The 62,838-nt window shown below is 45.3% G+C and overlaps 1 protein-coding gene and 3 long non-coding RNA genes across 7 annotated transcripts; 2 read left to right on the top strand and 2 right to left on the bottom strand.

Annotated features, from left to right (window-relative positions):
- The first annotated feature begins 6,254 nt into the window (after nt 1-6,254).
- LOC119286460 lies at nt 6,255-10,777 on the top strand. 3 transcript variants are annotated; one of them, XR_005140468.1, is made up of 7 exons: nt 6,255-6,432; nt 6,524-6,771; nt 7,709-8,000; nt 8,090-8,316; nt 8,911-9,215; nt 9,320-9,504; nt 9,958-10,777. It is a non-coding gene; the product is annotated as an uncharacterized LOC119286460 (long non-coding RNA). The 3 variants fall into 3 exon arrangements; XR_005140470.1 differs by having other exon boundaries at nt 6,256-6,432; nt 6,524-6,749; XR_005140467.1 differs by having other exon boundaries at nt 6,256-6,432; nt 6,524-6,765.
- A 7,900-nt stretch (nt 10,778-18,677) lies between these two features.
- On the top strand, nt 18,678-19,631 carry LOC119320057 (photosystem II reaction center W protein, chloroplastic-like). Its single transcript, XM_037594215.1, has 2 exons — nt 18,678-18,907; nt 18,984-19,631. The coding sequence occupies exons 1-2, from the start codon at nt 18,739-18,741 to the stop codon at nt 19,313-19,315; spliced, it is 501 nt and encodes a 166-aa protein (XP_037450112.1). The 5' UTR covers nt 18,678-18,738; the 3' UTR covers nt 19,316-19,631.
- A 22,068-nt stretch (nt 19,632-41,699) lies between these two features.
- Nucleotides 41,700-42,486, bottom strand: LOC119319992. The gene is made up of 2 exons (XR_005154736.1): nt 42,262-42,486; nt 41,700-42,186 (listed from the first exon to the last, which is right to left on the bottom strand). It is a non-coding gene; the product is annotated as an uncharacterized LOC119319992 (long non-coding RNA).
- A 10,404-nt stretch (nt 42,487-52,890) lies between these two features.
- LOC119286451 lies at nt 52,891-62,322 on the bottom strand. 2 transcript variants are annotated; one of them, XR_005140465.1, is made up of 7 exons: nt 62,290-62,322; nt 56,534-56,607; nt 55,666-55,851; nt 54,504-54,663; nt 54,046-54,115; nt 53,792-53,897; nt 52,891-53,646 (listed from the first exon to the last, which is right to left on the bottom strand). It is a non-coding gene; the product is annotated as an uncharacterized LOC119286451 (long non-coding RNA). The 2 variants fall into 2 exon arrangements; XR_005140464.1 differs by lacking the exon at nt 62,290-62,322 and having other exon boundaries at nt 56,534-57,397.
- Nucleotides 62,323-62,838: the final 516 nt, after the last annotated feature.

Raw genomic sequence — 62,838 nt, 5'->3', positions numbered from 1 at the left:
CGCCGCCCCGGAGCCCCGACCACGACCTCGACACCGCCTGCCCCTCCCTCGTCGCAGGCACCCGAGGTGAGCACGCCTGCTCCTCCCTCTCCCCTACCTCTGCCTAGGGTTTCTACCTCCATCAAATTAGTTAGGGTGGAAACGAATCGGATGCGGATGCGGATCAAATGAGTTAGGGTTCATGTAAGGGTGGAAACAAATCAAATTTCTAAGATAAATCATAAAACGAGTAAAATTTGACCACTTATTTCACTTTATAGTTGGATAATTGGAATATCCGCTACCACTTTCCACCCCTATAGGTTCATCAAATTAGATGGTAATTAGGGCAGTAGTTCTTAGGTACTAATTAGTTAGTAAGAACTAGGTACTAATTAGGTACTAGAATATTTTTATTTATAGTAAGTTTATTTTTAGTAAGAACTAGTTGAATTAGTAGAACTAGTTAGTATTAGTTAAAGCAATTTTCCCGCATCGACGTGGACGATGCCTATCCCGCATCCTCGTCGTCGAGTCGGCGGAGGACGACACCTGCTTGACTAGATGGGCCATGTTCGGGACTGGGCTCCACCGGGGTGGTACTGGGAGGCGCTACCTACCGGGGGGCGCAGGTTGGTGAGGAGCCAGCCTGTCGTTGACCCAAACCTTCTTTGGTGGCGGTCGCGTGGGCAAGTGGCGGTCCAGAGGCTCGAGGACTCCGCGGAGGTGGTGCGTCACCGTGTCAGTGAGGAGGACGCGCACGTCCGTTGCTACCTGTTTGCGTTGGAGCACAGGTTCTCCAATACCTGGCAGGTTCTCCAGGGATCTCACTGGAGCTATGATCCCGTGATGGTTCCTTCTCTGTGGGTGTCCACCGCCCGCGGCGGTACCCGTCGTGTGCTAGGGTTTTAGTTGTACTAGTGATGTTATATGTATGACACTATTCGGGATGTATTAGTGATAATATTCGATGATGTACGGACGCATGAGATGATTTACTTTTGCTTATTGAATGCATGCTAATTTGAGTCTTATAAGATATTTTGAAATGTATATCTTGTGTTGCTAAATATTCAAGTGGCCGGTCATGTTTGCAGGTTACACCTCCGAGTGGCCTATTTTTTTTCCGGAGTGTTGATTCATTTCCGTTCCGGCAAATTTCAGGCGCTCGATATATCCTATTTTAGCAAAGGTCATGCCGGATTTTTCCGTGAATTTTGGCATGACTTTTGCCAGAATATGTAGGAAATATCGAGTGCCCCGGATTTGTGTGTTGAGTATCCTGGTAGTTGTCTTTTATCGATTTTCAATTAATGTTTTAACTATGAACATAAGAAATGTCTGACGACAAAAAGGATTTCGGTATTTGCAAATACTGCGAAGACGAGCGCGGCCTGTGCGACGGAATCTTCCTAGATGATGATAGGCGCTTCAGCATCAAGCTGGACGAGAACTTCGAAGTGGATACAGTAAGTCACAACGACAAGTATTTTTTCGTAATTAAGCATGACATCTGCTTCATTTGCTTCAACTTTTTTTACTATTCTACTAGCGTATCCCCTGCCATGCAAGAGTTTTTGTATTGGATAGGTTTCAGTCATACTATGGAGGTAAAGAAAGTTTATTTGAAGACCGAGCATGGTTATATTTTCCACGCAAAATTATACAATTCAGACGACTACACCTATTTTGGATGCAAAACATGACGAGCACTATGCAAGACTTATGCATTTCAGTCTGATATGGTTATCACCTTTGATATTCGTCCGGAAGATGATATTGAAGGTAATACCGACATCTGGGTCGATGTGCAGACGCCTCCAGTTACACCAAAATGTAAGTTTCTCAACCATATTTATGTCTTTGATATTGTTTATTCCAAAATAGTTGATAACTAATTTGTATTGTCAGCTTATTTCGGTGCAAGCAAACATGTCCAGCGCTTGATAGACAGGACCTACTACTGTCCCGCGGCTGAACTAAACTACGAGGAGCTAAGTCATTATGTTTCATGGCTTGAGGATCTTGATACCGTCAAGACAAATTTTCTTCCTGGACTTAGAAACCTTAGTACTGAAAACATGCGACCAATAGTGTTCGTCATGAACTACGGTCACATCTATTTAGGAAGGATGGTAAGATTTTTACTATTTGTCCTCAGTGCATCTTTTCCATACATTATTTGTGAAGCTAAACTTCATTGCTAAGTATGTGACCATACGATGTTCTTCAACAGGGACTCCCGATGAATGTTGTGCCTTATGGGATCGAGACTAAAGGTACCATGAGTATTATTAGCTTACGGCCAAGACATCCTACATGTTACTTTAGTGCATTCAAGATCAGCGATGAATGCTTAATAGTGCAAGACTGGACCAGATATGTGATGGGGGAGCGCAGACAAGTACTAGGGGGCAGCAAACAGATGTGCTACCCAAAATTAGGAGACAGATTCATCTGCATGCTCCAACTTGATCAAGGAGGGGAGCTACACATGTTTTATGTTGTTTTACCTAAGAGAGAGCAGCAGGAGTGATTAGGTAGAAATGAGTTTGAGGATGATGATGTGCTACACTATTACTATGATGATAAAATAGCTAGTGTTGGTGGTAATGACTGATGATTATTATTAGCTAGTGTTAGTGGTGATTAAATAAATATTGTTGGTGCTAATGATTATGATGATGATTAAATAGCTTGTGCTGGCGGATTAGATTCAAGTGGAGGCAACATGTGGTGCACATCGAAAGTACTACTAGTCCAAACTAGATCAAGTTTGGATTAGTAGTATACTTTTGACATGCACCACATATTGCCTCCACTTGAACCTAATCCACCTTCATTTGACACACTGTTATGGATATAATGATGTAAACCTCATAACTGATATTGTACCAATATTTGTACGATGGCGCATAAATACACTAAAAATAAAAAAATAAAAAAACAATACTAGTAGCGATGGAAAGAAAACATGATGCCAATAGTTACATTAGCAGCAGCGTGGGAGTGAACAAGCGCTGCAGCTATTTGTCCTAGCAGTAGCGCGTGCGGCACGCGTTACTGCTAAGCAATAGTTGTAGCGCCTTATTAGTAGCGCGCCTACCCGCGCTACTAGTGAGCACAAAACCAGCGCTACTGCTAGGGTTTTCCCTAGTAGTGTAAGAGAGTTTCAATCTTTTCTTTTCCCATTCCTCAAATGGAGTCATGGTCTTATACTTTGTGGGAACTCAGTTTAGGACATGACACACATTCATTAGCGCCTCCCCCCACCATTCCTTGGAAAGACCCGATGTGTCTAATATGGTGTTAACTATATCAGTTAGAGTTCAGTTCTTTCTTTCAGCTACCCCATTTGACCGAGGTGAGTAGGGAGGCGTCCTCTCATGGATTATACCATGTTCCGCACAAAAAAGATCAAATTCATTGGAAAAATACTCTCCACCACGATCGGACCTAAGTCGTTTAATTTTCCGATCAAGTTGGTTCTCTGCCTCAGCTTTATAGTTTTGGAAAAAAGTTAAAGCCTCATCTTTTGATTTCAGAAGATACATATAACAATATCTAGTGGAGTCATCAATCAACGTCATGAAGTATCTCTTTCCATCTTTTGTCAACACGCCATTCATCTCACAAAGATCAGAATGTATAAGCTCTAGTGGCCCCAAGTCTCTTGCCTCTGCAGTCTTATGGGACTTGCGAGGTTGCTTAGCTTGCACACATACCTGGCACTTAGAGCCTTTGACAGTAGAGATTTTTGGAATTAAATTCATATTGTCTAGCCGCGTCATGCAACCAAAGTTAATGTGACAAAGCCGTGAATGTCAAATATCAGACTCATTATTGTGGCAAACATTATTAATAACTTTAGTGCAAATATCTGACAAAGACAGGCGGAACAAAGCCTCCGCTCTCATAGCATTTTCCAACAAATTGTCCATATTTAGAAATTACAACTTTATTAGATTCGAAAACCAACTTAAAACCATCTCGACATAAACGGGAATCGCTAACGAGATTTTAATTGATGGACGACACATGATGAACATTCTTCAGACGCACGGTCTTCCCAGAAGTGAACTTCAGATCGACCGTATCGACACCTCGAACGATGGCATGTGACTCATTCCCCATCAGCACGGGAGAAGTCCCTGTGACCTGGTAAGAAGAAAACATGGAGGCATCAGCACAAACATGTACATTAGCACCGGTGTTAATTAACCAATCAGGAGTTCAAATACTGAAAGGATGGTAGGAAGAATACCGTATCCAGAATCCTTCATATCAGTATCACCGATGACAACATTAGTGGACTTGCCGCTCTTCTCATGTTCGCGCTCCTCAAAGCGGTTAGGACACTTCGGAGCCCAGTGATTAGGATCACCACAGACATGACAAAGTCCCTTCCCTTTCTTATGAGAATTCTTCTTGAAGTTGGTAGAATGTGACGGCTTGTTCTTTGTATCAAACTTGTCTTTGCCCTGAATTTTGTTCTTGTTGTTTTTGAACTTGTTGGGCTGGAAGTTATTCTTATGTACCATGTGGGCACTAGAAGCTCCCTCAACAACTCGAGCACGTGTGTCCTTTGCTCTCGCCTTCTCTTCAACATCAAGACTACCAATGAGATCCGCAACGGAAAACTCATGTCTCTTGTGTTTCAGGGAAGTAGCAAAATTGTTCCACGAAGGTGGAAGCTTGGCAATGATGCCTCCGGCAACAAATTTGTTCGGCAGCACACACTTGAAGTACTCAAGTTCTTTTGCGAGCGACTGTATCTCATGAGCCTGCTGTACAACAGAGCGCTCATCGGTCATCTTGTAGTCATAGAATTGCTCCATGACGTACAACTCATTGCCGGCATCCGAGACACCAAACTTGGCCTGGAGCGCAGTCCACATGTCCTTGCCATTGTCAAACGACATATACGAATCCACAGTGGAGTCATCAAGAACACTCAGAAGAGCGCCTTTAAAGAGAGTATCGATCTTCTCAAAAGCTTCCAGTTGTGCTGGATTAAGATCGCCCTCAGGCTTGCCCTTGGTGGCATCATAGCAGTCCATGGTCTGAAACCAGTAGACTGCTCTCGTGTGCCACCTCTTATATTGCGCCCCCTTAAAGGCAGACGGCTTCAGATGCGCAGCAAAACCACACTCGGAGTAAATTGCCTATAATCTGGTTTTTGGATTGTTGGAAATATGAGCAAATTACTACGAGATTTAATCTAAATGAACACAAGATAAATCATGACAGCAATAGCAGTGATTAAACTAATCATGCGAACTAGCATAGTAGATGAACAGATCACATACTAGAAACATGAATTCTACCACGACCTCGAACAGGAAGGATAGAATCACATACGGAGCAGCACCGCCGGCGTTGACGTTGTCGTCCATGTTGTCGAGGATGAGGTTGCCGAGGTCGGGAAAAAATATAGACAACGTGCATAGCTCTGTCCTCGGCTCGGCTTGGCTCAATCCTGCAACCCGCGGCGCGACGAGCGAGGAGGAGGAGCGCGCATGTATGTCTCCTCTTCTCATGCTCATACAAGTGGTAGAATAGCTCACCTTATAAAGAGGTGCAACTCTCTCTCAACTTTCGGAGTGGGACTAAACTTTAGTCTCACTCACTTCACTCACATGTGTACATGAATGGGCCAAGAGAATTTTAGAATTTTAGTTGGGCTTTGGGCCAAAGGCCTACTAGCAAAATTCCAACACATACCCAACAAATTGCAAATCCCGCAGTTTGCAATGGTCAATAGAAATCCCTTCTACATAGCACTCAAATTCATTGCATCGATTTGATATGTCGTTCCTTGTTCGTGTGACTTTGGTGCTCCCCTAATTTTGATTCTTCAGTCTCCATTGGCTTGACAGAGCATATGGGATGTCTAGCTTGTCAGTTGCGTGTATCCGTTTACGTGGAAATGGAGGAGAGAACCTGTCTGCGTGCATGGAAGAGTCAAAGCCGAAGCATGCATTATCTGCGTGTCTCTTTTAGTCTAGCTAAAAATGCGCATTTCGTCGGACACGGAGTTTTTGCACTCGGGCGTAACTGCTCTCTTTATCCGGACCACCGAATATAGCTTGGGGATATGTTCCATGTCAGGTGCCTGGCACAATACGTGTGTTTTTTAGTCGGGCCATCAGGTCTCTACGTATGTCCCCGTGCTGTGATGTGGGCCATCATCGGGACGGCCGTTCATGTATGATGTTTGAGCCGTGGCTCGGAACGTCAACGCCAATGCTGATCCGTGGACAGAAAACGTGCTTTCCGTCCTCGTGGGGCTGGGGCACAGTTATGGTATAGGTCTGGGTTCCTAGTCGATGCACATTTTCATTGCGATAGAGCAGAGCAGATAAGATAAGGTTCGTGTTGCTCGAAGGGCAGGCGCCTGAAGAAGACGACACCATTGATGGGGATGGGATTCCTACGGCAGCTAATCAGCCGGTAATGAAGTCCCCTTCTTGCGGTTTCGATCCTTTGGGGATCTCTATGTTCAGATCTGCAGTGGTGATTGTAATCTCGATTGTGAAAACAGATTCCCACTGATTGAAGCGGTGGACGACACTGAATGCATGTGAGATCCGCTGCGGCGAATGGCTGCCTTGACGGTTGTTGGTATGGATCAGGTGCCGGGGCCGGCCGCGAGTGCAGACGCACAGATCTGCTCGAGCGTGGTGTGGTTGGCAGAAGGAAGAACTCGTCGCCGCCCTCGCAGGTCTCCACGGGAAGGCCAGCCCACAAGCTCCTCGGTGGTTAAAGATGTTAGTGCCCAACATGGTAAAGGTGCATTTCTTTTGTGGATATAGTAGTACTTCGTTGTAGGAATCCATTAGTGATCTGGATTAGAGTCATGTCTGATCGGTGAAGTGGTTAGTTTTTCGTTCAATGGGAATTATTGCTACTGTCTTTGCTAAAAATGGTAAAAGTCGGTAGAACAGAACTAACTAGCAACGACCAATGTTACTATGTAAATTACTACAAGAAGCCTACAGGCAGTGCTGTAGGACCTTGGATTTAAGGGAATTGCTTCTGACTTGAAATAACTACTGCTGCTGAACTTCAACTACTAAACAACATATAACTACTGCTGCTGTAGGACAGGAAATGTGTAAGTTTAGTATGGCAGACCCATTTTGCAGTCATCTTTGCGCAAAATTATATTAGCTACATCGTGTAGTTTGGCAGGGCACTTTGTTTTTAGAAGATTGTTGCTTACTCTTGAAAACAATTTAAAAGTAATTGACCAAATAAAGCAGTGTAGCTGATTTTGGAGATGTCTAAGGTTAATATGACAGAACAATTTTGAGGGCATCATTGTGCCCGAATATATGAACCGTCTGCACACACAGTGGGTGAGAAGCTTGCATCTATAATTTCTTCGTTGCAGCACTCGGCGAAGACATGAACTAGAGACCCAGCACCAATAGACAGATATCAACAGTTTGTAAAGCTTTTGGTTCATTAGACCATGTTTGCATATTAGTGATAAGGACATGTGCAATTAAGTTAGCTGTGAATAATAGTAGGGTAATAATTTCAGGTCTCGTCTGGCCAAACATGTGGGTTCATTGGGAAAGTTGTACAGAGTATTCTATCAAATTTCCCTGATTTTTCATAGATTTTTTGTATGGAAAAAGTGTGTCCTGATTCTTTCTTGTTCTGTACCGACTGGGTGTTTCTTCAATGTCCAAACTTATGATTAGTGCATGAGTATTTACAGGCTGAGGAACTTTCTGCAAAACGGCTGCTTCTTCAGTGCCCAAGCTTGAAAGATGTTCATGTCTATCGATGTTGTGATATGTTGATCGGAGCAATCAGAAACGAGGTGAGCCGTGGATCAGGTTCTCGATTTCTGTCTAATCTGTGGCTCAGAAAAGTCGATGCTCCATGGATTCAATGCAAGGTGAGTCTGTTCTTCCCCAACGCGGCCGTCATTTTGGAACTTCAGAAGCAAGGGAGGGAGTGGACGAACACACGACCGAAAGCGATGGATTTCCTCCTCCAATCAGGAGGTATGTCGACCCCGATGCTACTAATCGACCTTGTGTGTTTTCCAGTGTCGAGTTCCAGCGGTTAAGCTTTTGTGATTTTTCTCTGCCAGATCTACTCTGATTGAGGTTGGGGAGAGTCTAGTGCTGGAAGGTCGCCGGCACATGGCACCAGGCGGACAGTGGTCAAGGTGACGCTGCAGGAGGCCATGGGTGTGAGCGCGAAAGGGCGGATCTGCGGCGTTGCTGAAGCGGCGGCAGTGACAAGGGGCAGCTTGCCTCTCACTTCCGAGCTGTCGACGGGGAAGATGAATTTTCAGGTTCCTCGTTGGAACAAGAGGTCAGTGATAACATTAAATTCAGCATTCATACGAATATTTTCAGTAGTACAAATATTTCCATGCTTTTTAGGTCATACAGTTTGGTTGAATTTCTGGGTGTCCATGGTGCGAGATGAATTGGTGTGCAAACTGTCTGTTCTGAATTGAAGTTAAATTCAGCATTGCTATGAAGATTTACAGTACTATAATTTCATGCTTTCTAAGGTCATGCACTTTGGTTTAATTTCTACGGGGAGTACTTCATGGCGTGACATGAATTAGTGTGCAAACTTACTTTCTAAGGTCATGCACTTTGGTTTAATTTCTGTGGGGAGTACTTCATGGTGTGACATGAATTAGTGTGCAAACTGACTGTTCTGAGTTGAAGTTAAATTCAACATTGCTATAAAGATTTACAGTACTATATTTTCAGGCTTTGTGAGGTCATACAGTTTGGTTGAATTTCTGTTGGGAGCACTACATGGTTTGGTAGGAGTTAGTGTGCGAACTTTCTGTTTTGAACGGCTAATTTCATCTCTCGGTTCAGTAGTTTCATGCGCATCTTGATATTCAGTGGGTTAATTGTTTGACACAATCATTGAAACTGCTTTTAGGTTGAGGACTGGAGCCTCTGCCCCAAGCTTCACGCCTTGCCCACCCCGCATAAGCACTTTTGAGAAGGCAGTTAGGGTGTTCATAGAAAACCTGACTGAAGATGGGTCATGGCTTGTAATTTGGTGGTGGTAATCTGGTCCGTGGGCCAGGAAATTCGTTTTACATTAGGTGGATGGCTTGAATCATTCACTGCAGGCCGGTGGCTCCCCAGCTGCGGTATCCAAATCCATTTCCAGTCAGCGGGGTGCTCCAGCGCACACGAATCCATTCGAGCGATGGAGTTCCAAATGCAGCTAATTAGAAGGTGAGATGAATCCATGGATCTATCAAGCTAGCTGACTTGCTAAACTGTTGTTCAGCTTTATGTTCTGATTTGCGTCTCCTTGTGTGTTCTGTTGGCTTTGTAAGGTATCCTCTGGTGGAGGAGGTGAGTGAGAGTGACCAGGAGAGGGGATCTGCCAACAAGCAGGGCGGTGGCGACTTTCCCGGCAGTGGATGAACCGTTGGCGGCTTGTCCGCGCAGATGTGTGAGTTACAGACCGCCGTGTTGGGAAGGCAGAAGAGCCCGCTGCAGCAGTCTAAACTATCAACTGGTAAGATGAACCCGCAGGCCCTGTCATGGTCCAAAAATTGCGTGCGTGTAAGCTTGGATTGGATCTAAATTTGTTGATAATGCTTGAATGAAATTGTAGTAGAATGCATAAATCTATCGATGTAGTGATGTTCATTCAGTAGAATGAGAAATTGTCTACATAGTACTTTTAGAGCACGTTCGTATTAATAATTGATTAAACTGTACCAATGGAAATTAGCTCATGATTGAGCAATTCTGGAAAAAAAACGAGCCGTGCGGACAATTTGTTGGTGTGAAAAACCATAACCAGACGGTGATCTTAGCTGGCGTCCTGGTACACGATGAGACCGTGTAGACTTTTGAGTGTTTTTGTACTGAATCCCTGAGGATTATGTTGATTAAGGACATCTGTTAAAAAGAGTACTCTGGTAGTATGATGATCTGACTGTTTCTTGTTTTTGTTCATGTGCAGATCAAAATCGAGCAGCGGAGGTCGCAATCAAGAGTGTGATGCTTGTTGGTGTGCCTACGGCGAGAACTACTTACCCGGATCTCGGCGATGTGCCAAAGCAGCCTCGGAAGCCGGCGAGTTGCAAAAATTGTGGTGTGGTGGGTCACCATAGGAACAATTTTACGAAAGCGATGGAGCTGAGATTAGCTGGTGGCGTGTAAGTGGTGAGTGAAAAATGGCAAGCGATTTCAGTAAGTTTGAATTGTCAATCGCAAGCATGACTTGTTTTCTGCATTCATGAGGGCATGTACAGCGGAGGCATCACCATGCGTATGCCCCAACGAATCCACGCAAGCCTGAAGGAATGAAACCACCGTCTTACAATATTCTGGGCAATGGAGGCACTAGTCTGTGGTCCAGATTTTGCAGTGACTCTGTTTCTTTCCTACGTCAAGCACACCGGGTCTTCTCTTGCTTTTTTCATGCATACTCCTCTTTTCTCTTCTCTCTCTTTGCTTTTCACATGAGGAGGCTGGCTCTTCTGCAAGCATCACCTTTGGTCTGCAGGCAACACCTTTCGCTGAGCTGGGCTCGTTAAGACAGACGTGGCAGCTGGGGCACTAGTCCATGCTGGAGCATTGGCCATGCCCTGATGTTTTTGTGCAACTGAGCACCTGCCCTGCGTGCAGGCATGCTTTATGTCTCGGATCAGTTTGCTGGCGTTGCGTCGGGTAATGATGTCATTACCCGCCTAGAGCTAGTGGTGTGATGTAATCCATCTCCAAGTTTGTTGTTCTGGCGTAGTTAATTAAGATTCGTAATCATCATATCACATTTGTCATGCGGCCGTGTTCGTTGGCGATCATGCAAAGTAATGTGACGGCGTGGACGTCCTTCTATGGAACAGAATTGACAAGTAATCGGCCCATGACGTTTGGTTCTGTTAGGTCCGTCAAACAAATAAACGGGGACGTTGCATTTATGGGTGGCCCTATGTGGGCCATGATCCTTAAAAGGGATGAAATACGAGGTACTATACCCCACACAATACGCTCGGGAAAGGGAATTTTGGGGTGAATCAACGAGGGGGATATCGAGCACATGTGCGCTCGAGCTCAAAATATGACTTTCGCCATTTATCTTTCTGCACCCACTGGTCCCTGTCGTGCCAGATCCATATCACCCTTTCTTGTGTGCCATCCATGCAAACCCTCTTCAGGGGTAAGTAGCAAAAAACTACCACATTACATGCTAGGGTTACAAAAGACTACCCGTTTTCTTTTCTTTTTTTCAAAATGCTACCACAATTTTGGTTCGCTGTTCCAAAAAAACTATCATATTGCGCTGATGAATGTGCTAGTTAATTTTAACCATGTTTATGATATATTGGGTCCACTAGTCAGCTTCGACTGTTAGATGACTGTTTGTTTGACCGTTACTTATATGTGGGACCCACATGTCAACTCTCTCTTCCTTCCTATTCTCTTTGTTCTCTCCCTCTCCTTCCTTGAACTCTTTCTCTCCTAAGCCATGGCCAAAACCAAGGCCGGCGCACCAGCCGCGGCAAGGGCAGCGAGCAGCAGCAGCAGTGGCAGCGGGCAGCGGCAAGTAGCCGTGGCGGCGGAAGCAGCAGATGCAAGGGCAACGAGCAAGCAGCGGTAGCAGTGCACACAACAAGAGCAGTGCACGTAACGGTAAGCAGCAGCAGCGCATGCAGCAGTTAAAACTTAACGCTTCAGCAACTAGGGTTTTTGGAACAACCAACTAATTTTGTGGCAGCATTTTGAGAAATTTTTAAAAAATGGTAGTCCCGGCCTAGGTTTTCTGGGTCGGCTTTGTTCAGTCCAGACCGACGGATGGCCATGTATACTTGCCTCCAATATCTACCTTCGCTATTGATCCTTCGCATTAGCCTATGCAGCAGAGATGGCGCTGCTCCGTTGAGGTTGAGCTGATTGGCAGTGTTAGACTATGTATAGCTTCTGTACCTATGTATGTATTGTAACAGAACCATTATATATAATGAGATAAGCCACCCCTAGAGGGTTGTGCTGGTTCTCAAAACTTATTGTCTTACATGGTATCACGCTAGGTTACGATCGCTTCCGCTTCTAAACCCTAATACCCGCACCGCCGCCGCAGCCGCCGCCGCCTTCACCGCCGCCGCCGCCTTCACCGCCGCCGCCGCCTTCACCGCCGCCGCCGCGCCACCGATCGCGCCGCCGTCATGTCGAGCGCCGCCACCACCGGTTCCACTGCTGCGGGCTTCCTCCCGGCCTCTCATGTGGCTCTGCTCAACCTCCCGCTCGATGCCGTCTCCGTTCCCGCTCCGATCGGGACAAGGAGCATCGGCTCCGTCTTCTCCACGCCGCCGGCGCCCTCGCTCGGGCGTGATCTCGTGGTCCACACCGCGGCGCCGCCGTCCGCTGCGGACTCCGCAGGCGTCGTCCCGCCGCTCCTGCCGCAAGAGGATCACACCGCCCCGCTGGCGGGGTTGGCGGCGTCCGCCCCGGCTGCGGGCCTTGCGGCGTCCGCACCGGCCGTGAGCTTTGCGGCGCCCGCCCTGGCTGCGGTCCTGCCTCCTCCCGCATCGGCTTCGGTGTCTCCGGCTGTCTCCATGGTGTTTGCACCCCAGGCAGCCTCCTCGATGGGATCGTCTTCGCCGCCGCCGTTTCACTTCGGTCATCTCATCACCATCAAGCTCTCCGCCGACAACTACATCTTCTGGCGTGCGCAGGTTCTCCCGCTCTTGGGGAGTCACTACCTGCTAGGCTACGTCGACGGATCGCTTCCCTGCCCACCCGCGCTGGTAGACAGCGTGCACGGTCCGGTCTACAATCCGGCCCATCGCGTCTGGACGGGGCAGGACCAGGCGAACCTCTCCTCCATCCAGGGGTCGCTCTCGCCGGCAGTTGCCGGCCTTGTTGTCTTCGCGAAGACGTCTCATGAGGCCTGGACCATCCTTGAGCGCACCTTTGCAGCGCAGTCCCAGGCTCGTGTCTCTGCACTCCGTCGTCAGCTTGGAGAGTGTCAGAAGCTTGACTCCACTGCCACTGAGTTCTACAACAAGGTCAAGGGCCTCGCCGACACATTGGCCTCCATTGGACAGCCCCTAACCGACTCCGAGTTCAACTCGTTTATTGTCAATGGTCTTGATGAGGAGTATGATGCCTTAGTCGAGATCATCAACGAGCGGGGCAACTCGACACCCATGCTGGCACGAGGTTTTCTCTCGGCTCCTTCTCAGTAAGCAACGGGTCGAGACTCGCCGCACCAGGGGCACTGGCTCCCTCTCGGCCAACGCCGCCACCAAGGGTGGCCGCTCTTCTTCATCACCCCGGTCTCCCTTGGGGCTGCCACCGTCGCCCGCCTCGGCCCCCCCACCTACTGCGACCTTACCGGGGGCTGGTGGTCCACGTGTGTGCCAGCTTTGTGGCCGCGATGGGCACTGGGCCTCCAAGTGTCATAAGCGCTTCCAGCGAAGCTTCCTTGGTCTTGGCAATGACGGCAAAGATACACGCAACAATGCCCGTCAGGTCGCCATGGCTGATCGTCCCTTGCCGCAGAAGCAACAGGGACACACTCAGTCCTACTCCATCGATCCACACTGGTACATGGACTCTGGGGCGACAGAGCATCTGACCAGCGAGATGGGGAAGCTTCACACTCGTGAACCCTATCATGGCTCCGACAAGATCCACACCGCCAATGGAGCAGGTATGCACATCTCTCATATTGGTCAAGCATCTCTTCTCACTAGACATGCCAATAGGAGTCTTCAGCTTCGCAATGTTCTTCGAGTTCCATCTGTGACCCGTAATCTTCTTTCAGTTCCTAAACTCACACGTGATAATAATGTGCTTTGTGAATTTCACCCTTTTGATCTTTTTATTAAGGATCGGGGCACGAGGGACATTCTTCTTAGTGGGCGGTTGTGCCAGGGCCTCTACCGTCTGGAGCATCCTGGCGTCGTCCGTGTTTTCAGTGGAGTTCGGGTCTCTCCGTCACAGTGGCATGCTCGTCTTGGTCACCCGGCCACACCTATTGTCCGTCATATTTTGCGTCGTCATGAGCTTCCTAGTTTGTCTAGTAATAAAGATGTAGCAGTGTGTGATGCTTGTCAGCAGGGGAAGAGTCATCAACTTCCTTTTTCGGAGTCCAGTCGTGAGGTGAAACATCCTTTAGAACTTGTGTTTTCAGATGTATGGGGTCCTGCTCAGACTTCTGTCAGTGGTCATAATTACTATATCAGTTTCGTTGATGCTTATAGTCGCTTTACCTGGCTTTACCTTATTAAACGCAAATCTGATGTGTTTGATATTTTTGTTCAGTTTCAAAAACATGTTGAACGTCTTCTCAAGCACAAAATTGTTCATGTCCAGTCGGACTGGGGGGGGGGGGCGAGTATCGCAACCTCAACTCCTTCTTTCAGTCGCTTGGGATAGCTCATCGTTTAGCATGTCCACATACACATCAGCAGAATGGTTCAGTCGAACGTAAGCATCGTCATATTGTTGAAGATGGTCTTACTCTTTTGGCCCATGCATCTGTTCCGTTTCGGTTTTGGAGTGATGCTTTCACCACTGCATGCTTTCTCATCAACCGTACTCCCACTCGTGTTTTAAACATGAAGACTCCCATTGAGGTTCTCCTTAATGAACAACCTGATTATACCTTTTTCAAGGTATTTGGGTGTGCTTGTTGGCCGCATCTTCGTCCATATAATAAGCGCAAGCTTGAGTTTCGTTCTAAGAAGTGTGTTTTTCTTGGCTATAGCTCTCTTCATAAAGGTTACAAATGTCTTCATGTTCCCACTAATCGTGTCTATATATCTCGGTACGTCGTGTTTGATGAGCATGTTTTTCCCTTTGCCAAACTTCCTGTGTCCACTGTCGAACCACCATCTCTGCATTCATCCTCTGTTGCTTCTGACCAATTTGATGATGTTGCATACTCTCCTTTGCTGTTACCTAACCATGGTGCAGGAACCAGACGTGGGGCTCGTTTGGAGCTTTTGGAGGATTCACCATCATCATCACCGCCTTCTGATGGGCACGTTGATCGCCCTATGTTGCATGGCATCGATTTGCGTGCCCATGAATGGTCACCCGAAGAGCCCGTCGCGCCGAGCATCTCCACTGCTCGGTCCGTTACGCCAGCGACCGCCGAGTCTCCAGCGGCTCGGCCCTCTTCGCCAGCGGCCGCCGAGTCTTCAGCGGCTCGGCCTGTCATGTCGTCTTCGCCCGCGGCTCGGCCCGTCACGCCGTCTTCGCCTGCAGCTCGGGTCCGCGACGCTGTCCTCACGTCGCCTTCATCCGCGGATCGGCCCGCGACATCGGCCGCGCCACGGCCCACTATGCCGGGCTCGCCATCGGCCCGGTCTGTGACGCCGGCGTCGCCAGCTGCTTCGTCTGCTCTGCCGGTTTCGCCGGTCGGCCGACCTTCTTCGCCGACCGAGCCCGAGGCTACTGTGTCTGGCTCCTCGTCACCGGCTGACTCGTCAACGTTGCCGTCCTCCAGCCCGTTGCAGGCTGCTCCGTCGACCTCGGTGGTTCCTGTGTCCCGACCACATACACGCGGTCGCAGTGGCATTTTCAAACCTAAGGAACGTAAGGATGGTACGGTTGCTTGGTTGGCTGCTTGTTTGGCTGCTGCTGTTGCGGATCCATCTTCTGAGCCTCGCTCATATCAGGCTGCCCTGCGCATTCCACATTGGCGAGAGGCTATGGAGCAGGAGTTTCATGCTCTCCTTCGTAACAAGACATGGACTCTCGTTCCTCCACCACCACGGGTAAATATTATTGACTCAAAATGGGTATTCAAAGTGAAGAAGCATTCGGATGGATCTATTGAGCGTTACAAAGCGCGACTTGTTGCTCGCGGTTTTCGGCAGCGCCATGGTCTTGACTATGAGGACACCTTCAGTCCTGTCGTCAAGCCTACCACTATTCGGCTTCTTCTCTCCATTGCTGTTTCTCGTGGTTGGTCACTTCGTCAACTTGATGTGCAGAATGCTTTTCTACATGGTTTTTTGGAGGAAGAGGTTTATATGAAACAGCCGCCTGGTTTCTCTGATCCTGATCGTCCTGACTATATCTGTCGTCTCTCCAAAGCACTATATGGTTTGAAGCAAGCTCCTCGTGCCTGGCATGCCCGCCTTGCCTCTGCCCTTCGTGCTCATGGGTTTGTGCCATCCACTGCTGACACTTCATTATTTCTTCTACAGAAGCCAGAAGTCACTATGTATCTTTTGGTATATGTCGATGATATTATCCTTGTCAGCTCTTCTCAGTATGCTGCTGATGCTCTTGTCTGCTCTCTTGGTGCTGATTTTGCGGTCAAAGATCTTGGGAAGCTTCACTACTTTCTTGGAGTTGAGGTCACTTCTCGTGCTACTGGTCTTGTCCTTACGCAGAAGAAGTACTCCTTGGAGTTGTTACAAAGAGCGGGCATGCTGAAGTGCAAACCGACCACCACACCCATGTCGTCTACTGACAAGATAACAGCTGTTGATGGTGAGCTTTTGTCTCCTGCGGATGTCACAGAGTACAGGAGCATTGTTGGTGGACTTCAGTACTTGACAATCACGAGACCAGATATCTCTTATGCTGTTAACAGGGTTTGTCAGTATCTTCAGGCTCCCAGAGATACTCATTGGGCTGCTGTTAAACGCATTCTTCGTTATGTTCAGTTCACCCTGACATTTGGTATGCATATTCGGCCGACTTCCTCTCGGGTCCTTTCGGCCTTCTCTGATGCAGATTGGGCTGGTAGCCCAGATGACAGGCGATCCACGGGGGGTTATGCAGTATTCTTTGGCCCTAATTTGATCGCCTGGAGTGCTCGGAAACAGGCTACTGTGTCACGTAGCAGTACTGAAGCTGAGTACAAGGCTGTGGCTAATGCTACTGCAGAGATTATTTGGGTGCAGTCTTTGCTTCAGGAGTTGGGTTTGTCTCAACCACAGCCTCCTATTCTTTGGTGTGATAACATCGGTGCTACATACCTTTCTGCAAATCCAGTATTTCATGCCCGAACGAAACACATTGAAGTTGACTATCACTTTGTACGGGAACGTGTATCACAGAAGCAACTCCAGATCAAGTTTATCTCATCTAAGGATCAACTTGCAGACATCTTCACTAAGCCTTTACCACTGCCACAGTTTGAGGCTGGTAGGCGCAATCTTACCCTTCTCAGTTCTTTAGAAAGTGGCTAAGATTGAGGGAGGGTGTTAGACTATGTATAGCTTCTGTACCTATGTATGTATTGTAACAGAACCATTATATATAATGAGATAAACCACCCCTAGAGGGTTGTGCTGGTTCTCAAAACTTATTGTCTTACAGGCAGCACTGCCTACCGGTCACCGCGTTCTCCATCAGCTAGGAAAGCCCATCGGTGGATTTGGAAAGCTAAAATCCCCTTTAAGATCAAAATATTTATGTGGCAGTTGTTTCAGGACGCGGTTCTGAGCAGAGACGTTATGAAACATCGAAAGTGGCCGGGAAATGCTAAGTGTCCGTTCTGTGCTGCTCGTGAGACGGCACAACATCTTTTCTTCCTCTGCCCTGTTGCTAGGGTGATCTGGCGATCGGTGGTGGCGGTCCTGGGCACTGACTTATGTCCCAATAACCTTTGGCAATAGTACTCTTGGTGTTATATCTATCTCCCTGATGGTGCGAAATTCTATATTTTTGGTTTAGCTGCCATCTGTTGGGCAGTGTGGAACTATCGTAACAGGGCAACCTTTGAGTTTAAACTTTCTAAAACCCCTTTTGAGATTGTATTTTCCGCTTGTGTCTTCATTACCTACTGGGCGGGTCTTTTGAAAGGGGCAGACCATGAGGCGATGGAGTGTGGGTCGCAGATGCTGAGGAGCAGCACAAGCAACATGATGATGATCTGCGCCGCTGCGACAGAGGATTCGGCGACGACTTGAAAGTCCGCTTCTTCTCCAGGAGGACAGGGCTGCTTTTGGGCTATCTCCTGCGCGAGGTTATGACCTGAAGGGTCGTGTATTTTGCATAGTGTGATGCTGGCGTGTGTTGGTTGATGTGAATTTTAGGTGTCGCCGGGTTTTCGCCCCGCAGCAGGTGTCTCGTAGGCGAGTTCCTGTGGTGGGTTTTCCAGAGATGCGTTGAACTCGCTTCCCCCTTTCCCACCTCCTTTTCTAGCTCTATTCCGGGACTATTGTATTTCCGTTATTTGGTTAATGGAAAGGGGTAATGCTCGGTTTAAAAAAAAAACTAGGAAAGCCCATCATCGGTGCCCTGCCCACCACTCCGATGAAAAACTTGAACCAGATTGAGATGGAGGCTGAAATGAGATGATTGGCAGCACTGCCTCAGCGCGTCGCGTTCTCCATCACCGGTGCTCACCGCTCCTGGCGCGAAGGATCTGCATGCGCCCAAACATTTCCTGGACTCGTTCTTGTCCGTTTTCTCTGATCAGGTATAGATCCAAGGCGAAGCATGTGTTACCTGTGCGCCACCGGAGCAGCTAAAAACGCACAACGCGCCCATCATCTTTCCGCACGGCCCTCTTGTTGCGTAGTCCAACCCTACCCTCTTCTGAACCTCTGATACGTGTGCCTGCTCGCTACCATTCGTCGGAGAAACACAAGTTGGACGCCTGCTTGCTTCCGGCTTCATGCCTTCCGCTTGCTTCCGCTCCGCCACGACTCAAGTTGGTTCTGAATGTCTGAGCGCGCCTAACTTGCCTCGCACCGGCGACTTTTCCAACAAGAATCTGTGGTGCCAAAGGTGCCAATTAGTAGCCCCATCGGACGGCCCGTGATGAATGATGATGCAGTATATATACTGGCCGGGGCGCCTCTGCCTTCTGCGTACTGCATACTCACAATCACAAGTTGGCTCTCCTCTGCATCTCCCGCGGAGCACGCATCTATCAGCAATGGCGGCCACCTCCATCGTCGACGTCTTCGCCGCCCGACCGTCGCCGGCTCTAGGTAAGCAAGCGCATCATCCGGAAAAAATGCCAGCCAGACATGTTACAAGTTGCTAACTAACAGTGGGGCGCTGCAGGGCTGCCTGGGCTGAGACTCACCAGGGCCAAGGGGCTGAGGTGCAGGTGCAGTGTCAGCAAGAAGGCGTCTTCGGCTCTGGCTCCGATGGTGGCCAAGGGCGCGCCGCTGCTCGCTAAGGCGAGCTGCATGGCGTCAACAGCCCCGATGCTGGCCTTGGCTCTGGCGCTGGTGGACGAAGGGATGTCAGGTGAGCGCGCCGGGCAGAGCAACGACCTGCTGGGGTGGACTCTGCTGCTTGCCTTGGGCCTCGTCTTGTGCTTCTACGCCGTCTACTCCACCACCTTCGACGACGACGACGACCACTCAGGTGCCGGCGGCATCACGCTCTGAACTCTGAAGTCTCAGCACCACCACCATCTTGTTATGCTGCCTGCCTGCCTGCCTGATCCGTAAAAGCTTTGTGTAATTATTAATTACCATCAATCTACTGTATCAAGCATGGATGAACACTGTGTTACTGCATGATTACGGTAGGAAAACTGAAGCGAGCTATATATGGCAGTGTTAAACAGCTGCAGACATTATGGGTTTGTTGTTGTACCGCGGATCTCGTCGTCGGTGCATAGCAAGTTGAGCTGTATGAATCTATGTCGTCTACCTGTTACAAATCTGGGGTTCTAATCAATATAAGTTGTGTTCAATCTCATCCGGCTATTGATAAGGGAGCTTAACTGAATGAAACTGGCAAGACAAAGCCACACAGGCATCATTGAATTTTCGCCGTGTAGCATTGAATACGTACAAGTTGGCACTTGGCAGTTACTTAGGAACGAACACGCCTTGAAACTATATTGCCAGTATAGATAATCAGAAACACGAACCGTAAGTAATGTGCCATCTACGTCTACAATTTGGAATGCCCAATGGTCCTCTTTCTCAACAAGGACATTTGTTTCGCTCTTAGAAAACAACAATTGGGGTGTTGGCGCAGTTGGCTAGCGCATAGGCCTCATAGCTAAAATAAATGCGAGTGATCCTGAGGTCGAGAGTTCGAGCCTCTCTCACCCCACACCATTGTTTTAAATAGCGGCGAGCCTCCAAATCAGCTAAAGCGGGCTATTTGTGAAGGTGATAATTTAGCGGCACCCTGCTATGCCCCACACACGAAAAGACCATCGTTGTGATGAAACGCTTAGATTTACCCTGGAGCAACTCTGAACCTGGTCTCATCCTTTTTAATTTTTGGTTCTGCACAATAAGTGATCTCCTCCACTGCTGCACCTTCCTCTCTCTCACTCCCTGCTCCTCCTGCCCAAGCACCGACGTTCAGGCTCACAAAGATTGGAATTGCACATGATGCATTGCCTAAAATATCTTGATCATGCTACAGAGGTCTTCTTGAGCTACCAGCTTCGGGTTCTCGATTTTAATTATCTGGGAATTGGTATGAAGCACTTGGATGGATGGAGGATTGGTACAGTAGCTTGGAAGTTGGAACAGTCTGGGCACTTTTTGAGTTCTTTTTTTTGCGGGTGGGCACTTTTTGAGTTCAGCTTTAAGAATCCACTATGATGAATTTATTGTTCGATTGCTGGGAGACACATCTATTTCCTAGCTTGCCAAGAAAGAGAGGAGAATAAAAGCATGCTTCGGGATTAATCCCGCTGCACTATTTGGTTGGGATTAACTTCTGAAGCTCATGCTTTGTTTTCTGGACATGTACAGAGGAAAAGGCACCTGAAGCCAGCTTTAACAGTGAAAAATAAACTCATCTGCGCGGCATGATCATCGTGCAGGCAGCCAAATTGCAATACTGTGGCTTGCCTCTTACAATAAGATTGTGACTAGAGACAATTTGCAGAAAAGAAATATGAACAAGCCTCTAAACTACTCCCTCCGTAAACTAATATAAGAGTGTCTAGATTACTAAAATAATGATCTAAACGCTCTTATATTTCTTTACAGAGGGAGTACTATGTTTCTATTCTGAACAGCGTCTATTTTTTGATTGCATAGTGGCTCAAATGGTTTGGGCTGAAACTAGATTATTCTTTGAGATGCATTTTGACCTTTCCTTTGCTTCTATCTCATCATATTGGATGGCTGGCAAAAAGCTTGATGTTTTCAACACTGCTGCTGCGGCTGTCCTTTGGTTTTTAATTGGTGCCACTTGGTTGTCTTTGAAACAGATTTGGTCTCTGCTTTTATTTAAACTCAATCAAGAACAGGCACCTCTTGTTACATACTGGAGAAGATGGATGTGCTCTGAATCACATCCAGCGGCTGCTGACTGAACCAAGCAAGATTGGGGAGAGCTGAGCCCTCGCTATTCCTCGCCACCAAAAAATATATGAAAAAAGAAGACCAAGGTTCAGACATGCTCGGTACCCCACACTTGAAAAATGACCATCGTAGTGAAGAAACGCTCAATGGCAACTTTGGGTCGCCACATGGTACATCTGATTCTCAGGTGAAACCGAGCATGTCTGAACCATGGTCTTCTTTTTCTTCCATTTTTGTGGCCTTCTCCATATATATATATATATTTGGTTCAGCTGCCTAAAATATTTGGCCTTTTCCATATATATAATATATATTTGGTTCAGTTGCCTAAAATATCTTGATCATGCTACAGAAGTCTTCTTCAGCTAACACAGCGTCGGGTTCTTGATTTTTAATGGTGTGAGAACTGGTATGAAGCACTTGGATAGTTGGATGCATGGCAGCTTGGAAGTTGCTACAGTCTGGGCACTTTTCTGTTTGAAATGGGCTAAAATATTCTTGGGTTATCATTCTTCTGGTTCTTCGGATGGGAATGTTGATATTGAAAATGGGAGTATCGCTCTTTTAGAATCCAGTGATACAATTAGCATTCTCAAAGATTATTCGGTTAGCTAGCGTGGCAAGAAAGAGAAGAAAAAGAATAACTGTAAATGCACTGTATGATAGTATTAACTTCTGAGTATACGTACGCTCTTTTATTGCTGAATCGAAGTGGTCCGTATAGGTATTGATTTGAGTGTTTTCATCATTTCCATGTTAAGTTACTTTTGGGGCATCAGGTTTGAACAGAATAACTCTGATGCTATTGTGGCTTGAACAATCAGTTGTGCTGCACTACTTCTGAAGCGAAATTAAGCTCACTCTTTTGTTTCCTGGACATGTACAGAAAAAAGAAAGAGGCACCAGCTGGTAAGCCATCTTCTTCTGCACAGACCACAGAGATATGATTGATGGCACCACCTCGCCGCGTTCTCCATCGTCAAGCACGGAGTGCCTCTGCCTGGATGGACACCCACAAGTAATTGGCCCTCCTACTGTCACCTGCTCTGCTGCTGTGCTGCATCTTATTCTTCCCCAGGGGGCAGAGGAAGTATTTTTCAGAATTCAGCAATGGCAATGATCAGGGCCACCGCCGTCGTCTTCGCCGCCAGACCGTCGCCGGCTCTAGTAGGTAAGCAAGCTCGTCATCCATGGGAAAGAGATGCATGTCATGTTAAGTTGCTAACTAAAACCCGGACGCTGCAGGGCTGCCTCGGCTGAGAATGGCCAGGGTCGAGAGGCCGAGGCTGAGGTACAGCAAGAAGGCGTCTTGCTCTGGCTCCGGTGGTGGCCAAGGGCGTGCCGCCGCAGCGCCACCGCGGCCATCTATGCTTGGCATCGCCCCGCTGCTTTTTAACAAGGACGTTTGTTTCGCTTCCGACACAACAAATGGGGTGGTGGCGCACTTGGGGCCAGTTCTTTTGCTAGCTTTTTTGGGCTTCCAGGATAAACTGCCCCCTACCCAGGTTATTCTAGAAGCCCAATCAATTTTTTTTTTAAAAGCCTACTAGTCAAGTCTTAACTACTAGGCTTTAAAAAAAAAATTTGGTTCAGCTTCTAGAATAAGCTAGGTAGGGAGCAGCTTATTGTAGCTTATTCTGGAAGCCACCAAAAGAACTGGCCCTTGATTCATCAGGCGAGATGAGCAAGTCTGAACCTTTTTTTTTCGACAAAGGGTGGATTTTATTGACTCAAAATGAAGCATCAAGTAGATACAAACACAGTGAGCACACACCCGACCTCTGCATAGCTAAGATGCACACAGCCAACACCAACACACACAGGAAAATCCGCTGGCAAATAGCAAAGTCATATAAGACCAAAGCTATGCCTAAACGAGAGAAAAAAAATAAATCAAACAAATCTGCGATGGACAAAATACAACAACAACTGTATCCGCACCAACCATCTCATGACACCATAATGACAATGAGGTTCTTCAACAGCAACGCCTTCATGAAGGGAGCGACGCTCTACGACACCGTCACTGGATCCAGCCATCAAAGGTCAGATTCTAGGTTTTCACCCTGAAGAACCAGTCTGAGCAAATTCGAGCAATGCCTTCAACAAGGTAATGACACAAAGCATCGCCATTACCATGTATGACCAACTTGTGCCAGACCTAGGTTTTCACCCCGGAGCTCAAGACCAGGTACTTAAGAAGCACCACAATTTGAGTCAATCATATGTTATCGTCACCACTTTTCCACAATCCAAGCAGCTGCATGTGCTGGGCTAGAAAGCTGACCTCCGCCATTGCACAACCTTACCCTCTGCGTCAAGCCGTCGTCCATATATTGCATCTCACGGTCAAAGGCAACCACCAGATCAGAAAGGAGAAATCCTCCCGAAGATCTTTCGGTGGTCTTCGCAATCCGTAGATAGACGCCACACAAAGCAAGTCTGAACCTGGTCTACTGATTTCTTTGGTTTTTTGTACCCCCTCTGCAAACTAATATAAGAGCGTTTAGAACACTAAAGTAGTGATCTCCTTCCAAGGTAGTCATCGGGAAAGTACATGACCTGCTGCTGCCTATTGGTTCAACTGATGAAACAGATTGTTGTCTGAATCATGTGCGAATTGATGAACCAATGGCTAGAATGACACCGCTCTTGTGTTCTTGTATCTACCAATTGATTGAAGCATTGCTCTGTCTATTATTACCTTCATGTGCGCGAGTGCTGGGTACGACTGGAGTTTGGCTGAACTTCACTCCAGCGCATATCACTGAAGATGTTCAGTACTCCCTCCGTTCACTTTTTAAAAAGTCGTTTCGAACAACTGAAAATGAGCTACTTTGCATCCTGTCTGAAATGTCTTCAAGGCCTTATAAAAATGAACAGAGGGAGTATAATTGTAATGCATGTGACCCAATGTCTTCTTACAATTTAACCTAAGAACTAAGGTTGATATGCAATGAACGAAAAATCCAGGCCCGAAATCCTGCTTCCTATAATCGAATTGAACTCATGTGAGTTACTCCCTCTATAAAGTGTTGGTGTCTACCTTGCCCTAGCCCTCGCTGGAGCTCTCTCTCTTCTGTGCTCTAGCTCAAACAATCAAGGGAAGAAGAAGAAAGGTGGACACAGGAGGTTTCCGGCGCTCGAACGCCACTACCACGAGCACGAACTCGTAAGCCTCCATTTGTTACAACGCATGGGGGGCTACTTATACCCGACTGCACGCACACACTCAGCCAAGACCCGGCCACCACACCGGCCACCACTAGCACGTACATAGCCAGCTCACCCGCTAACTAAGTCATCACGCACGCACTAACTCCATCTCCTAGAATCTCTCAGCTGGATATGCATGGCCAGTGGCTGCACAACTCATGCGACCAACTAACTTATCCATGCAAACAACCTACTAGCTAACAGAAACGAAGTTCACGGAGCCTCCTGGCCCTCCGGTCTCCCGATGGTGAGCACGCCCGCTCGTCCCCAGGACCTGGACGCCGTCTCGCCGGTCACCACCATTGGGCATGGCTTATTCGTGCCAACATAAAGAAATATAAGACCGTTTAGATCACTCCCCCACACTTGCCGAGAACCACTTGGACAGAGAAAGTCCAGCGTATGTTATTTTTGCGGGAAAAAAAGAGAAGAGGGTCGAACATATTGGGTTAGTTTAGCTCGGTCTTCATGTTGATCCTGCTCAATGATGTGATGTTATGTATCAGCAGAAGTATATGTTCTCTGCAGTGCTAACAGTACAGCCGTGCGTTGTATACGCAAGCATGGTCCAATCGAATTGTGACCCCAATAAGAACAAGTCCATGCATCTCGAGTTGGTCATCCATGCTCAACAGATTTGGAAAACTATGCATCTTGAGCTTTGAAGTCCAACGCAAGTGCTCACTGCTGCGTTCTCATGAAACCTCATTCCGTGTCATGTGGTGTCTGAAGACTTGCGTATTTTTTGCTGCGGAGGGAGCTAGTCAAGTTGTTTTGGATGTCTCACAGCACAATGGATGATATTGTTCCAAAAGATTCTCCTGTGAGGTGATCAAGTTGTTTTACATTGTTGGTTTGAGTTATATGATTCGGCGAAACAACATACTGAAATTGGCAGAGACCAACAAATCAAGGCCAGAATATCAGCACGGAGACAACACCTTCAACAAGGTAATGGCATTGGGTATGTTGGTTTTATGTGAACCTAATCCAAACTAGGCGGATAATGCTCCAGCGTTGAAACATTGAACACTAGTACTCGCGTAAATAATAAATATTACCAAAAAAGGTAAATAATAAATATTACCGAAAAAGGTAAATAATAAATATTCTCATTTTAAGTCCATCGGGAAGCATGCATGCATGCATTGTTGGCCCAGAAAAGTAGTGGATACACCCAAGTTCATTGCAGCCCATGATGAACAATAAAATTGAAACAAAATCAAAAAAATATGAAACTTCGTGGCATTGATTATGAACAAATGTTGTAGGTACTTGCAAAGTTTGATGAACAAATAACATCAAATGATCTCCATACAAACGAAATACAAATTCTGCTCAAACAGTGCACATATGTTTGAGCACAATTTTTTTCTATAGAGCTCTTCAAATGCATTTGGCCACCACATTTTGCAAGCACCTAAAACATTTGCTCATAATCGAAGCCACAAAGTTTCAGACTTTTTTTAATTTTATTTGCTATGTTTTCGATCATGGGTTCAATGTCCCTGGGAGTAGAAAAACACTCTCAGCTTGGCCCTAACAACAGGAGATAACATGTTGACTAAAAAACCAGGAGGAGTGAGTGTGGTGGGGGAAGAGAAGATATCAATCCTTTTAGGTACAACTAACTTGGGTATTAATATTCTACAAACCACAATGAGTATATCCGCCAGCCTCGAGCATTGTAGAACCCCGTAACAAAACTTCTATAAATACTCGACACACATAAACACATTATACATGAAAGTGGTACTAATTAGTATGTGTATGTCAGTGTCTGCGGTTATATTGTGTTTTCTAGAAACAAACATGTCTGTTTCTGAATTTTTCCCTTACATTTAGACTAGAACCATATACTACCAAAAGATTTTTTTTCTTCCAGATGTTCCATACCAAGTTCTAAAAAATAATGCAATTTCCTTGTACTAAAACACTACTATATTCACAATGTTACATATTGTATAACGATAAACAATGTATTTTTATATTAATAAACACACTTATATATATGGCAAGAGTTGTTAGATAAGAGAAAACATTAGCCAAAATTGTATGTTGATAAATGATCAATAAAATACTAGTTAAGATTTACTTATAGAATAAACTGTAAACAAGTAAAATTGTTTGCTATAAATAGGGACTGGCTACAGGTCAGTCGACTAAAAATAAGTTTTGGGACAGTAACTCTGTCATCTCCCGTTCATTTCAGATTAGAAGGACAAAGGCAAATCCTGTACAAACTGAATCAATTGGCTCAAATTATAAGGCAAACGATTCTATTTAGACAGTCTAACTAAATAGTTTGTAGCTTCGGTCAATTCAATGCAAAATACAAGAAAAGCCCAATAAACCAGGTTGGACATGTTAACCCGGTTACCTGATCGTACCAAAACACACCTGGTCGCCAGCCGCCACATAGATCGTTAGGGTCACTTTATTTCCTTCCATCCCTTTCCTATGATGCTTTTGCTTCGAGCCGCCGCACAGATCCCCATGCAACGATGACGCCACCATGGATTGCCAAGACCACAGAGAAGGTAGAGAAATTAAATAGGGAAATAAGATAGCAAAAAGAAGAACACACAAGTTTTCTCATCATGGTAAAAACTATCATTTCTCATCAAACTTTCTCCCTTTGTAATTTGGTTTCTACATATTTGAATTTCAAAATGCATTGGCCATATAAAAATGAAAAATGTCCCACAAGGATTTTGCACATATGAATACTACAAAATCATTCAGCTTATACTAAAAATGAAAATGTTGATCCCCCGGGATTGAGAACTTTTTGGAAGCAATCGACCCAAGGACCAAATCCTTACTCTAAAACTTTTTGTATTTGGATGTGCAGTAGTGATGAGGGGATTTTATGCGCACTTTTTAGAGTATATCTTAGTGCCGAAGTCATTCATATCATATCTATCTAGCACCTTTTCATGTCCTATGGTGACTAGGTGATCTATGATGATTGATTTGAGTTGTATATGTTATATATTGTTGTTGTCCTTTGGTGCTTAATTCATAAGTGCACAAGTATCTCATATCACATTTTAGGGTTTGCAATATGTGATGATTTCCTTAGGATGGATGGTCGGAGTGATTATCGTATCCCGAGTTTGTGAACTGTTGCATATCGAATAAAGAGGACCCATAGATCTTAACACTATGGTTGGGGTTTACCTTAATGAATCTTTAGTATTTGCGGATGCTTGCGAGCTAGGGTTCCAATCATAACTACATGTTATTGATATGTCTCCGTCGTATCTACTTTTCCTAAAGAATTTGCATGATTTGAATGAAACTAACCTGGACTGACGCTATTTTCAGCAGAACTATCATGGTTTTGTTTTTGTGCAAAAATAAAAGTTCCCGGATTGGAACAAAACTTTGCGAGGAATTTTTATACAATAAAAGATAATTTCTGGAGCTAAGAACCACCGAAGGGGGGCACCTGGGTGGGCACAACCCACTAGGGCGCCCCTCCCCCCTCCAAGCACGCCCAGGTGGGTTGTCCCCCACCTGGTGGCCCCGCAGACCTCAACCCTGATACTATAAAATCACATTTTCGGAGAAAAAATAAGGGAGGGAGAATTATCGCGTTTCACGAGACAAAGCCGCCGCCACCTCCTATTCTTCGTCAGGAGGCCAGATCTGGAGTCCGTTTGGAGCTCTGGAGAGGGGGATCTTCGATCTTTGTCATCACCAACCCTTCTCCATCGCCAATTCCATGATGGTCTCCACTGGGAGTGAGTAATTCCTTCATAGGCTCGTTGGTTGGTGAGGAGTTGGATGAGATTCATCATGTAATTGAGTTAGTTTTGTTAGGGCATGACCCCCCAGTATCCATTATGTTTTGAGATTGATGTTGCTATGACTTTGCCATGCTTAATGCTTGTCACTTTGGGTCCCGGTGCCATGATTTCAGATCTGAACCGTTTATGTTATCACCATTATATCTATTTTCTAGATCCGATCTTGCAAGTTATAGTCACCTACTACGTGTTATGATCCGTCAACCCCGGACTGACAGAAGTCGGAACACTTCCCGGTGATGATCGTAGTTTGAGGAGTTCATGTATTCACTATGTGTTAATGCTTTGTTCCCATTCTCTATTAAAAGGAGACCTTAATATCCCTTAGTTTCCAATAGGACCCCGCTGGCGCGGGAGGGTAGGACAAAATATGTCATGCAAGTTCTTTCCATAAGCATGTATGACTATTTACGGAATATATGCCTACATTATATTTATAAACTGGAGCTAGTGTCGTATCGTCCTAAGTTATGACTGTTATATGTGTTGGAAATATGCCCTAGAGGCAATAATAAATTAGTTATTATTATATTATATTTCATTGTTCATGATAATCGTTTATTATCCATGCTAGAATTGTATTGATAGGAAACTCAGATACATGTGTGGATACATAGACAACACCATGTCCCTAGTAAGCCTCTAGTTGACTAGCTCGTTGATCAATAGATGGTTACCGTTTCCTGACCATGGACATTGGATGTCGTTGATAACGGGATCACATCATTAAGAGAATGATGTGATGGACAAGACCCAATCCTAAGCCTAGCACAAAGATCGTGTAGTTCGGATGCTAAAGCTTTTCTAATGTCAAGTATTATTTCCTTAGACCATGAGATTGTGCAACTCCCGGATACCGTAGGAATGCTTTGGGTGTACCAAACGTCACAACATAACTGGGTGGCTATAAAGGTTCACTACAGGTATCTCCGAAAGTGTCTGTTGGGTTGGCACGAATCGAGACTGGGATTTGTCACTCGTGTAAACGTAGAGGTATCTCTGGGCCCACTCGGTAGGAAATCATCATAATGTGCACAATGTGATCAAGGAGTTGATCACGAGATGATATGTTACGGAAAGAGTAAAGAGACTTGCTGGTAACGAGATTGAACAAGGTATCGGGATACCGACGATCGAATCTCGGGCAAGTATCGTACCGATGGACAAAGGGAATTGTATACGGGATTGATTGAATCCTTGACATCGTGGTTCATCCGATGAGATCATCGTGGAGCATGTGGGAGCCAACATGGGTATCCAGATCCCGCTGTTGGTTATTGACCGGAGAGTTGTCTCGGCCATGTCTGCATGACTCCCGAGCCCGTAGGGTCTACACACTTAAGGTTCGATGATGCTAGGATTATAGGGAATAGATGTACGTGGTTACCGAATGTCGTTCGGAGTCCCGGATGAGATCCCGGACGTCACGAGGAGTTCCGAAATTGTCCGGAGGTAAAGATCTATATATGGGAAGTTATCATACGGTCACCGGAATAATTCGGGGGTTACCGGTATTGTACCGGGACCACCGGAGGGGTTCCGGGGGTCCACCGGGAGGGTCCACCTGCCCCGGAGGGCCCTATGGTCTGTGTGTGGAGAGGGACCAGCCCCTTAGTGGGCTGGGCGCCTCCCCCTAGGGCCCATGTGCCTAGGGTTTGGGGGAACCCTAAAGGGGGGGCGCCCCCCTTGCCTTGGGGGGCAAGGCAACCCCCCTGGCCGCCGCCCCCTCCTCAGATTGGATCTGAGGGGGTCGGCCCCCCTCTCCCTTGCCCCTATATATATGTGGGGGGTGGGAGGGCAGCCGCACCCAAGTTCTGGCGCAACCCTCCCCCTCTCCCAAGTCCTCCTTCTCTCCCGCGATGCTTGGCGAAGCCCTGCAGGATTGCCATGCTCCTCCTTCACCACCACGCCGTCGTGCTGCTGCTGGATGGAGTCTTCCCCAACCTCTCCTTCTCCCCTTGCTGGATCAAGGCGTGGGAGACGTCACCGGGCTGCATGTGTGTTAAACACGGAGGCGTCGTTGTTCGGCGCTTAGATCGGAATCAACCGCCATCTGAATCGCTGTGAGTACGACTCCTTCATCCGCGTTCTTGCAACGCTTCCGCTTAGCGATCTACAAGGGTATGTAGATGCACTCTCCTTCCCCTCGTTGCTAGATTACTCCATAGATTGATCTTGGTGATGCGTAGAAAATTTTAAATTTTTGCTACGATCCCCAACAGTGGCATCATGAGCTAGGTCTATGCGTAGTTTCTATGCACAAGTAGAACACAAGTTGTTGTGGGCGTCGATTTTGTCAATTTACTTGCCGTTACTAGTCTTATCTTGATTCGGCGGCATCATGGGATGAAGCGGCCCGGACTGACCTTACACGTATGCTTACGTGAGACTGGTTCCACCGACTAACATGCACTAGTTGCATAAGGTGGCTAGCGGGTGTCTGTCTCTCCCACTTTAGTCGGATCGGATTCGATGAAAAGGGTCCTTATGAAGGGTAAATAGAAATTGGCATATCACGTTGTGGTTTTGGCATAGGTAAGAAACGTTCTTGCTAGAAACCTATAGCAGCCACGTAAAAACTTGCAACAACAATTAGAGGACGTCTAACTTGTTTTTGCAGCATATACCGTGTGACGTGATATGGCCAAAAGGATGTGATGAATGATATATATGATGTATGAGATTGATCATGTTCTTGTAATAGGAATCACGACTTGCATGTCGATGAGTATGACAACCGGCAGAAGCCATAGGAGTTGTCTTAATTTATTTATGACATGCGTGTCAACATAAACATCATGTAATTACTTTACTTTGTTGCTAAAGCGTTAGCCATAGTAGTAGAAGTAATAGATGACGAGACAACTTCAAGAAGACACGATGATGGAGATCATGATGATGGAGATCATGGTGTCATGCCGGTGACAACGATGATCATGGAGCCCCGACGATGGAGATCAAAAGGAGCAAAATGATATTGGCCATATCATGTCACTATTTGATTGCATGTGATGTTTATCATGTTTTACATCTTATTTGCTTAGAACGACGGTAGCTTAAGTAAGATGATCCCTCACTAAAATTTCAAGAAAAGTGTTCCCCCTAACTGTGCACCGTTGCGAAGGTTCGTTGTTTCGAAGCATCACGTGATGATCGGGTGTGATAGATTCTAACGTTCGAATACAACGGGTGTTGACAAGCCTAGCATGTACAGACATGGCCTCGGGACACATGCGAAACACTTAGGTTGACTTGACGAGCCTAGCATGTATAGACATGGCCTCGGAACATGGAAGACCGAAAGGTCGAACATGAGTCGTATAGAAGATACGATCAACATGAGATGTTCACCGTTGATGACTAGTCCGTCTCACGTGATGATCGGACACAGCCTAGTCGATTCGGATCATGTTTCACTTAGATGACTAGAGGGATGTCTATCTGAGTGGGAGTTCATTAAATAATTTGATTGGATGAACTCAATTATCATGAACATAGTCTAAATTGTCTTTGCAAATATGTTGTAGATAAATAGCTCATGTTGTAGCTCCCTGTTTCAATACGTTCCTAGAGAAAGATTAAGTTGAAAGATATTGTAAGCAATGATGCGGACTAGGTCCATAGTCCGAGGAGTGTCCTCACTGCTACACAGAAGGCTTACGTCTTTGATGCACCGCTCGATGTGCAAACCCCTACAACGTCATCTGTGGATGTTGTGAACACCTGACAGACACATCCTGATGACTACTTGATAGTTTAGTGCATCATACTTTACGGCTTAGAATCGGGATTCCGATGACGTTTTGAATGCCATAGAACATATGAGATGTTCCAAGAGCTGAAATTGGGATTTCAGGCTCATGCCCGTGTTGAGAGGTGTGAGACCTCTGACAAGTTCTTTTGCCAATAAGATGGAGGAGAATAGCTCGGCTAGTGAGCATGTGCTCAGAATGTCTGGGTGCTACAATCACTTAAATCAAGTGGGAGTTAAACTTCCAGATAAGATAGTGATTGATAGAGTTCTCTAGCCACTATCACTAAGCTACTAGATCTTCGTGATGAACTATGACATACAAGGGATGGAGTTGATTCCGGAGTTGTTCGCGGTGCTTAAGACCGCAAAAGGTAGAAATCAAGGAGCATCAAGTGTTGATGGTTTGACAAGACCACTGGTTTCAACAAGGGCAAGGGCTAGAAGGGAAACTTCATGGATGGCAAACCAGTTGCCGCTCCAGTGATGGAACCCAAGGTTGAACCCAAACCCGAGAATGAGTGCTTCTATTGTAAGGGGAACGGTCACTAGTAGCGGAATTGCCCCAAATGCATGGTAGATAAGAAGGCTGGCAACTTCAACAAAGTATATACGTGTTATTAATGTGTACCTCACTAGTACTCCTGGTAGCACCTGGGTATTGGATACCGGTTTAGTTGCTATTATTGGTGACTTGAAGCAAAAGCTATGGACTAAACGGAGACTGGCTAAGGGCGAGGTGACGATGTGTGTTGGAAGTGTTTCCAAAGTTGATGAGATCACCATCGCACGCTCCATCTTCCTTCGGGATTAGTATTGAACCTAGATAAATGTTATCAGGTGTCTACGTTGAGCATGAATATGATTAGATCATGTTCATTGCAATACGGTTATTCATTTAAATTAGAGAATAATGGTTATTCTGTTTACATGAATGATACCTTTCATGGTCGTGCACCCTATGTGAATGGTTCATTGAATCTTGGTCGTGGTAATACACATGTTCACGCCAAAAGATGTAGAGTTAATAATGATAGTACCACTTTCTCGTGGCACTGCCGCTTAGGTCATATTGGCGTAAGATGCATGAAGAAACTCCATGTCGATGGATGTTTGGAGTCACTTGATTTTGAATCACTTGACACATGCGAGCCATGCCTCATGGGCAGGATGACTAAGACCCCGTTTTCAGGTACAATGAAACGGGCAAGTGACTTGTTGGAAATCATGCATGCTGATGCGTGTGATCCAATGAGAATTGAAGCGTGCGGTGGATATCGCTATTTTCTCATCTTCACTGACGATTTGGGTAGATATAGGTATATCTACTTAATGAAGCACAAGTCTGAAACGTTTGAAAAGTTCAAGCGATTTCAGAGTGAAGTTAAGAATCATCATAACAATAAGATCATGTTCCTACGATCTGATCAAAAGGGGATTTTCTGAGTTAGGACTTTGGCAATCACTTAAGACATTGTGGAATTGTTTCACAGTTGAAGCCACCTGAAACACCACAAGGTAATGGTGTGTCTGGACGTCGTAATCGAACACTATGAGATATGGTGCGATCTATGATGTCTCTTATCAATCTACCATTTTCATTTTGAGGTTATGCGTTAGAGACAGCTGCATTCACTTTAGATAGGACACCATCTAAGTCCGTTGAGACGACATCGTATGAACATTGGTTTGGCAAGAAACCAAAGTTGTCGTTTCTTAATGTTTGGGGCTGCGATGCTTAAGGCTTCAGCCGGAGAAGCTCGAACCCAAAGCGGACAAACACATCTTCATAGGATACCCAAAGGTGACAGTAGGGTATACCTTCTATCTCAGATCCGAGGGCAAATTGTTTGTCGCTAAGAACGGGTCCTTTCTCGAGAAGGAGTTTCTCTCGAAAGAATTGAGTGGAAGGAAGATAGAACTTGATGAGGTTGTCGAACCTTTACTTCAACCAGAGAGTGATGCAACACAGAAATATGTTTTCTGTGGCGCCTACGTCTGTTGAATAGGAAGTTAATGATAGTGATCATGAAGCTTCGGATCAAGTTGCTATCGAACCTCGTAGGTCGACAAGGATATGTACTACTCCTAAGTGGTACGGTAATCATGTCTTAGATATCATGTTGTTAGACAAGAATGAACCTACAAGTTATGGAGAAGCGATGGTGGGCCTGTATTCCGACAAATGGTTAGAAGCCATGAAATCCGAGATAGGATCCATATATCAGAACAAAGTATGGACTTTGGTGGACTTGCCCGATGATCGGCAAGCCATTGAGATAAATGGATCTTTAAGAAGAAGACGGACGTGGGCGGTAATGTTACCGTCTATGAAGCTCGACTTGTGGGAAAGATCTTTTCACAAGTTCAAGGAGTTGACTACGATGAGAATTTCTCACCCGTAGCGATGCTTAAGTCCGTCGGAATCATGTTAGCACTAGCTATATTTTTCGATTATGAAATCTTACAGATGGATGTCAAAACAAGTTTTCTTACCAAGTTTTCGTAAGAAAAGTTGTATGTGATGCAATAAAAGGTTTTGTCGATCCTAAGGATGCTAAAAGGTATGCTGGCTCCAGCAATCCTTCTATGGACTAGAGCAAGCATCTCAGAATCGGAATATATGTTTTGATGGAGTGATCAAAGCTTTTAGGTTTTATACAATGTTTGCTAGAAACTTGTATTTACAAGAAAGTGAGTGGGAGCACTACAACATTTATGATAAGTATATGTGGATGACATATTGTAGATCCGAAATAATGTAGAATTTCTGGAAAGCATAAACGGTTGTTTGAAGAGTGTTTTCAAAGGAAGACCTGGATAAAGCTGCTTACATATTGGGCATCAAGATCTATAGAGATAGATCAAGACGCCTGATGATACTTTCAAAGAACGCACACCTTGACATGTTTTTGAAGGAGTTCAAAATAGATCAGTCAAAGAAGGGGTTCTTACCTGAGATGTAAGGTGTGAAGTTGAGTAAGACTCAAAGATTGACCACGGCAGAAGAGAGAGGAAGGACGAAGGTCGTCCCCTATGCTCTTGTCATAGGCCCTATACGGTATGCCATGCTGAGTACCGCACCTGATGTGTGCCTTGCCACATGTCTGCAAGAGGGTACAAAGGTGATCTAGGACTGGATCACCAGATAGCGGTCAAAATTATCCTTAGAGGAATAAGGAAATGTTTCTTGGTTATGGAGGTAATAAAGAGTTCGACGTAAAGAGTTACGTCGATGCAAGCTTAACACCTATCCGGATAGCTCTGAGTAAAGATACCGGATACGTATAATGGAGCAACAATTTGGAATAGCTCCAAGTGGAACGTGGTAGTAGCATCTACGATATGACATAAAGTTTTGCAAAATACATAGGAATCTGAATATGGCAAGACCCATTGACTACAACCTCTCTCACAAGCATAACATGATCAAACCCAGAACTCATTGAGTGTTAATCACATAGTGATGTGAACTAGATTATTTAGTCTAGTAAACTCTTTGGATGTTGGTCACATGGCGATGTGACCTGTGAGTGTTAATCACATGGCGATGTGAACTAGATTATTGACTCTAGTGCAAGTGGGAGACTATTGGAAATATGCCCTAGAGGCAATAATAAATTAGTTATTATTATATTATATTTCATTGTTCATGATAATCGTTTATTATCCATGCTAGAATTGTATTGATAGGAAACTCAGATACATGTGTGGATACATAGACAACACCATGTCCCTAGTAAGCCTCTAGTTGACTAGCTCGTTGATCAATAGATGGTTACCGTTTCCTGACCATGGACATTGGATGTCGTTGATAACGGGATCACATCATTAGGAGAATGATGTGATGGACAAGACCCAATCCTAAGCCTAGCACAAAGATCTTGTAGTTCGTATGCTAAAGCTTTTCTAATGTCAAGTATCATTTCCTTAGACAATGAGATTGTGCAACTCCCGGATACCGTAGGAATGCTTTGGGTGTACCAAACGTCACAACATAACTGGGTGGCTATAAAGGTTCACTACAGGCATCTCCGAAAGTGTCTGTTGGGTTGGCACGAATCGAGACTGGGATTTGTCACTCCGTGTAAACGAAGAGGTATCTCTGGGCCCACTCGGTAGGACATCATCATAATGTGCACAATGTGATCAAGGAGTTGATCACGGAATGATGTGTTACGGAACGAGTAAAGAGACTTGCCGTAACGAGATTGAACAAGGTATCGGGATACCGACGATCGAATCTCGGGCAAGTATCGTACCGATGGACAAAGGGAATTGTATACGGGATTGATTGAATCCTTGACATCGTGGTTCATCCGATGAGATCATCGTGGAGCATGTGGGAGCCAACATGGGTATCCAGATCCCGATGTTGGTTATTGACCGGAGAGTTGTCTCGGCCATGTCTGCATGACTCCCGAGCCTGTAGGGTCTACACACTTAAGGTTCGATGACGCTAGGGTTATAGGGAATAGATGTACGTGGTTACCGAATGTTGTTCAGAGTCCCGGATGAGATCCCGGACGTCACGAGGAGTTCCGAAATGATCCGGAGGTAAAGATTTATATATGGGAAGTCATCATACGGTCACCGGAATAATTCGGGGGTTACCAATATTGTACCGGCAGTACTAGATTTTCCATTATAGCCGAGGGTCCAATAACTGTCGGATATATAAGTTCCCCGTCAGATACCCTAATAACCGACGGGTCACCGTCGGCTATCTCCCGTCGGCCTTGCTTTGTCGGCCATTACACATATATCCGACGGTACCGTTAGATAATATCTTTCCCAACGGTAATAGGCTGACAGTTAACCGTTAGACATAAATTGATCATCAGAAGCTCGACGACACTTATAGCCGATGGTTCCCCGTCGGATATTTATGTTCCTGCGGTTATTGCCCCCCGTCAATTTTCTTAATAGGCGACAGTATATTTGACTATCAAGGTTATTTATAACCGAGAGGAGTGCCAAACCGTCAGTTTATATGATTACTGATGGTGCATAGAACCCCTCGGGGATTCCTTTAGTTGAGAATTTTCTAGCACCATCAATTGTATAATTTCACCAATGTTCTGAAGTTCCTGTGGTCATATTGTGTACCCAAGATGTTTGTTGCACTGTAGGAAATAAGTCACCCTTACAAATTGCTTACTAAGAAATTGTGATTCATGACGATAGTATTTCAAAATATTGGCTTTTCAAATACATCTCAAAATCACACAACTAAACATGATCAAAGAAAATATATTTTATTTAGCATAACAACAAGAAGTATAACATGTCTAATGAGTTGAATCAATATTACATTGGCCATACTGACGCATCTAAGAAGTGTCAAATGAAAAACAAAATAGTGACTAAGATATAATGGTCCAAACATTGTGCATAAGCTAAATTGTCCATGAACTTCATAACTTCACTTGGTTGCAGGACTCGAAGATCATCGGACTCATCACAATTATCGTCGTCTTGATCGTAATGCCCATCGCCATATATATAATCTCCCACATTGCCATAGGTACCATTGTCATCATTAGTATCATAGCATTATCACAACTCAATTTATCTCCAATATGACTTACCAATACCTAAGAAACTATAAGACTTGTTATAAGAGAGATGAAAAATGATATAATGCAGCTGACATTTAATTGAGCTAAAAGGAACAAACTTGTTCAGGAATCATCTACACATTGACATAGAAATCACATCTTAGTAAGAATTATTAGTGTTACACCAGTACTTCAATCCTTTTCCAACCATACGTCTTGCAAATGGAAACTGAAAAGTAAAAATGAACAAAAATAAAATGACTATTGTTTTGCACCTTTTATGCACAGGGTTATACAGACTAGTACTTCTAGATCTTTGAATACAATTCACTGCTATTTGTGATAACTTGCTTTAGTAATCAACTCTACAAGGTAACCAAGAGGAATGGTTTATCAACTTAAAGTAAAGAGTAAATAAATCTAAAATCCACATCAATGCCTGTGTGTTCATAAATCATTATATGGAGAACTAAAATGCCAAGGCGACACATACAACATGATTCAGGAACAAGATAAGATGGCAAATCTACCATCAGTTAAAGAAAAATCTGGATATGTACCATTAAATCGACACAACTTTGAGAAAATATCATGGTAAGATCTTATTGTAGATATATAGAATTGAAAAGAACAATCCATTAGGAAATACACCATTCCACGGGTCATATGTGTCAGTTCATTGCCTCAATTGATGCCTTTTCCCCCTGACCTACACACACATTTCTCGACCCAAAGATATGCACCAGGGCCAGCAAACATAACACACCCACAAGATACTAGAATGTCTTGGAACAAGTAGTTGTACGAAGCTAAACTAGTACTACTATTCTTATGTAGTAGTTTTGCCAGCATAGTTGTGTGAATCGTACATATTTGACATCCTAGCTAGCAAGGATTTGACATTCAGAATCAATCAGACTAGGACCTGGTAGGCTGGGCGTTTTCTCAGTAAAGTCTGCTTATGACTTGGCCTTTGATGCAGTTACTAGAGGAAATGCACAAGCTTCCAGCGCTGCTCCTGATGGCCGTCGAGCGTGTTGGAAGATGATATGGGGGAGCTTTGTCCCGCCGTCTATAAATTTTTTTGCCTGGAGAGCTGCTGTAAACTCCTTGCCTACATGGAAGAATAAGGAGAAGAGAAATCTGGAGGTGTCGAATATGTGTCCAGTGTGTGATAGGGAAACTGAAGATTGTTTCCATGCTCTCTGTCGATGCCCACTAGCTACCCAACTATGGGACTGCATGTCTGAAGTTTGGCAACTGCCCAAGCAAAAGGTGACAGTGAATACTGGTGTTGAGTGGCTGCTTGATGCTCTACATCCACTAGGGGAGATGGATCGTGCAAAGTTGCTGTTGACTCTGTGGCGCTGCTGGCATAACAGGAACGAGGTGGTGCACAACAAAACTCCGGCCCCGATGACCGCCTCTCGCCGTTTTCTCTGTGAATATTTGGATTCTCTGATTTTTTCAATACAGAGAACGACCCATGGATCATGCAAAGGTAAAGAAGTGGTCTCTTTGAGTACTAGAACAGTACCGTTTCAGGCTATTTCCAGCAAGGCACCCACTGTTAAATGGTCTCCTCCTTTGGCGGGCTGGGCGAAACTAAACACGGATGGATCATGGACGGAGGAAGGAAGTGCAGGAGCTGGTATGTTATTAAGAGATCATCTGGCCAACATCATTTTCTCGTCCTGTCGCCAACTCTTCCAATGTCGAGACACACTAGAATCTGAACTATGTGCGGTCATGGAGGGTTTATCAATTTCAATCCAGAGATCGGACTTGCCAATACACATGGAGATGGATTCGCTGTCAGCGGTTAACTTGGTGAATGGAATAGGAACAGATAGGTCTGTTTATGCTTTGTTGGTTGCAGAGATCAAACATTTGATGTCTCTTCGTCGGACTTGTGTTACTCATATTGGTCGAAGTCAAAATGTGGCTAGTGATTTTTTAGCAAAATCTGCTAGAACTGAACATAGAACCTTAGTCTGGATGGGTTCAGGCCCCCCAGAAGTCGTTGATTTTTGTAAGGAGGACTGTATGATGAGCCATGAGTAATACAAGTTTTCTACCCGCAAAAAAAAAATCTTAGATTGCAGATAAGTACTACTCCAAAATTACTGGTGAGTAATTGGTACGATGGAACCAAAGAGGTGGTACGTAAGTGCAACTACCAAAATTTGGCCATCTCACCGGTGGATGGGATCTGCTTTGACAATGATTCGTAGAAAATCCAGATGAATGGAAACATATGTACTCCAGCATGTCTGAATTAAGAAAAAGCAGATGGATGGGATTTGATTATGGTGATACCTGATACGGTACCTCTTCGATTGGAAGGATCAAACTTCTGGCTGGGTAGGGAGAAGACCTTTCCTCGGGCGGCTGTTCAACTAGAGATGTGGATCTCTCGCCTCCTTTACCCAGAACATCAGCCCACGGCGCCGGCCGCCCATTAGCACGCCCCACCGCTCAGCCATCAGCCTTGCGCCCCTGCCCCCCGCTCGCCCATCAGCCCGTGCTGCCGCCGCTCCCACAACAGCATGCGTAGCCCTCGCCGTTTTCCCCACCACCAGTCGCCATACTTTACCGCATGAATACAAAAAAAAAGAGATCAAGGCGAGGGGAGAAAGGAAGTCCCGGGGAGACAGAGGAAAGGAGGCACTGACCTAGCACCGTAACTTGCCGAGTGCTGTCGGTCGCTGCCACAACGGGTGAGAGACGGGATCTGGGTGGAGAACTGCTCTAGGCTCCAATCGAGAGGTGAGTGGGAATGAGGCTAATCTGGAGCTGGGCGGTGGCAAGGTTCACGACGGCCCAGTGGGTGGTTAGAGGAAGTTGAGATCGTGGCTTCGTGCCGCGTGGGCTATTTCGATTCTTTTTCCTTCGCGCGTATTTTTTTTTCAATTGGTTTTCCTTTTTCGAGAAGAAAAAAGTGTAGTTTTCACCCCAAATCCCTATCAATGTATCCATAACCCCCCAAAGTTAATTTTGGTATGATTTTAACCCTGAAAATGTCAAAACCGTTTTAATCAAACCCTAATGGTTTATTGTCACATCAGAAGCGGTTTTGCAATTTGGATTGTGATTTGGCGCATATGTGTTGGTGACGTGGCAGTTGGTCGAGAGGTTAAGTTCTAGTGTTCGCCTTGTTCCCTTGTTCGCCCAAAGCAGAAGCACCGCAGCCACCGTCGTCGCTGCCGCCGCCGCCACACCCCCAGCACCTTCTCCGTCGACCGCCGCCGTCGACTGCCGCCGTCAATCTTTGGCCCCTGGCCGTCGATTTCGCATGGGATAAAGCAAGCGTGCGGCCGCCCATCAAGTTGTTAGGGCTACGCCGCCGTCGACGGCGGTTGGGGCGCCGTCGTCGACCGTGGCAACTCCATCTCCATTGGATTGAAGCTATGGCTGCAGGTATGTTCGTCCGTCAAGCTGTTCTTCCTGCTTCGTGGCAACATGTGTGGTTGTTCCTGATGTTGTTCTTATATATGAAAAAATGCTCTATTTTGTGGATGATCGCCAGATGTTTTTGGAAGAAAGTAGGTTCTTTTATATAGATACATTGATGATTGGGTTGAAATAACTGAGCATAGCGATTTTGACTGCATTTTGGCCAGGCGAATAGGCGATAGTGGTAACTATGATTTATACTAAATTTTGGTTGATCATGTGGAGTGTGTTAACTCTGCATTTGACTGAAGAAATGTGAACTTTGTATGTAACTGAATATTTGCACTTTCTTAGTTACTTGCACGTCGAATCTGCATTTAACTTTGTATTTGAGAGGAAAGATGGTCTGAATATTTGGAATCTGTCAGTTATTTGCGCTATATTTTGACTGAATATTTGGACTATACAGCTAACCAGAAATTTCTCTGAATTTGCAGCTTCTTTGGATCCTCCCGATCGACTTGATTACATGTATGTGAGATTCCATTACTTCGGCTATTTTGTGAGGAAGGATGGACAGGTTGATTACCCAGGAGAGATACAAGCAGAGATTTTGGAACTATTTACTGTCACTGAAAATGCACAACATGTGCTTCTTGCTGTACATATAGTCAGATTGCAAAAGATTGTACTGTGTAAGCCAGTACTGAAGATAGCATATTTTCCTTCAGTTGGTCTACAGTCACATAGCAAATCAGATAGCAAAATATTTGTACTTTGTAAGCCAGTACTGAACATAATTCGTTGGTCTACAGTCACATACAAACATGTCTGAACATACTGGCACATCTTTCTCAACATACTGCCACGTCTCTCTAAATCTTTCAAAAGATCATGCCACATTACAGTACCAATTCATTTCATAACAAAACAGAAGAAAGCAACCACCAAGCAGATTACAAGATGCTACCACATCTTTCTAAATCTTTCCAATTTCCTATGCATTTCTTCTTCTGCTTCTGCTGCTTGCTTGAACTGCATCTCATGCACAAAAGACCTCATGCCCATCTCCACATCTACAGCCTTATCCATGCGAGCTTCAACTTAGATTCGAGATTCTGCCAACTGTGTCTTCTCTTTTTTCAGATGATACACAGTATCAAGCAAGTCACCGACCAGCTAATTCAGAAATGGAGTATTTGGATCGTCATGCCACTCAAAGAACCTGCAGTCCACACCCTGACATTGCATTGAACTCATCAAACAATGGAAAGACCTCCCAGAAAAATCAGTTCCAAAAAGAACAGCAAGAACCTTCGATTTCCGCAATTGTAGCACCTGCGCCCTGGGTTCTTCACACTCCAGGAAATCCATCCGGGTGCTTCCACTCTGCAGCCGCGCAAGTTTTGGGGCTCGTATTGTAGCGGACCCTGCCGATATGGCATGGGCGATTGCGCTGCCGCCGCCGTACCAGTGGAATATGACGTGCGGCCGGCGGAGGAGCTCGCTGAGAAGCTTGCGGGTGAGGTCATGGAGTGGAGACGATTCAAGAGCACGACCGTGATTGGGATTTAAGGTTCGAACGAGATGGCAGAGAACTTGGGGAATTTTTGTCCGTGGCTGCTAGTTCGAGCGAGAGTAGTGTGTGCTGAGAGCGACCCTTTGACACGCCAGCGCCAAGTAATCGAAGTAAACGAAAACCACCTTGCAAAACCGCTTCTGATGTGACAATAAACCATTCAGGATTTTATTAAAACGGTTTTGACATTTTCAGGGTTGAAATCATACCAAAATTGACTTTGGGGGGTTATGGGATTCATTGAGAAGGATTTGGGGGTGAAAACTATACTTCTTTCTTTCGAGAATCATCTCGCGTGTCGGTTGAAACTTTCATCCCGCGCATGTTGACCACACTTAAAAATGTACTGTATCCCTAAATACACTTACGAATTTATACACATTGAAATATGCGTTGTAGAATTTTAAACTCAATAATGTGTGGATGGGGACTGACAAAGTGCACTCTTTTTCTCTCAAAAGGAGGATTAACACTGGCCTCTGCATGCACCCAACCACTTTATTAATTATTTATCAAAATCTTACAAATTAATACATCAATAAGTCTTTAGCCGAGGACGACCTGGGCCTCACCGGCTGCCGCCGCCACTGACCACGCCCAGTCGCACCGCCCTCCTCCAGTCATTGGTCCCGACCGGCACTACCAACATCGTCGCCGGGATCCGGCCGCCGCACCCATTGATCGAATTAGGAGCAACACCCCCACGATTCAGGGTATCCTGTGCCCTCGGAGACCGCTAGAGGAAGAGCAGTACCTGCACCACCGCCGTTGCACGCACGGGTTTTGCCTAGTGCCGACCATCGGCGACAACAGAGGGGAGGGGAGGAGGTGGTTCCAGCAGCTCGGAATTGGGTCCTCTCATGTCGCCCGCGCGAGGGGCGACGTGAGACTTGTGAGTCGGGCGTATATGCTCGACATACCTAATAATAAGAGCTACCTTCGCTCACACAAATAAATGTGATACTTGGTTGAGTCCACCTTCATTGCTAAACATACTTTTATCCTTCCTACGTAAATTGAAAAAATTAATCCGAATGATAGATTATCTATCTATTTCACATATCATTAATGAATTGGAATATTTTTATAGTTGGTCTACTATCACCCCTAATCTCAATCAGTGTTGCCTAGATTCCATCATCAATTGGGTTAATATCTCATCTTACTATGTAATTTTTTTAGAAAACTTCCAACCTATTCATCATTAATCATGATAGTACAACGTATATCAGAAATAACAAAAATTGCATGCGGATCCGTAGACCATCTAGCGACAACTACAAAACCTGAAGCGATCCAAAGGCTCGCCGCCGTCACCACAACCACAGCAGCCACTGAAGAAAAGAACGACATATCACCTCCTCATCCAAGCTCGACGCGGCTCAATCGCCGATATGCAGATTTGTGGACCTCCAAGGTGGCTCACCAAAACTGAAGTCATTGTTGTTGGACGAATCAGATCTAGGCAACACCCCGGACACACTATCAAACTCAAGATCTAGCACCCCGGCACGACTAAGACGCCGAAGGAGGAAACCACAATTGGCATCCATCAACCACGAACCCAGTACACGTTTCGTCTTTCAGATGTCGTCGATGCAGTCCACAATCTACATCCGCTCCTGGACTACCTCCCAAGTTTCGCGGCGACGTTGGGGCAGACGTCGGCGCAACAGTTGAGCCCGAGGACACATGTCCACCACGAGGATGCCACCGGCACACCATCCTTGCTTAAACGGGCTGGTTTTCAAAACCACCCCCAACCATAGGGCCGATCGACTTGTTGGGGAAGGATTTGAAGAATCTTTATTCAGTGCCACCATCGCCGCCGCCGAAGCCAATACGATGAGCAACCTAAAAACGAAGCTACTTTAGCCTAAAACTATCCACACACACACACACACACACACACACACACACACACACACACACACACACACACAAACGTGGATCTGGCGATCCCCCTAGCACCGACGACCGAGGTCATCAGCGGAGGGGAGCCACCGAAGGACGGCGGCGAAGGAACTCTCCTTGGAAGAGACGCTGGCGAGATCGCCCTTTTTCTTCCCAAGGAAGAAAGAATGACCACCGCTTAATGGTCGATTTGTTGTGTTTGTGGTGTCTGATAAGAACTGTACGTAAAGAATCATATGTATATAATGACTCTTTTTTAGTTTTGAAATACGGAACTCGGGCTTGTTATAAGTCACAATAGTACTAGTACTTCATGACCATCCGTACGTGTTTACTAAGGACCTAAAATGGTGATGAAAAATACAAACAGGTTCATATTGTACGAACATAGCCTCACCAATGCAGGGGACGACAACACTTTGAAACGGTAAGGCCTCTGTGGCTCCATGTGGCAGACTCTTTGTAGAAAGGGTGATGCCTCCCTTTTACTTTCTTGGTTAGGAGGAAAAAGAATGGTTGCACTGCTTCGGACAAAAAAGATCATATGTACGTATAGAATCGTATGCATATCATTCCACTTTCTTAATTAAAAAAAAAACAACACCCATCCTCGTTATAATTCAAGATGTAATTAATACTTCACGACACATTTGCATTTAATAATTAATATACGTGAAGGTCGGGGTCCTTCTAGCAAAAGTTGCATTTATTAGAAAAACTAAAGATACGTACAAGCCAAGTTACAGAAGTACATGACTAAGAAATTATCAAACTAGTACTTTTGTAATTGCAATTTTTTTAAACATCGTATTTGTATTATCATCTACCAATTTTTTTAAGCATCCTATATATTAATTGTGAAAAAGAACATAATGCACTCGCTTACAATAGCAATGCTAGATGTTAGTTCATGGAATCTTCTTATACAGAATTATCTGGAATATAACATCGGTCATTCTACATATGTTGTCCACTGAAACATATCATCGAGAGGGAAAGTCAACCGCCGGTTATCACTATACACCGTTGGGTATTTTCTCAAATAACCGAGAGGCACATATCTACCGTCGGCCATGTCCTCTCATAGGTGAGAGTTTTGTTTTCACCTTCGGCTATTAAATTTCACTGTCGGGCATTACATGTAATCCCCGTGGGTGTGGCAAAAACCGTCGGGCATTACATGTAATCCCCGAGGGTGTACCAAAAACCGTCGGGCATTACATGTAATCCCCGTGGGAGTAGGGAAACCTGTCGGGCATTATATGTAATCCCCGTGGGTGTAGGAAAAACCGTCGGGCTTTATGATCAACTGTCGGGCATTAAGTTGGATAACCAAGGGGTGGATTTTCACCGTCGGGCATTCTAGTATACCGTCGGGTATTAGTAGTAATACTCGTGAGTTGACACTAACCGACGGCCATTATAACTACCGTCGGCTATTACGGTAATACCCGACGGTCCGTCGGCTATTAGATTTCACCGTCGGAAATATGGGGATTTCTAGTAGTGCGGGACCACCGGAGGGGTTCCGGGGGTCCACCGGGAGGGCCCACCTGCCCCGGAGGGCCCTATGGGCTGTGTGTGGAGAGGGACCAACCCCTTAGTGGGTTGGGCGCCTCCCCCCTAGGGCCCATGCGCCTAGGGTTTGGGGGAACCCTAAAGGGGGGCGCCCCTTGCCTTGGGGGGCAAGGCAACCCCCCTGACCGCCGCCCCCTCCTCAGATTGGATCTGAGGGGGCTGGCCCCCCTCTCCCTTGCCCCTATATATATGTGGGGGGTGGGAGGGCAGCCGCACCCAAGTTCTGGCGCAGCCCTCCCCCTCTCCCAAGTCCTCCTCCTCTCCCGTGGTGCTTGGCGAAGCCCTGCAGGATTGCCACGCTCCTTCACCACCACGCCGTCGTGCTGCTGCTGGATGGAGTCTTCCCCAACCTCTCCTTCTCCCCTTGCTGGATCAAGGCGTGGGAGACGTCACCAGGCTGCACGTGTGTTGAACGCGGAGGCGCCGTTGTTCGGCGCTTAGATCGGAATCAACCGCGATCTGAATCGCTGCGAGTACGACTCCTTCATCCGTGTTCTTGCAACGCTTCCGCTTAGCGATCTACAAGGGTATGTAGATGCACTCTCTTTCCCCTCGTTGCTAGATTACTCCATAGATTGATCTTGGTGATGCGTAGAAAATTTTAAATTTCTGCTACGATCCCCAACAATATGATGAATATCATCCAACGAATTCACCGATCCAATGCCTACGAATTTCTCTTATATTGTTCCTGCTAAGTTACTACTACTACTGTTACTATTGCACTTGCTACAAAATCATCGCTATTACTGTTACCGTTACTTTTGCTGTTGCTACTACTATCAAAACAATCATACTACTTTGCTACTAATCACTTTGCTGTAGATAATTAATCTCTAGGTGTGGTTAAATTGACAACTCAACTGCTAATATTTGCAAATATATTTTTTGGCTCCCCTTGTGTCGAACCAATAAATTTGGGTTGAATACTCCACCCTCGAAAATTGTTATGATCCGCTATACTTGTGGGTTATCAGTTATCAATGGATTTTGTTCAATGTTAGCATATATAGGCATCTCTCACATATAAAATTACAATGCTTGATTATGAATCTAGTATAGTAGAGAATTGCATAGAGATAATTTCACAATTCGTACCACCATTGCTCCACACTCGATTTCTCTAAAAGCTTGCAAACTACTTTTTACTAGAAGGTTAAGACAAAACAACATTTGGTGCATGTAGAGTTTTGAAGTGACAGATAGGACCCGAGAGAATACAAATCCTACCTTTAGCTCTTTTTGAGTTCGACACTCCATACTTACCACCTTCACTCTGGAAGGTGCTACGTGCACTCGGGGATTATCAATCATCCATAACATGCATAGCTTAACTCAAATTGCAACATTATTTCAAGGAATGGAGCTCACTACCGAAAAACAAGGCAGTACATGTCGGGTCTATGACCACATACGGAGGTGCGTGAGACCCGATTGCATGATAGAGCAACACCGGCAATACAGCTACATGACGACGAGTCTACGACCACGCACGACAGCTCTGGAGACCCGAGATCACATGACAGGTCGTCCTGCTTGGCAATAGATCGAGAAGGTCGTACGGGAGAAGTGTCATGCGACCGTTGAGACAATGCATGGCGAGAGAGACTTGTACGGGATGGTGTGGCCGTGTGGGAGCGGCCATGTCGGGACAGTGCGGCCGCACCGGGTGGACATGGGGGCATCGGAGAGGGCACCATCGCCATGGATCATTGTCGGGCTCGAGGGGAGGGTTAAGAGACGGGGCCGATGGAAGGGAGAGCATCAATAGAGCACAGTCGAAGACAGTAAAAAGTAAACGAAGAGGGGCTCGGCAGCGCAAGTGAGGATTTGGAATGGGGAAGGACAGTGGACAGGGATTATAATGGGTGGCGTACATGATAACATCGACCGCCGGAAAAACCAGTCCTTTTGAATGAACAACACTGGCGGGTTGTGTTGGTAGCAACTTGGTGATGGCGACCCATCCATTTTGGGCAGCATAAGGTAGCTTTAATACATCGTCACTGACTGGTCCATTTAAGGCTTGTCATCGATAACCCTTCAGCTGAGCCCTTAGAACCCTGACACCTCGGGAGTGGCAGGTCAGTGCTAATGCTCATCACTGACGCCTGGTCCTGGGCACCTCACTAATGAGGGGTCGGTATTAAAATGATTTATAGTAGGGTTATGAGAATGAGACCCGTTTCGTATCCTTCACGGACGAGGAAATTGACGCGGCTCTTAGCTCAATGAAATCAGAAATGGGACCGAAGCCTGATGGTTTCCCAATGTGTTTCTTCAAGAGTTCAGGGGTTTCTTAAAGCCCTACTTTTCCGAATGACGAATGGTTTTGCCTTAAGGAGGTGGATATTCCACAGCTTAATTTTGCGGTTTTGGCCTTGATCCCAAACGTTCAAGGTGCCGACTAAATTACTAGTTTCCGGTCGACTACGCTCAATCGCTCATCAACGTTATCTTTAAAATCGTTGTAAAACTTTTCGCCCTTAAGTTAGATCATCTAGGCAGTCACATAGTTGACATGTGTCAATCTGCTTTCATGGAAGGGCTCACATCAGAGTAAATAGCATAAAACTACTACTTTACGGGTTAGGGTTCCAAAAAACTATCGAATTTATTTTTTTCGCTGATAACTATCAAGTCAGGGGTTGGCTGTTTCAAAAAACCCCAAATCCTCTTTGTTAAAAAGTTAAACATGTTTATGACAGGTCGGGCCCACCACTAAATGCACCGTTTGGTTGACCGTTTGTTTGACTGTTAACTGACTTGTGGGGGCCACATGTCAATGCCTCATCCATAGATTTTTACGGATTAGCCCCTACAAAATTTTTAAAAAAGCAATCGGGTCCCTGGAATCATTTAAAAAAAGCAATCGGGACCTTGAACTGTCGCCGCCGCGCCTCCAAAGGGCTCTGCCCGTGGTCGCCGTTGCGCCTCCATGGGGCCCTGCCCGTGGTCGTCGCCGCCATGGGGGGCTTGTGTGAAGGCCGCCGCGACCACCACCAGCCAGAGCAGCTTGAGCCCCTCCTCGTCAGGCACAGGAGCCGCAGCAGCGACTACCTCGTCGGGCCATCGGGCCAGTGGCCGCCTGCGAGGACGCCGGCTCCCCATGGAGGGCAGCGAGACCTGGCAGCCCTATGGCGGGCCACGACCCCCAGGTGGCTCCCCATCGCAGGGCGGCGGCGCGGTGACCTGAGCGGAGCCCCATGGCCGGTGGCGCCCCAGGCAGCTTCCGATGGCGCGCTCCGGCGTGGCGACCCGAGCTGGAGCCCCATGGCTGGCGGCGCTCCAGGCGGCTCCCAATGGCGCGCGGCGGCGCGCGACCCGAGCTGGAGCCCCACGGCGGCGCGCCCGACGATGACCCCCGCCATGGACGAGGCCCTTGAGGCATGTGAGCTCCTTGTCACCAGGGGCCCCGGCGAGCTCCTACTAGCAGCAACCGCGGAGGGAAGGGGAGCGACGTGGCATAGGGCAGCGGCGTGGGCAGTGTGGCCGGCGGCCATGGCAGTTCCTTCGCGGGCAGGAAGAGTGGAGGAGAAGAAGGGATGCAGAAAGGAGAAGATGACTAGATGAGAAGAGACATTGACATGTGGGCCCCACATGTCAGCTAAAGGTCAAACAAACGGTCAAACTAATGTTTTGTTTAGGTGTGGGTCCGACCTGTCGTAATCACGGTCAATAGATAAGCATTCGACAATTTGGGTTTTTCGAAACAGTCGACCCCTGACTTGATAGTTATTTGAGAAAAATTAAAAACCGGTAGTTTTTTGAAACCCTAGCCTGTAAAGTAGTAGTTTTATGCTATTTACTCCTCACATCATGAAGGGATCCTGTGACTTCTTGAAGTGATTCATAAAGTCAGATACATAAATAGAAAGCGGTGTTACTAAAACTTGACTTCAAAGAGGCATATGACCGAGTTAGTTCGTCCTTCCGGCGTGACGTGCTTGCGCAAGAGCTTCCATGTTGATTGCGTGCCTCACATGATGCAACTGGTCTTGCACGGCCAAACTATTGTATGAATGGGATGATATGCCTCTTGTTTAGGGCTTGTTCGGTTAATCCCCGCCACAAGAGGATTGTAGGGGTTTGAGATGGATTTTGACTTGCTGGGGATTTAATCCCTTCCAATCCCTTTAAACCTCTTTAAAATCCCATGAAACTGAACAAGGCCTTAGGAATAATAGAAGGGCGCTTTGGCAAGACAACCACATTTCTTCTCTCTTTGACATTGTCGCGGATGCACCTTCTAAAATTGTTTATGGAAACCGCAAGGAATTACGACACTAAATGTTGTGAGGGACTCATTGGAGTGTTTCGACAGCTAGAACTACACGCAAAATGTTTTATTTACCGTAGCTGGGAGCTACCGGTGATCTTCCCCTCAATGAGGTGCTGCCACATCTAAAGTTGTGGGACCATGTGCATGTGTATATGGAAGTATTCATTGTAAAAAAATCTCTTGTATTTCTGATTTTAGTCTAATCAATGTCAGAATGATGTGGTACCTTTTAACAGGAACGGTACCCATGCATGCATGCAGAATATCTCCTCCCTCTCACACACAAATCCATCCGTTTTGTCTTTGTTTAAAATTTTAGATGGACAATATCTCTAACACTAATTTTCTATTATTGGAATTTTTTATATATTCAAATTCCTGAATATGTGATCTGTAGAACAAGACCAATTTTGAATATATTTAACTAGTTTAAGTTTTTCTATTTCAATCATATCAAAATTTAAATTTCACTTATTTCAAATTTACTTATTTGAAATAATTGGAATCAATTTTGAAACTAGTGAAATTATTTTTTGAAATAAGTGAAATCAGTTTTCTGAAACTAGTTTGTTCAAACATGTCAAACTGGTTATTTCAAAACATTTTGGTAATGAATGAAATAAGTTTAATGAAATGAGTGAAGTCAGTTCTTTTGAAATGAATGAAATCATTTTTATATGAATTAGTACTTTTTTAAGTATATGAAACATATTTCATTGTGTTTTGTAAGTTTGCATATTACTGTGCTGAAAAGAGTCAAAGTTGGTTACTTACCACATTGAAATGTAAATTTCACATATCTTGCACAAACCATTATAGTTAAATTAGTTTAACTACTTGCGACACCACATTGAAATATATTTTAGGGAAGTAATTACATATTTTCCAGGGAAGTAATTTCATATATTTCAATATATATCTCATCGAAATAACAAGTTATAGATATGACAAATAACAGTTTCATATATTTCAGATAAGTAATTTCATATATTTCCAAAGAAATTAGTTTCAACACTTGCAACACCACATTGAAATATATTTCAAAGAAGTAATTTCATTTCACAAAAATTAATTTCACAACTTGCAACACCACATTGAAATATATTCCAGGGAAGTAATTACATTTTTTTCAATACATATCTCACTGAAATAACTAGTTACAAATCTTTTTCTAAATGAGTGTATTTTGTTCTCCGAAACTAGTGAAATGTGTGGAATCTATCTTTTGGAATGAGTGAAATCAGTTTTTTGAAACGAGTGAACATTGAGTGAGAATGTGTTTCTTTAAATTGAGTGAAATCTAATTATGTCAGTGAAATTAGTTTTCTGAAATAAATGGAACCAAATTTTTAATATGAGTGAAATCCTTTTAAATACACATGCCACATTTTTCCGATGTGAAATACGTGAAACTAGTTATTTTGAAATTTTGAAATTAGTTAGTTCAAACATGTGAAACTGATTATTTCAAAACTTTTTTGAAATGAGCAAAATATGTTTTATGAAGCGAGTGAAATTGTTTTTGGAAATAACTGAAATATGTTTCTTGAAATAATTGAAATCAGTAAATCAACCGAAATCAAGGTTTTTTGTGTGTGGCAAAACCTGTGGAATCGATCTCTTAAGGATTGAAATAAGTTTTTTGAAATCAGTGAACTTCTGAAATGAGTCAAGTGAGTTTTATGCAACAATTTAGGTCCATTTTTTAATATGTGAAACTGGTTATTTCGGCTATGTGAAATAGATTGTTGCGTGTGTGAAACTGATTATTTCAAATATATGAGATCTCTTTTCAAAGCGAAATAATTTTATGTTTTGTGAAAGTCATTTCAAAGATAACTGAAATATATAAAATAAAAAGTATTTCAAATATATCCAAGATTGATCGTGTTCTAAAGATCTTGTCATCACGATTCCAAATATATAAAAAGTTTCAAAAATGGACATTTCCTTTAACAGATATCAATCATTCAAAATTTAAGGACGAAATTAAGTACATGTCATTTGTATGGAGAGAGAATGCATGCAGGGTCCATCTCTCAATTCTAACTCTCTCTCTCTCTCTCTCTCTCTCTCTCTTCTACAAAAAGCTGCTAGTCACTCTTTTGTCTCAGACCGTATTTCGAAGTATAGTTGTTGGAATGAATTGTTGTGTCATATCGGGTCAGACTGCACGGATCTTGATCAAACCGATAGACAGTGGATCCAACACCGATACATCCCGGCTCCGGTAAAATTACTTATTCGTAGAACTACATCAACAGATGGAAGCTCGGTACCAGCTAACATATGGTACCAGGCCGTGATTTGATTTGTGTCTTTGTAGCTAGGTTGAAGCCCTGATGAGATAGATCCCCTGGTCACTATCATCTGATCGGGTTCGCGCCTTGGCGCGAGGGTGCCGGTCATAACGTGTTGACAAAGCATGTAACAAATTGTATGTAGGAAACCAGGTATAGCATGTGCAGGCAACTATTTGTGTTAGAATCATAACCTAATGGAACTGAAGATGACAATCACATTATAAGATAGAATCAAGCTCGGTGCTTTCATACGATCAGAGATAGAACACATGACCATGTTTTACAACAGAGATAGGAACTCAAGATGGCAACGGGGACGAAAGCCACCGGGTTTTGCTTGTCCAAACCCATCCCCACGAGAAAATCGCAAACCTGTCCCCGTCCCCATCAACATGTGCGGGTTAAATTTTTGCCCGTCCCCTAAACCCATCGGGTTTTCAAAACCCACGGGGAACCCGTCCCCACGAGCAGTCAATGAAAACAACAACATTTGGAAAAAAACAGGAGCATATTACAACAGCAGGCGACGGCTGGGGAACCTAGGTTTAGGTTTAGGTGTTGTGTTGTGCAGGAGAGAGAGTCCTAAAGAGCGAGCAACACTGTAGCGACCGAGTGAGGGGTTGGTTTGTACTCCAGGGCCTCGATGCTGTGGGGCTCGGCTCCTCGGGCACTGTGGCTTTGGGCCATTTGAGTCAAGATGGATCGGTGCGTGCTAAATAATGTATTTTGACGGGTTTTGTCGGGTTTTAGGTTCGGGTAGTACTCAAACGGGTTTAAACCCATGAAACATGCCGGGTTTAATAATGTACCCACGAGCAGCCCCGTGGGAATAGAAAGTCGCCCATCCCCATCCCCTAATATGGTAAAAACCCACGGGGACGCGGGTTTCGGGGTCCCATTTCCATCTTGAATAGGAACACATGACCATTTTTTACAACTATTTACGACGGCGGACTTCCTGCTACCGGCCACTTCGCCGGCCAAGCGGTACTGCTCCGCGCATTTAGGAGCAACTCAGTCGCTGCGCCGAGGCTGCTACACTCCTGCAACATCACCAAAAATCACCATCGTCATGTGCGCAATAACAACATATCAGATCAGAAACCCTAGGCCAAAGGGAATGAAACCGCGGAAAGCAAAGAGGCGAGAAGGGGCAGGAGGGGTGAGGGGGATGGGAAGGGATCTCACCATGGCCGGGATCTAGCAAGGAGGTCGCACCAGCGACGTGGTAGGAGCGCTAGGCGAGCTCGTCGCTGCCGCTGCTGAGGGCCAGGTGAACTCGTCGCTTTGCCGGCTAGAATGCAAAGGTTTTAAAAGTCAAAGACTAATGCAATGTAGAATTCATGTTTCTGGCACAACCAACCATTATTTATAAGATAGGACATGCACTTCTTATCACCAAGTAATCTTATATGTCAAAGGAGGCTATATTAGAGTTTTACCTTCACTATCATTGATGCATATCGGATCAGTGCTCCTTGACCCTTTCATAATGTGGTTGTTGCTGGTTCCCTGGGATGAGTGAAACTGCATTAGTATTTGTATCTACGCTTGTTCAGAAACAATTTGACTGTAATCAATCTGAAGAATATAAGGACTGTTATTCCTTGTTTGAAAATAGCAAAATCTACATGGCATAAAAGAGTCAGTATCCAGCCCAGTAATACTTGTATAGAACATATACAATTGTGCTCCCGATAATACCTAATATACATATTTGAAGTACACATATATCAAAAGCATCAGCAAAGCAAAATCAGGAAGACAATCGATATCAACTATAACCACAAGCATTGAATATATACTTATCCATTCATTGGTAACATGTTTCAGGCTGGACATTTACATAGGGCAAGATTCAGTACAAAATGACGACTTGCAGGAGCTGAAACTCTTATACCTATGGAAATAGCGCTACACGAAGGTGAGTCGGCAGCAATAAGGAGAAACAGGGCAGCAGCGTAGCAATGCACTCTTCCGGCCTCCCTTGCACTTCCACAATTTCAAGGCGACCTCCCATTTTGTCCCTCCCACAAGCTGTGGCACATACACATGCTGATCTGTATGTCGAGGTGTAGAAAATGGAATAAGGTCATTCGTAGATAAAAACATTGGTCATGCAAGGCAGATTCAATTCCTTCTGTACTTGGAATAAGATAACTCCATACTCATAATATATAATACCATCAAAGACAAAAGATTACACCTACCATAACAATAATCTAATATCACCTCCTCCTTTAAGTCATGAGAAGGGAAATCAAATGGCATAAAACGGCCTTCTCCGAAGCTCAGTTATATAAGTGAAATAAAGGAGACCACATCACCCAACAAAAGATATATTCACACTTGCATTAGATATTAGCTCACATATATGGCAGATTCAACTTCCAAAGCTCAATGAAAATTTGATAACATATCATTTGATGTTGCGGTCAAAGGTTATCGAGTGTTTATTTCCACAATCAAAAGATACGTATGCATTAAAATTGGAACAAGCTAAAGTTTCTAGTTACTCACTCTGTTGCAGAACTGGAAATAATCACATACTGGTTCATGCAAGAACCACATCAATTATAATATCATGGACCAAAACATCATCCTCTTCTTTACCAAAATATAAAGTAGCAGCCCTATTCTATAAAATCAAATTAAGTATACTTAACAATGCAGAGTATCACATTGTGTCAAGGAACTGCAGAAATGGAACGGATAAGCAAGGACATATACACCATATACTCTGCACGCTAACATGCCTGAGGTAAAGACATTACAGGTTAGGAAAAATAGGTAGAAAATTATAGCCTTACAGGGAATAAACTTAATGTAACTATAATACTCAATCCAAATATGGTGCCAATCCATTTATGCTGGCCAGGTTAATTCTCTAAGAAATACACAAATGAATTGATACTTAATTCCTGAATCTAGTTAGCAATCTAAATCAACCTACAATCTCCAGCCCCAAAAATACAAAAGCAGCGCATAAATCACTATTTAAAAGGATCCTGAGAATAATGACACCAGAATAAATTGGAACAGAGATTAGGGATCGATCTAACCTAGGCCACAACTCATAGAAGTGACGTTGAGGTGTAAGTACCCAGCATGTGCAACGGGAGGCTTCGGTACATCACAACAGTGTTGTTGGGGAGAGCCGCTCTTGTAAATGAAGCATCCCTTTCGAGGAGACGACCTTCTAGGTCTTCCGTTCATATACAGAGAATGCAACTATTGCCGCCTCATCCCTGTACATATTTATGAACTAAAAGAATCAGACTTAACCAAGAGTGCCCTGTTCAAAGAGTTTCACTGGGTAAAGAAAAACAGAGGATAAAAAAGCTTGCATATTTATTAGGAACGAGTGAGTGGTACTGCACACTTACTTGAAATGTTTTATCATTTGCAAGCCTGGAACACTACAACAGCATGTGAATGTAAATGAAAAGTAACATCGACACATTGTTACATACTGTCATGTCCAGTGTCTCGTATTTAGAAAACAGAAGCTATTTAAAATATGATGGTTGGGCCATATCTCGAGGGAAGTTCAAAAGCTAAATCTGACTAAACACGCCTTTTTTTTGCCTGAATACTTGGAAATCAGCGACTTACTATAGAGCATGTCTCCAACAATACGGTTCAGGTTGAAATGAACCGAGCATTTAATGTTTATTAAATAATAGAAGATATACAAAACTAATCCTTCAAGAACAACCTGCAATGGAAAGCATTTTAGAACACGTGTGTTTTTTCTTAGTGCCTGAAATAAATGCATGTTTACATGAGTGAAAAAGTCACTAAACGCTACTCTGTATCATGTTGGCAAGCTGACTGGCTACTTGGCATGGAAGAATGCTTTCACCAGGCAGAGCTAGCTAAAATTAGAAGAAAAATATCAAGCAGACTTGACAACAGGAGCATACAGACCTTCGTCGATGTCGTTGTCATCTTCGATTTAATAGAGAAACCAGAATAGTTTGAATACCATGTATTTTCTTTACCTGAATACACATATACAACTAATGTTTGTCAATTCCAAAATCCAGCCAAAACTGAAGTTATGCATGGGCATGATCCATTGAAAGTTGATTTTGTACAGGGGGCAATGGATTTCTAATTTGATTTGCAATGAAAATTGATGTAATTATGTGCCAATAGGATACATTCAAAATGCTAGAAACCTATGGAGAGGAAAAGCAAGTACATATTTATAGAGGTCAAGACTCAACTTGAATCTAGAACAGCAGATGTAGTTTCATCGTGATAAATTTAGACAATACTGAAATTGGCATGACTGTGATTTGCATACGAGTATTAGGTCACTTCTTAGTCTGCTCACAGAATGTTGATCAAGAGTTCTACGGCCATATGCATTATTTATTGGAACCGTTTAGTAGTAGGTTTTGGGTCTACATCAAATGTGTTCACATAAACAAATAACATCCAGCATCATAAAGGAAAATATGTGGGGTGGCATTAATGGAGATGAACTTACCTGACAGTAACCAACTTTCTACCAATGTGCAAAAGAACAGATACCCCATGATAAAAGAACACAAACCACGTGTGCATCCACGATTTCAAGATAACCTTAATTGGGGTCAGTATCCAAAATAGTCACAAATTCAGTTGCAAACTACCATACAACAAATCCAGAACTATTTCCCACAGTTTATCTTAACCACATTAGATCAAGGACCAACAACAAACAATATGTCACACCCTAGTTAGTTCATGCATTAGAGTGGTGCATCATGTCTACTTTTACAGAAACTTGAAATGGGGATGACAGAACCCCCAGCAACCCCCCCTGGAAATAACTAGGGTTTACTAAAATTATTTTCAATGAACCCAAAATGCCCTTCACAAAATGTTCATCATTTCTGGGTTGGGTTAAAACCCCTGGCAAAAATGGTGCACTCTTTTCTAGGACATTCTGGATTCTTTGAATTAAATCATAAGTATTTGAATTTGGGCATTTAAATGCTATAAAATATTTTAAATGCCCAAATAATTCTGGAGTTAAGTGAGGGCTGTTAGGAATAATCCCAGCAGAGCCCACAATTATTTTCAGGATGTTAGTAAGTAGGATGTTAGTAAGTGCCTAAGTATTTTTAATAAAGCCCTAAAGTTACAGAAAAATAGAAAAAGAAAACAAACAGGAAAAGAGAAAAAGAGAAAGCTTACCTGGCGCCCACCCAGCAGGCCCACCTGCCGGCCCAGCCCAGCCAACGCTCCAGCGAGCTGCTTGGCTTGGCTAGGCAGGCAAGCAGCTGCTCGACGGCGAGCACAGCATGCGCGCCACGCAGCTGCCCGCCGCCTCGCCGCTCCCCTCGTCGAGCTGTCGACGTGGGACGACCCCCCTCTCTCCCCGACCTCGCAGACATTCGCTCTTTCCTCTGGTTCCTCTCTCTCGCCCTCCCCGACGTCGTCCGAGACGTCACCGTCGCCGCAGCCACGTCCAACGCCGTCCCCGCACCCTCTCACCGTGTTCGGACGGTTCGCCGTCGTCGACTACATCGACTAGCCAAGCCGCACAACGCCGGAGCCCCTGCATCGTCCCCGCCGCCATCGTCTTCAACCTCGGGCCGCCGAGATCCCCGTCGCCGTTCCGACCGCACCGAGCCTTCCCCGAGCACGCTGACCTTCTCTGCGGCTTCCCAGTGAGCTACTGCTCCTCCCCCTTTTCTCCGCTTCGTCGCTAGAGCTCTGTAGCCGTCGTGCCTTTTCCGTCCGAACGCACCGCCGCCTGACCACATCGCCGGCGATGCTCCGGTGACCTTTTGGTCACGGGCTTGTGCCCGTCACACTCACTGCATCGCGTAGATGTTGTAGGTGCAAGCGCCACGCCACCTAGGCCATTGCAGCCACGCGCACGAGCTGACCCGAGCTTCGGCCTCCGCCAAGCTCGTTGCCGGCGATGCTCCGGCCACTCCCCGGCCAAGCCATCACCACGGCTAGATGCGGGCGAGCACCAGCTGCCCGTAGCTGCTCTCCACCAGCAAATGATGCCCTGTGGGCAAATCCCGCAGCGCGCCGCTGTGTTTGGCCTCGCCGGCGGCTAAACGCCGGCAGGCTTTGACCCGCTGACCGGCGAGTTGACCACGCCTGACCCATGTGGGCCCAGGTTGACTCCCCCCTGAGCCTATGACAGGTGGGGCCGGCCTGTTAATTAGTTTAGGATTAGTGCTAACTAATTATAATTAGTTTAGGTCATTGACATGTGGGCCCAGGCCCCACTAACAGTTAGTTAGTATTAACTTAATCCTGTTAGTTAGCTGAGACACTGACAGACGGGGCCCACCAGTCAGGTTTAACTGGCCCTGGCGCCTTTGACTTGCTGACATCATAGTGATGCAGTGCTAACGCAATTATTCATTTTCTGGATTTTTTATATAGGAAATCCCAGAAAATAGCCAAAACTTCTAAAAATCATAGAAAATCAACCATAGCTCCAAATCAAACAAATTATATATGAAAAATGATCAGAAAAATTCAATCTATCCATATGTAATGGTTTCATGCATGACAAACCACTTTAACCTTGCTGTTTAGGTGAAACAAGCTAACACACTTATTATGCATAAGAACTTTAACTTCCATTTGAATCTTTGGTTCAAATGGACCCATTTCAACTTGTTTCACATTGCATTAGGCAGGACACATCATTTTGCCATGTCATAGCATGCATCATATTGCTGCATATTGTCATGTGTTGATTATGTTCTGTGTGTCCTTCGTGGTAGGTTCTGCCTCCGAGGATATCTCCGAGTATCCAACTGAAGGGCAGTATCCTACTACCACTCCATCAGGCAAGAAGCCCCATTGATCATATCGATACAATCCCATGTTCTCGCCTCTGCTCTCATTTACTACATTAAGACAACAACGTTTCAAACTACTGTGTGCTGCGGTAGTTGAACCCTTATCCTCTGCATGACCTGTCATTGCCACAGTAACTAGATGAAACCCACTAGCATGTATAGAAGTTGATTGAGCCATGCTTGTGTTTCCTACCCTGCTATGCCTGCTATGCTTAGAGTTGTGTCAGGTCTGGTTCATCTGGGTGATGGGCTAGAGTGAAATGATTATGTCGGTAATGTGAGTGATGTGTTGAACATGATTTGGTAAAGGTATCGATGAGAGGCCATGTAGGAGTACATGGTGGGTTGTTTCATTGAGGCCGTCCCTAAGAACTGAGATCTGTATGTGTGATTTTAAGAATCAGCTACTACCATGCATTGGGATCCTGAATTGACCCTCTCGGTTTCTTAATCACGCTAGTACTCTGTCCAGGAGTTGCAAATAGTTTCTGGTGTTTGTAGGTTATGTGTTGGCGGTCGTGCGTAGCGCTGACCCTAGGGGTGGGCTATGATGCGGTAGATACACCGTGGCACGGTGTACCGAGTCGCCCGTTTGGTGTCTCGGGAACCCTGTTCACATCGTTCGGGGCCGTATGTGGAAACCTCGGCCGGACTCCCTGCGGATGGAACCTGGATAGGCGATAAACCTGGACTAGAGACTTGAGTGTTTGGGTAGGCCGTGGCCGACACCCTCGTTGGGCTTCCGCTTGAAGGTTGCCGAGTACATGTCGTGTAAACGACGGTAAGTGGTGAGAGCGTGTATGAAGGAGTACACCCCTGCAGGGTTAACATCATCTATTCGAATAGCCGCGTCCACGGTAAAGGACTACTTGGTTGCCTATACAGTTCATAGACAAGTTAATGGTTACTACTAAAAGACTCAAGATAAGTGGGATGGCTCTCTCGTAGGATGACGAGGGAGGATCCCCGGTGGAGCATTGTGTTGGTGATTAGTGGACTCGTGTGCGAAAACTATTTTACTAGTGGTGTCCCGTAGGATAGCTTAGCCAAGAGTCAAAACTGGCTTGCTGCAATAACTCCACCACCTTCTTGAGAATGAGCATGTATAGTAGGTTCTGTTGTAAGACTTGTTGAGTACTTTTGTACTCATGTTTGTTTAATTACTGTTTCCAGACGACAACACCGCCCCCTCCGATGGGTTTTATGTAGATCTCGACGTCGATGAGTGACTTGCCACCCAGGTGGTGATCCTGGCCATGGAGGGCCCTATGTAGATAGACAGGCTTCGAGAGGCCTTCTTTCTTTCTAGTGTCTGTACTCAGACTATTTGCTTCCGCATGTGCTTGTATACTTGTATGACTTGAGTGTCGGGTCATGTGACCCCTACCTGTATGAACATGTTATGTATGGCTCTCTGGAGCCTTTAAAATAAAGTACTTGAGTTGTAGAGTTTTGTTGTGATGCCATGTTGTATTTGCACATATCGAGCATATTGTGTGTATGATTGAAATGCTTGGTATGTGTGGGATCCGACAATCTAGTTGTTTATCCTTGGCAGCCTTTCTTATGGGGAAATGTAGTCTAGTGCTCCTCGAGCCATAGTAGTCCGCTACAGCCCGGTTCACCGGAGTCCTGCTAGCCCAGCACTACTTCTCAGGACACTTGACTGGCCGGCATGTGTTTCACTTCGTTCCTATGTTTGTCCCTTCGAGGAAATGTCACGCGGTAACATCCGGAGTCCTGCCTAGCCTGCTACAGCCCGGGTTCCCTGGAGTCCTGGTAGCCCAGTGCTACAGCCCGGATTCACTCGCTGATGACCGACATGCTCGATGTGATTCATGTATGCCTGTCTCCATAGGTCTGTGCCACTTTGGGTTCACCACTAGCCATGTCGGCCCGGGTTCTCTGTCATATGGATGCTAGCGACACTATCATATACGTGAGCCAAAAGGCGCAAACGGTCCCGGGCCATGGTAAGGCGACACCCGTGGGGATACCGTGCGTGAGGCCGCAATGTGATATGAGGTGTTACCGGCTAGATCGATGTGACTTGGAATCGGGGTCCTGACACAATAAAAGATCAAGAACAACTTATATGCAATAAAGGTATGAGAGAGAAGAAATCTTTACATAAGACGGCTATAAACACTGGAGCATAAATAAGCAACACCTTTAAATACAAATAAAAAGGGTTCAGGGTTCAATGCATAGTGGGCTCAGACTTGCCTTTCCTCGATCATATAATCTACCCCCATCATCTCTTATCACCAGTTCAATCTGTTTATACAGTGAAGCTGCCCTGGTTATCACTCAACAAGAATGACCATCCAAGGACAGAACAATAAGTATCACAGGATCAAAAAGGATTCTAGAGACAAGAGGGAGGATCCAACTTGATACCCACAGGTGCCTTGATTGCTCAAAGGCACACTTATTTCAGCCACGACTAATCATCATCGCCCATATGTGTGCGAGGAGCGACGGCTAGGTCACACCCATATGCCGTGATTGGATATTTTTTTACCCATGTGAAATGACCAAAATGACCTCGGCGGCCATCCAGTTTTACAAGCGGTGTCAAACTTTCATTGCTACAGGGGGCGGGATTGGATCGGACGGACGAGGTCTTCCAGCGGCTCGATCCGACGGCCAGAATCGCATCAAGCAAACCGATCGGACGGCCAAGAAGCCCAAATTGCTGAGGAGCCTCAGGTTTCGATCGGTCTCGTTTTTCTGGATAGATACCCACAAGTGCCTCGATTGCTCGAGAGCATGCCTATATCAGCCATAACTGATCATCATAGCCCTGGCCATGTCCCATATAGTAGCCGAAGCAGAGCAGGGGAAGATGGAGCTTACCGAGGGAGGTTGTAACCAAGGCAGTACTCAGTGTTAGACCTTTCAGCCCGAGCATTGATAGTTGTGGATGACACTAGGAGAGTTGGGACAATTTTCGTTGGTTTATTTCTCACACAATGCCATGCCAACCCGAGGGGTTGGGGATACATATTTATAGGCTGCTAGCCAGCCAAGGCATATGCTTAGATGCTGCCAAGATGCCAGTCTAAGATGCTAGTCTAAGATGCTAGTCTAAGATGCTAACTGACAGTCCTTGATGGTCAAGAACAGAACTCTATCCTAACAGCCAGTCCTTGATGGTCCAGGACTTTATCCTCCTAACTGCCACAAGGACCATGTGCTGCAGCCCCACAAGGACCCTAGTACACAGACTTATCCATCATTCTCCCCCTAAGTCTTGTACGTCGTCTTGTGGGAGAGTTGAATCATCCCAATCCTGGAGCAAAGTTCGAGGAACTTGACCCTCCCAAGGGGCTTGGTGAGCAGGTCTGCGAGCTGATCCTTGGTGTTGATGTAGCTCGCCTCGATGCTCCCTTCTTCCACACAGCT

Source organism: Triticum dicoccoides, chromosome 1A, assembly GCF_002162155.2.
Source record: "Triticum dicoccoides isolate Atlit2015 ecotype Zavitan chromosome 1A, WEW_v2.0, whole genome shotgun sequence".
NCBI lineage: Eukaryota > Viridiplantae > Streptophyta > Magnoliopsida > Poales > Poaceae > Triticum > Triticum dicoccoides.
The sequence above is the reverse complement of the archived record's forward strand: the minus strand, read 5'-3'. Positions and strand labels throughout refer to the sequence as shown.

Excerpts from the sequence above, each read along its gene's own strand:
- LOC119320057 (XM_037594215.1), top strand. The coding sequence starts at position 18,739 with ATGATGATGCAGTATATATACTGGCCGGGGCGCCTCTGCCTTCTGCGT. Across the intron at positions 18,908-18,983 it reads CCGACCGTCGCCGGCTCTAG|GGCTGCCTGGGCTGAGACTC; the intron begins GTAAGCAAGCGC and ends GGGGCGCTGCAG.